General features: G+C 41.2%; 1 protein-coding gene across 2 annotated transcripts, besides 2 other annotated features; it reads right to left on the bottom strand.

Annotated features, from left to right (window-relative positions):
* Positions 1-19586: 19586 nt before the first annotated feature.
* MRLN (myoregulin) lies at positions 19587-36350 on the bottom strand. Of its 2 annotated transcripts, NM_001304732.2 has the most exons (4): positions 36249-36350; positions 21893-22014; positions 21354-21457; positions 19587-20115 (listed from the first exon to the last, which is right to left on the bottom strand). In NM_001304732.2, the coding sequence occupies exon 4, from the start codon at positions 20093-20095 to the stop codon at positions 19955-19957; it is 141 nt and encodes a 46-aa protein (NP_001291661.1). In that variant the 5' UTR covers positions 20096-20115; positions 21354-21457; positions 21893-22014; positions 36249-36350; the 3' UTR covers positions 19587-19954. The 2 variants fall into 2 exon arrangements, with proteins under 2 accessions (NP_001291661.1, NP_001291660.1); NM_001304731.2 differs by lacking the exon at positions 21893-22014.
* Positions 45062-45609: an enhancer, noted in NCBI's record as "H3K27ac-H3K4me1 hESC enhancer chr10:61521925-61522472 (GRCh37/hg19 assembly coordinates)". NCBI's record gives its function as "activates a minimal SCP1, AML or CMV promoter by ChIP-STARR-seq in naive H9 embryonic stem cells {active_cell/tissue: H9 hESC(naive)}" and the evidence as "EXISTENCE:reporter gene assay evidence [ECO:0000049][PMID:30033119]".
* Positions 53009-53198: a silencer, noted in NCBI's record as "fragment chr10:61529872-61530061 (GRCh37/hg19 assembly coordinates)". NCBI's record gives its function as "represses an EF-1alpha promoter that drives an FKBP-Casp9 reporter gene in an ReSE screen in HepG2 liver carcinoma cells {active_cell/tissue: HepG2}" and the evidence as "EXISTENCE:reporter gene assay evidence [ECO:0000049][PMID:32094911]".

Raw genomic sequence — 67400 nt, forward strand, 5'->3', positions numbered from 1 at the left:
AGGGAACTTGTGCCATGTTAAAGAAACACAGAGTCTGAGGCACTGCTTGGCTTGAGAGGGAGGCATTCCAAGACAGAGAGGAGAGCATCTGCAAAGTCTTCATGGCATGAAAGACTCCCATGGTATGCTAGGGAATTACAATGGATTGTTACAAATGATTAAAAGTCAGAGTATTTGTGGGAAGGGGAAGGTAAACAATCATAGGGCTTTTGAATGCAGTTAACAGTTCCCATCTCTTGGCAGGATAGCATAAATTGGAGAACTTGGAAGGACCCACGTTCATTTAGAGATCTCATTGGTAGGGACTATGTATTCTCATGAGGACATTAATGAGCTCCATCCTTGCAGAGTTTTATTCAAGATTCAAAGTCCCAGAAGAAAGTGTGACTGGCCTGGTTTGGGCCATGTAGCCATCTCTAAGCTAGGGGAAAACAGGGCACTTTGAGAGTACTCATTAGGGGAGAGATACTTCTCCAAAAACAAACTGGGATGCTGACTAGCCAAAAAACAACAAATGTTCTCTACAATGGTTTAGACCATGGAAGTTCTCATCTCCATGTGAAGACTATCCAGCAAAGGAGAACCATTGCAACATTCTAAACAGAGGAATGACATGGTTGAATTTGTGTTTCAAGGTGATCACTCTTAGAAACCATGTCAGAGGGTACACTGACTGGGAAGGAGACTAGTTAGAAGGCTGATTTAATAGCTGAGGCAAAAGATAGGAAAACTTAAAATCTATAAAATTATAAAATGATATAGGGACCAATTTGAAAGATAGAGAATTACCACATAACTGGTAGTGGCTGTGATTAGTAGATAAAGGTCTAAGACAGTTTCTGGATTTCCGGTTAGAACTTAGAATAACAAGAACAAAGAATTGCTAGAAAGTGAGGGAAGTGTGCCTCACATTGCAGGATCCTCTAGAATAGTTCCAATTTCAAATATGATATCTCATCATTCCAATAACACATCAAAATTTCATGAAACTCCAGCATTATTGAATCTAAAATACATCTTCAAGATTTCTTTTGCAACTGGAAATAGTACAAAATTATTTTGTCAAATTCAGTTTCTTGATTTGTGGCTTGGAAAATATAATCATAGATCACTGAAGAGATGCAACAGAAACAAAAAATAGAAAACCTATGAGATACCAGTATATTAAGGAACGGTGTCTGGTAAAGCAAGGGCTAAAGTTTCACTGGAAATAGAACTGTCCTAACCAAGAAGAATGAGAAATTGATGATTAGGCTAAAGAGGTCTTAGGGAAAAAAAGACAATATCTTTTGGCAGTAAGAAGCTAACGTCTGTCAAACCCCAGGGGTACAGCTGGCTCAGATAGAAGCATGGCAATAGCTCCTTTATCCTCAACCAAATCTGTCACTGTGGATTTAGATTAAAAGTCATTATGTTTCCAAGTCTACAGAGAGGTATGGCCCATGGTACAAATACTTGGATCCATCACAAAGACTCTGGTACCCACCAATCTAAGGCTGAATTGATTGTCAACATCATGTACAATGATAATTATGGGCATTTCCTTTTATTGAATCTGGTTCTTCAGACATCTTTGGAGGCACAAAGAAGCTGCTTCTGGGTGTTTTAATTCCTAGGGTATTTTTTGTCTTGATTATTTCTTAGTCACATGTGGTCATGAATGCTCTTTTTGAGACTGCTGAATCTGAACCTGAGTCTTAGGAAAAGGGCCCTGGAGATTAGCAGGTGCAACCTCATATTCAATGTAGGATTTAATCTTCTAATTTTTCAGATGAAGAAACAGAAATCCCAAGAGGTTAAAAGAAGCAGAGGGCATATAGGACAAAAGCACAGACCCTGAAGCCCAAACAACCTATTAGCTTCTTAATCTTGATGAGGGTCCTTATCTTCTTTGTGCCTGTTTCATCATCTATAAAACAGGGAAAATAATACCTACCTCAAATGGTAGTTGTGAAGGTTCATGAATTAAACCAGAAAAAGTGTTCAGAACAGCCTAACACATAGTACGTAAGTTCTATATGAGTACTTGTTTTCATGAGTATACCAAAGAATCCCATGGCAAGTAAGGTTCTGAACCTATCTGTACTAAAGTTAAAGGAAGAAAATTCTATCCATTGACAAATTTACAATGACTAATGAACGGATGTCATATGCACTATCCTTTTCTCTCCATTACACAACTGGCATCTGAGTTATTCAAATTCATCCAAGAAGTTTCTGTAGTGACACGCAGGTATGGTAACCAGTTCAGAGAATCAAAGTCCAGCAACCAAAATAGTCTGAAACTTGGCCTTTTAATGTGAATTTAAATAGAATTAAATCACTCCTCAGGCATCACCCTCCTTCCACATCACATCAATATTTCTATAACTCGGGTACATCTTCTGTCAACTGTGGTCTTAATGAAGTAAAGGATTGGATTCTGCCTTCGATGTAATTCTTGGAAAGGCCACTAGTTCAACTTTTCTTTGGCTGGTCAAGATTATTTTTCAGCAGGTTCTCCAGCCAGTAATGTTATAATATACACCAAATAAATTAAGAAATGAACATTACTGTGAGGTGGAAAAATAAATACCTAATGGAACTCCTGTGGTGCTGACAACTGTAATTTGCAAAAAGTTTGACTTGTCAAGTGTGGCCCAAATGGCATATTTTATAAAAAGAAGTATGTAACTAATAAATACCCAAAGCAAAAAACTCAATATGCAAAGAGCTTGCTTGTGGAACATTAGCTATGATAATTATTTGAAGTACACAGTGTTCCTCCAACCCTGAAATAATAAAGTAACCTCTCAAAGTATAAAATAGCAAAGAAAATATTCAGCACTGCACACATGCCTGGCATAGAGTAGGTACCCAATGATTTAGTAGGTAAATAAATTTAATGACTGTCAATTAAAAAGTATCTCAGGTTAACTTGGCTCCTCATTACTTGACCTAAGGCACTTGAAGAAAATGTGAGGAATTTCTTATGTAATTAACTATTTAATATGTAATGGGTAATAAGGAACCCCAATAATAAGGTAAATTATTATTAGATGGCATAAAAAATAAATTCAAAGAAAATAAATGAAAGTTTTAAAACTCAAACCTCTTACTTTGGTTTGAGTTTTAAAACTCATTTATTTTCTTTAAATTTCTTTATTTCATAATCTGTATTTCACATTTCAAATGCTGAGAATTATCAGGTGTCAAAAATGTGCTCCCCCTTCTAGAGATTAGGAGAAAATCTTTTCAAAAACTATAAAAGTGGGGCAGCCACTTTGTAAAATAGCCTGGCACTTCCTCAAAAGGTTAAAGATAGAGTCACCAGATGAGCCAATGGTTTCCATTCCTGGGTACATAACCAAGAAAAATGAAAACATGCCCTCACAAAGACTTGTACATGAATGTTCATAGCAGCATTATTCACATTAGCCAAAAAGTGGAAACAACCCAAATGCCCATCAACTGATGAACAAATAAAGAAAATGTGGTATATCCATACAATGGAATATTATTCTGCTGTAAAAAGTACTTATAAATTCTAAGTGGAAAGAAGACAGATAGGAAAGGCTACATGTTATATATTCCATTTATATGAACATCACAGAATTAGGTGAATTTAGAGACAGAAAGAAGATTACTGGTTGCCTAGGGCTGAAGAAGGGGACCTGCTGAGGGAAAATGGGGAGAAGCTCCTAACATGTACTAATGGGCATGGGGTTTCTTTTTGGAATGATGAAAATTTCTAAAATTGACTGTGATGTTGATTGCAGAACTCTGTAAATATGCTAAAAAGCATTAAATTTTACACTTTGAATTGCATGTCAATTGTATGTCAAGTGAATTGTATGGTATATGAATTACCTCTCAATAAAGCTGTTATTTAAAAAAATACAGCAGATGTAACTTTAGCTCTGCTTGTGTTTTTTTTTTTGCTTTCATTTTTTTCTGATTTTTTTTTCTATTTTATTTTATTTTATTTTTACATGAATAAGTTCTTTAGTGGTGATTTCTGAGATTTCAGTGCACCCATCACTGGAGCAGTGGACGCTGTACCCAATGTGTAGTCTTTTATCCCTCACCATCCCCTACTCTTTCCCCCAAGTCCCCAAAGTCTTATGCCTTGGCATGCTCATAGCTTAGTTCCCACTTATGAGTGAGAACATATGATGTTTGGTTTTCCATTCCTGAGTTACTTCACTTAGAATAATGGTCTCCATTTCCTTCCAGGTTGCTGCAAATGCCATTATTTCATTCCTTTTTATAGCTGAGTAGTATTCCGTGGTGTGTGTGTGTGTGTGTGTGTGTGTGTGTGTGTGTGTATAAAACAATTTCTTTATCCACTCAATGACTGATGGTCATTTGGGCTGGTTCCATATTTTTGCAATTGTGAATTGTGCTGCTATATACATGCATGTGAAAGTATGTTTTTCGTATAATGACTTCTTTTCCTCTGGGTAGATAGCCAGTAGTGGAATTGCTGGGTCAAACGGTAGTTCTGCTTTTAGTTTTTTAAGGAATCTTCACACTGTTTTCCATAGTGATTGTACTAGTTTACATTCCCACCTATAGTGTAAAAGTGTTCTCTTTTCACCACATCCATGCCAACATCTATTATTATTTGATTTGATTTTTTTTTATCATGGCCATTCTTTCAGGAGCAAGGTGGTATCACATTGTGGTTTTGATTTGCATTTCTCTGATCATTAGTGATGTTGAGCATTTTTTTATATGTTTGTTGGCCATTTGTATATCTTCTTTTGATAATTGTCTAATCATGTCCTTAGCCCAATTTTTGATGGGATTGTTTGTTTTTTTCTTGCTAATTTATTTGAGTTCCTTATAGATTCTGGATATTGGTCCTTCGTCACATGTGTAGATTGCAAAGATTTTCTCCCACTCTGTGGGCTGTTTGCTCTGCTGATTGTTTCTTTTGCTGTGTAGAATCTTGTTAGTTTAATTAAGTCCCATCTATTTATCTTTGTTTTTGTTACATTTGCTTTTGGGTTCCAGGTCATGAAGTCTTTGCCTAAGCCAAGGTCTAGCTTATCTTCTAGAACTTTTATGGTTTCAGGCCTTATATTTAAGTCTTTGATCCATCTTGAGTTGATTTTTGTATAAGGTAAGAGATGATCCAGTTTCATTCTTCTACATGTGGCTTGTCAAGCACCATTTGTTGAATAGGGTGTCCTTTTCCCACTTTATGCTTTTCTTTGCTTTGTCGAAGATCAGTTGGATGAAAGTGCTTGGCTTTATTTCTGGGTTCTCTATTCTGTTCCATTGGTCTGTGTGCCTATTTTGTACCAGTACCATGCTGTTTTGGTGACTATGACATTATAGTATATTTGAAGTCAGGTAATGTGATGCCTCCAGATTTCTTCTTTTTGCTTAGTCTTTCTTTGGCTATGGGGGCACTTTTTTTGGTTCCATATGAATTTTAGTGTTGTTTATTCTAGTTCTGTGAAGAATGATGGTGGTATTCTGATGGAAATTACATTGAATTTGTAGATTGCTTTTGGCAGTATTATCATTTTTACAAGATAGATTCTACCCATCCAGGTATGTCAATTGTATTGTATGATATATGAATTATATCTCAATAAAGCTGTTACTAAAAAAATACAGCAGATGTAATTTTAGCTCCGCTTGTAGTTTTTAAAAATATGTCAGCAAAACACAGCCTTTAAATTCATCTAGTAGAGTAACAGAGCTGCTTAATATTGTGCCAAGTTAGGGGTCAGACAAGATCAGGCTGGAATAACCATGAAAAATTGCAACCTTCAGAGACAGGATTCACTGTTTAATGTAAGTTGTGACATATGCTGGCACAAAGGACACAGAACAATACATAGGGCCAGGTACAGTGGTTCACGCCTGTAATCCCAGCACTTTGTAAGGCCAAGGCGGGAGGATCACCTGAGGTCAGAAGTTTGAGACCAGCCTGGCCATTGGTGAAANCCCCGTCTCTACTAAAAACACAAAAATTAGCTGGACATGGTGGCGTGTGCCTGTTATCCCAGCTACTCGGGTGGCTGAGACAGGGAGAATCACTTGAACCTGGGAGGCAGAGGTTGCAGTGAGCTGAGATTGCATCACTGCACTCCAGCCTGGATGACAGGGTGAGACTCCATCCCCCCAACCAAAAAAAAAAAAAAAAACAACAATACATAGAGAATCTGTATCTTCTGCCATTGGAAGGTTTCCCTAACCATCCAGGTTGCAGGATAAATGTCAGAGAAATTATGTAGAAGCTGATTTTTATCAATCTTGAAAAATTAGCTCTCCACTTACTCACTAAGCTGTAGTCACAGTGAGCTTCTGTAGTATCTTTATTAGCAGTGTGAGACTCTGTTCTCATGATGCTATTAAAGACATACCTGAGACTGGGTAATTTATAAAGAAAAGAGGTTTAATTGACTCACAGTTCCACATGGCTGAGAAGCCCTCACAAGCATGATGGAAGGCAAAAGAGCAGCAAAGTCATTTCTTACATGATGGCAGGCAAAAGAGTGTGTGCTTCATAAAACCATCAGATCTCATGCGACTTATTCACTATCACAAGAACAGTATAGGGGAAACCGCCCCCATGATTCAATTATCTCCACCTGGCCCTGCCCTTGACACATGGGGATTATTACAATTCTAGGTGAGATCTGGGTGGGGACACAGCCAAACCATATCAGCTTCCTAATGCTTTAATGAGTTCTACCTACCCCAGGGCCTTTGTATCTGCTTTCCTTGGCATCTGAGTCCTCACTCTTCCTCTAGGCCTCCACCTAGCAGGCTCCTCACCAATCAAGTCTCTGCTCCAATGTTGCTTTCTCAGGAAAACTTTCTTAGCTCCTGCTAGCGAAAATATTCTTCCTCTACCTAAGCTCTCTCTCTCTTTCCTCTGTTTTATTTTCTCCACAGCACATGAAATTCTCATGTGTTTATCAACTTCTTGCCTGCCTTCCTCACTGAAAGCAAGCTCCATAAGGATAGGGGCCCCACCTACCTGGTACTCTTAATATATCCCTGTACCTACAACACTGCCAGGTAGGCTAAGGGTACTCGATAAATATTTATTGAGTGAATGATCTCCATGGTATGAGTCATAATCAACTTCCATATACAACACCCAAAATGGCAAGCCCTGTAGTTGATATTGCACCTTGTACAAGAGTCCAGAGAACAGTCTGCAGCTGCCTACTGGCTGAAAGGCCAAATGAGTCTCCTGGCTCACACTGGAAACCTAGTTGGCCACCAAGGACTTCCCGTGCCTTAGCACTAATCCTTCCTCACCCTAGTCTCAGGTCAGATGGCAGAGCACTCTCAGGGGCCTTTCCTGTGGGTTTATAAATAAGTCTGGGATCATTGTTGATCTTAGACTGGCCTACATAGCATCTTGCCCTGAGTTTGCTCAGTGAGTGGGACAACTCCCAGTAAGATCAGTAAACAGTCATGCAGAGAACAGCCCAGAACAACACCCTGGGTCTAAGTGGTCATACAAACTCCACACATTTAAGATCCTCTCTCAAACCTTGCCCCCCATCACTACAGAGGCAGTTCATCCCAATTATGCGATAGACTTAGGAATTTTTCATTCTTACTGGAATGGCTCTCTGGCTTACTGTTCTTGAAAGTCATTTTATTCAAGTGGACACTCAAATGTTACCCCATCTACAACTCTTAATGAGTCACTCAATGCTTCATAAACTGAAGAGTGCTGGTCACACAAGAGGTATTATTATAAAGGCCAAACAATTGGAAATTGTTTCCAAATTATACCAATACTTGTGAGTTCTTTGAAAACAAATTGCTTAAAATAGTATTTGAGATTTTTAAATTATTTAAAAAATTACATTAAAATGAGTTTTATGGGTACAGCTTTAATTTATTTGGGTACTGAACACAGAACAGTGATCTGAGACTCACATTTATAAGGCCTGACTTCATATTTAATAACAAAAAACAATGGAGCTTTGCCGAGACCAACTCAGTTGTGGAGACCCTAACCTAGCGGCATTAGAGGAATTAAAGACACACACACAGAAATATAGAGGTGTGGAGTGGGAAATCAGGGGTCTCATAGCCTTCAGAGCTGAGAGCCTCGAACAGAGATTTACCCACATATTTATTGACAGCAAGCCAGTGATAAGCATTGTTTCTATAGATTATAGATTAACTAAAAGTATTCCTTGGGAAACAAAGGGATGGGCCGAAATAAAGTGATGGGCTCTGGCTAGTTATCTGCAGCGGGAGCATGCATGTCTTTAAGGCATAGATCGCTCATGCCACTGTTTGTGGTTTAAGAACGCCTTAAGTGGTTTACCGCCCTTGGTGGGCCAGGTGTTCCTTGCCCTCATTCCAGTAAACCCACAACCTTCCAGCATGGGCATCATGGCCATCATGAACATGTCACAGTGCTGCAGAGATTTTGTTTATGGCCAGTTTTAGGGCCAGTTTATGGCCAGATATGGGGGGGCCTGTTCCCAACAGAGCTTAATGACTGGCGAATACATATGCCATTTTATTACAGACGGAAGCCTTAGAGAAGAGGAAACAGTTATCTGTAAAGTGAGACCTTGCAAATGGTCTCCTGACACATTTAGGACAGATGCAACAGGTTGCATTTTCACTCACTGAATCCTTGAGTTTAGGATTGGGGTGCCTCATTACAGTTCAAACCTCTTGTCTACCAAATGAGGAAGCAGTGAGGTAATTAACTTCTCTGGCTTGTTATGAGGCAGAATAACTGAATGGTTTTAATCATTTAACAACAGGATTCTAGAGGCAGATGGTTTTGAGCTGGGAGGTCTTGGTTCTCTCGCCTTCTAGCTGCATCACCACAGTTAGGATGTCCTATATGAACCTGGGCGTTTTACTTCATTTCTCTTAACCTGCATTTCCTTATCTATGAAATGGAAATACCTCATATACTTGTTAGTACAGATTGTTTCATGACGTATGCAAAACACAGCACAGTACACTCTAATTCTAGATACTGACATATAAATAAAAAGGGTTCTTTCTGGAAGGCATTTTCTGACCTCTCTTCTCAACTCAGAATAATTTCTTCAAGGGACTATAGCACTGGGAAGAATGCAAGTCCACTTGAATTAATACCAAGAGATTATGAAATTAATAGCACAGAGCTATCTGTGTTCAGGTATGCCAAGCTTATTAGTGGCAAGTTAAGAAACACCATCCACTTCAGTTGGAGGGTTAATTATAACAGCACTGATGGACATTAAGTTCTATGAAACATCACAGAATTCTACCAGAGGAAATTATATGTTACCCAATCCATACTGTATACATACATATTTGCCATGGATATTGTTACAACCCTTTTCCAATTCTACTAAAGGCAGTCACAGATTCCTTACCTCGAAGAGCTGCTCTTGTCTTCCTAATGTTTATAATAATGACTTGGATTTACATAACTCCTTTTGTAGCAGGACAAGCCACAGACAAAACTCCTCAGACACCCAGTTAAAAGAAGGAAGGGGTTTATTTGGCTGGGGGCATTGGCAAGACTCCTGTCTCAAGAGCCGAGCTCCCTGAGTGAGCAATTCCTGTCCCTTTCAAGGGCTGGGGGCTGCATGCACTGGTAATTAGATCAGAACAAAACAGGATAGGATTTCCACAGTGCTTTTCTATATAATGTCTGTAATCTGTAGATAACATAACCAATTAGGTCAGGGGTCGATCTTTCACTACCAGGCCCAGGGTGTGGCACCGGGCTGTCTGCCCCGTGGATTTCATTTCTGCCTTTTAGTTTTTACTTTTTCTTTCTTTGGAGTCAGAAATTGGGCATAAGATAATATGAGGGGTGGTCTCCTCCCTTATTCCCCCCCTTTGAGACTCTCACTCAATAGTGGAAGTTCTCACTTTCATTTTTACTACCCATGTCTTCTTGCAAGACAGATCAATAGTGATTCATATAGTACACTTGTGCTGAAGCATTTTGGTGAACTAAGGTAGTAATGAAGATTTTATCATTTGAAGAAGTACAGGTAGCAAACAAGGGAGCAGTAAGCAGGTTCCTATTACTATTATAACTCTTATTATGAGAGTTTTAAATCCTCCTAGCACTGGGATTCATTTTCCAAACATGGCCCTAGGATCAAATCTATGCCACACTTGCATGGGCACATGTGCCAGTTTTGTCATATCTCTAACTATGTCTTCAACTACTTGCCTTTGATTTTCTATGTATAGGCAGGAATTAGTAAGGTTAAATTCCTTACAGACCTCTCCTTCAGCTGCTAGCAAGCAGTCGAGAGCTGATTTACTTTGATAGATAGCATTTCCCATCTGAGTTTCTTGCCAGGCCAGAAGAGTCAAGGCTCTGCTGGTTTTATTAGTGATTATTTTTAAGACAGCTTGTAACCGTATGATTTGGTTGATCATGTAAATGGGGGTCCGGTATCCCCACGGGCCATCTTGTGCCCAAGTAGCAGGCCCATAATATTGTATGATTATCTCAGGGGGCCATTTATCATTTTTTTAATTTCCTATAGCCATATTCTCTTTTTGCAGGAAGCATAGACAGGGAAGCCCAGGAGTTCACCTGTTTTTATGGGCAGTAGGAAGAAAGATGGTTTAATAGTGCCAATAACACAACTACCTGCCCACTGGTCAGGTAATTTGGTATAGCTCTATGCCCACATATCCAATATAATCCAGTGGGGGCTGTCCAGTCCTGGTGGGACTCTGGGTGGGTCCACACGGTTTGCAAATTTGGGAATTTACTAAATGGATTTCTCTCTGTGTGATGTGAACTCCACTAAGTGACTGTTTTTGTGGTACCATTATACAGTTTCTGTCTCAGACAACTAAGTCGTCCTGCGGGGTGAGTGAATTCTTTTCCTCCTCTAGCTATGCAATATTGTCCAATAATTGAGGCTTATAGGACCCAGAAATTAACAGGGTGAGTCTTTTGAGCCGGGAATGCATCAGGAACTGGGTCTGGAGGTACTAATTCTCGGGCTTCCCATGGCCATTGATCTCCCATTACAGTTCCTCCACATACATAACATGAAGTGACATTGAGAGACTGGGCTACGTGCTCAGCTAATTGCAAAAACAAACTTCTTGTTTTTCCTGGAATTTCTGGTACTGGCACATTTAGTTCATCATAGAAAGTTTGAAACACTGGCTCAGGAGAGCATTTGTAAACTTCTCCTTGAACCAAGATATTTACTCGAGGATCCAGTCCAGCCCGTCGATTCCTAAGGTCACACGCTCCCCTTTTTTCCAGCGAGGATCAAGGCGATTGGTTGTTACTAGCTCTAAGGAGTTACATTGTCTTTTAGTACAGGAAGGGACATTTTTTCCTTTCTGAAGGTGGGCTGGATCCTTTTCATTTTTTTTTTATCCAAGTGGCCTAAACGACACAAGACTACAAATGTAAATAAATGTATTTACATTTATTTCCACACAGTCCTAATTTATGACAGATGTACTTATTTTCTGCCATATAGCCTCTTTCCTAATTAAGAGAACCACACCTTATTCCTAACTTATTACTATTAATGAGAGCACAGGCATCAAATTTTAAGGTGACTTGTTTGGGCACCCCTTTTTCTTCTGTTTTGGCTAACACTTTACTTGTATCGTTTATGAGCCGCCACCAGTCCTCAGTCCTTAATCTCATTTTAAAAACTGTGGTCATGGGAGGCTCAGATGGGTCGTAACACACGTCAGGTTGATCATTTCCTGGGCTACACACCTTGTATAGAATAACATTATACAAACAATTTCTTTTTAGAGTTCCAGTACACATATAATAACCATAATATAATAGGACTGTAGCAACCTTTTGCCCTACCTCAGTGACTTGATGTATACACTGGGAACAGTCCTCAATCTGAGGAAAGTCAGTTGAAGTCCTTACTGTACAAGTCCAAATTTTAAGGAAAATGAGTCCCGCGATGAGTTTTCTCATTCTTCGGCCATGCGTGGACCAGTCAGCTTCCAGGTGTGACTGGAGCAGGGCTTGTCATCTTCTTCAGAGTCACTTTGCAGGGGTTGGCGAAGCTGCTCCCATCCACATACCGCTCACAGTCTACTGATGTTTAAGGATGGTCTCGGAGGTTGGGCCTGCTGGAATAAACTGAGTCCAACACCTTTATACAGTTACGTTCAGCTGGGCTCTCTGATACCAGAAGCAAGGTGGTGGGGTTTAGTGTGTTGCAAACTTCAATGGTTATGTGGGGATTTTCACATAAGCAAGCTTTGGTACTTGGTTGATCTAGGATTTGTTAACCAATGATGTCATTAAAGTTACCACAGCATGCGGGGCCTTTATAGTCAGGTTCTGCCTAAGGGTTAGTTTATCTGCTTCTTGCACTAACAGGGCCGTTGCTGCTAGGGCCTTTAGACCTGGGGGCCAGCCTTTGGAAACCCTGTCTAGTTGTTTTGAGAGATAGGCCACTGGCCTTGGCCAGGGCCCCACAGTCTGGGTTAAAACTCCAACTGCCATTTTTTCCCTTTCTGACACATAGAGTGTGAAGAGTTTTGTCAGGTCAGGTAGCCTCAGGGCTGGGGCCGACATGAGTTTTTCTTTTAACTCATGAAAAGCTCGTTGCTGTTGGTTGTAATAGATGTAGTTTATCTAATCTACATTTCTATTAACTGTCACCTACCAAAATATTGACTCAAATCCTGCAGCTATTTGATTTAAAGCTTTAAATTGATCTGGTATTGCTCGTGGGACTCCAGTTGTGTCTAAATAGACATGAGAGTCGAAAGACCCATAAGGGGCTTCTCTTGCTTTACAATGTCTTATTTTTTTTCCTTCTGGTTGATGAAATGCCAGGGCAAAAGGGATAGACAATTAGACTAAAGTACAATTGCCACTCCAGTTATTCGACAGAGTGCCCAGTAAAGGTCCACCACAATACCACCACACATCCGCTCGGGGATGAACAAGGGCTGACTGATTGATAAGCTCTTGAAAATTCTTAAGCTCACTGCATCCTTTCAGGTCTCCAAGGAATGTTAAGTTTCCTCCCTGTCATGAGAGACACGAAGTGAACTTAGTGTTGGGAGATGGAGGCTGGATGGCCCTCGGGGGCTTATCCACAGGGTGCTGGACTTTGGGATATAGCAGAGAGATCTTGGCACGACTTATTACTCCAGGCTGTAGAATCCTGGAAAAGAGCTACCATGCAGCCTATGCCTGGTTGACTGGAGGACCACCTTAGTGGAAAGGGGACAATCTGGGCCTCTGGCCTGCCATGTGCACAAGCATAACAATTGTTTTTGTTTAACATGCAGATGGAATATTTGATCCATTTTAACCAGGCATTTGCATCTTGGTATCCTGTTTTAATTGCTTAAGTTTGTTTTAAGTCTTTAACTTCTATGATCCTCTAGTAAAATGAATGTATGGTTTTAGGAAATTACAAAAACCGGTTGGAGCAGTCCATCCTTGCTCTGTAGTGGTCCACAGAACGTTGGACCAACTATGGCATGAAAGTTCTACATCGGGGGGCAAGACTCCTGGTTGGCACCAGGATTTTATCAAAATCTCCCCAGATTAAATGGTCCTAGTTTACTAATGCCCAGTCTGAGGAGAGTCATGAGGGACAGAAGTACTTTTCTGAAGTAGAAAGCTGCTTTGACTTGGCAAGTCCCCACAGGGTATAATAAGGCAAGCATTAAATGCAATAGTTTGAGGTGAAATTGACTTGATTATGTTACTAACTAGATGCTTAGCAATAGAACGATGAAAGAGAAATAGAATAGATGAAAAGAGTTAAATTTTTCTTAGCTTTAGTTTGGTAGGGTTTTCCCCTGGGACTATGGCCCACGACTCTGGAGGGGGTGGCGCTTTCTTGACTCGGGTGTGATGAGTCCATCTTTTTTCTGCTATACGAACAGAAGTCTTGGTGGTTAGCAGCACAAGGTAGGGTCCTTCCCAGGCTGGCTCGAGTTTTTCTTCTTTTCACCCTTTGATGAGAACGTGATCTTCAGGCTAACGCTCGTTTACTGGAAATTCTAGGGGTGGTACATATGCTAAAAGACTTTTAGTTTTTGAGAGAAAGGAAAGTGGAAGATAAACCAAGTATATAACTTTTAAGAATTGACCTTTTGTTTTAAATGTGGGGACCTTAGCAGTGGACTTTATAGTCCTTAGTGCCTTTTTACTGAGAAATTTCCTTTAGCACCTATTTTTATTAGTTTTTTAAACCAAAGAAACCCAAATACCATTTTACATTTAACAATGCTTCTCGTATGATTTTTATATCAGATAAGCTAAATTTTATCTTTATATTAGTATGTTATTAATGTTAAACCTAATTTTAATAAAACCTTGTAGATATATTTATCTAATTTTTAATGTCAGACCATAAGGTAAGATTTTATAAACTCTTTTTAACCTTTTATAATTTTTGCTAAAGAGCAGGTTGGTGCTTTAAGAAAAACCTGTTATGCTTTTACTTTAATGTCCAGTTCACAGCAAAACTGGATGATACTTCTTTAACTTTAGTTAAGATGTTTACACACAGAATTTTCTTTATAATTAATATTTTAAAACTTGCTTAAATCTTCAAAACAATAATTTTTTTTAACTTTTTAATGTAGGTAAAAATGTACATTCTTATGCCTCCTTATAATCCTTTTACCAAAGGTATATTTTACTTTTCTTATACAACGTGCACATAAACTGTTTTGGTTTTTTTTTCAGTAGTTTTACATTCAGGAGGCCTAGTTACTTTTAAATTATACAACATTTTTTGCATAAATTCTTTTTTATAACATTTTTCTCTTTCATGACTTTTGCAGACAATTCTTCGACATGCTGCTTCAACTTTCTGACTTATGACAAATATTTCTTTCTTTAAACAACCAGTTAATTTATTTCAGGACAAGAATTTACCATACAATACTCTTTTTATATAAATTCCGCCCCCCCTTTTTTTCCTTTTTTTTTTTTCTTTAACCTTAGGATACTTCTGAACTGGTGAGGTGTGCTCACAATGACGTTTCCTCTAAAAGTTTTTTTTTTACTTTTTTGTTGTTGTTGTTAGCAAAGCAATTGCTGCTACAGATTGAATGCATTTGGGCCATCTGCGGGTTACTGGGTTAAGGATTTTTGATAGGAAGGCCTCAGTGCTTTCAGGATACTCCCTTGTTTACGCTGACTACAAAGTGGTATTGAAGTGTTATAGGGTTACAGAGAATACCTTCAATTATCAATTATAGGTTTTAAATTTACCTTGGCTTTTAAAGGAATGGGTACACTTTTTTTTTTCTTAACTGCTTGTATATCTCTCTCTTTCTCTCTTTCTTTCTCTCTTTGTCTTTCCCTCTCTCTCTTTTACTTTCCTTTTGCCTCTGTCTCTTCCTCTCTCTCTCTCTGCCTCTCTCTTTCTTTCTCTCTCGCTGTCTTTCTCCTTGACTTCCTCTTTGTCTGTCTCTTCCTCTCTGTCTCTTCCTTTCTCTCTTTGCCTCTTTTCCTCTCTGTCTCTTTCCTTTCTCTCTCTCTGCTGATCTTTCCTTGCCTCTGCCAGCCGCTTATGCTGCTGTTCTCAACCACTGTGTGTTGGGGGAGGGGGGTCTAAAACCAGCTGTAACCAAGTGTCTACATACGGGAACTGGTCTGCGTTCCCTGGCTTAAAGGTTACCTTGTGCCATACCTTTGAAACAAGGGACCTGTCCAGGCTTCCTTCTAATGGCCAACCTACCTCTAATGCTGGCCAGTCTCTCTTACACAAAGTTTTAAGTTTTCCTGGTGTCATAGTACTCCACAGTCTCCTTTAAATTCTTTTTTGAAATTTTTCAACATAGTTCCTAGTAGGGTGGGCTTATCTGTGCCTGACCTACTCTTCTTTGAGACAAAACACCACGCTCACACCACACGCACACCACAAAAGAACAGGTAAAAAGGGCACACACACACACACACACACACACACACACATACACACAGTTTGCACCAAACCAAAATCAAAACCAAAATCAGAGTATCCAGAAATCCAAGCCAGGTCAAAACCAAAACTAAAGTATCAAGCAATCCAAGTCAAGTCAAAAACAAAAACCAAAGTGCCGGTACAGGCACACCATGGGTGATCAGGCCACGCTTCCACTCAAATGGAGTAGGCAAGTTCCTAAGACCAGTCCTGTCAAGCAATTCAAACCAAGTCTAAACCAAAATCAAGTGCCAATAAAGGCACTCCATGGGTGATCAGGCCACGCTTGCACTCAAACGGAGTGGGCAAGTTTCAAAGACTAGTCTTATCAAGTTTTAGATGTCCAGACTCCAAGTGCCCATTCCTTCCTGGAGTTCAGCCACTGCGTTGATCCTCCACAGGGGCCTGCCACACACTGCTCTGGTGAGGCGTCCCACTGGGGCAAATGCCTACCCGGGAGCGCTCTCAGGATCTGCGTCACTCGGGCTGGTAGGAGTCCCCCACAGGGATGTTCTACAGGGCAGGCTTAAGCCACCTAAGGAGCTGCCTCAACCATCTGCCAATCACCTCACTTCCAGTCAGTGAACCAAGAAATGTAGCAGGACGAGCCACAGACAAAACTCCTCAGACACCGACTTAAAGAAGGAGGGGGTTTATTCAGCCGGGAGCATTGGCAGGACTCCTGTCTCAAGAACCAAGCTCCCTGAGTAAGCAATTCCTGTCCCTTTTAAGGGCTCACAACTCTAAGGGGGTGCACGTGAGAGGGTCGTGATCGATTGAGCAAGCAGGTGGTACGTGACTGGGGGCTGCATGCACTGGTAATTAGATAGGAACAAAACAGGATAGGGATTTCCACAGTGCTTTTCTATAGAATGTCTGTAATCTATAGATAATATAACCGATGAGGTCGGGGGTCGATCTTTCACTACCAGGCCTAGGGTGTGGTGCTGGGCTGTCTGCCTGTGGATTTCATTTCTGCCTTTTAGTTTTTACTTTTTCTTTCTTTGGAGGCAGAAATTGGGCATAAGGCAATATGAGGGGTGGAGCCCTTACTTTCTGGTATGCATTTTTGTGTCAGTTTCTGCCCAATTCATTTGACATTCACATATTTATATGTGATACGCAAAGCATGTGGTATTTGTGCCATTTTTGTTTGTGTCTCTCTTTATTTTAATGCAGGAGGAGTATGAGACCCAGAGAGATTAAGCAACTTGTCCAAATGTCACATAGCTCAATAGCCAGAGCAATAAGATGGCAGGAACACTTAGTCACATGAGCTTCGCAAGGCTTCTCAAACCATAAGATGTGTATGGAACACTGGGGATCTTGTTACAATGTGGATTCTGAATTCAGTAGGTCTCAGGGGGACTAGGATTATGGATGCCAACAAGCTCCCAGAAGTTGCTACTGCTAATAGTTCTTGAATCATCTCTCACTATATCCTTCATAACACCGTGAGCATATCCTTCCCAATACTTCCCCCAATTGTAATTGCACCATTTCGGTATTCATTCATGTTCCCCACCAAGCTTTGAACTCCATGAGAACAGTAGCTGTGTTTTGTTTACAACTTGGCCTGGCTGCCCAGCCCAATCTGGCAAAAAGGAACTGAATGAATATTTTTGAAGACTGAAGAAAAAAATGACCTATTGCCAATTATAAAGCCACAACACTTGCATATTAAGACTCTTATTACTTGTTGAAAAAGGATGTTTATCATGTATCTTTTCTTGTCTCAAGTCACATTATGGTACCTAGTTGTAACTTCCAGCTCCCAAAATAACATAACCAAAAGACGCCCTGCGAGGTCAGCCAGTTTAGATCTATACCTCCAGCAGAACTATGCCTAGGTTCCTGTGGAACATAATCACCTCCTTGGGCCAATGTGATGGGTTAATATGAGGTCATTCTAAGTGTAAGGGGGAGTGTAAGTTTGAAGGAAGCCACATCACTTTTGCTCCCACCTGAGGATAATAATGACAGCAATCTATCATAGATTAAAGGTTTCCCATATGCCAGGGACTGTACTAAGCACTTTGCATCAGTTACTTCATTTCGTTTTCTCTACAACCCTATGAGCTAGGCTCTCATTTTATAAGTAAGGAAGCTGAGAGACATAGGGCTGTCGAACTATAGGAAGTGACCCAAGCAGTCTGGCTTCAGAATAGATGATTCGGACCACCTTGTCTACTGCCTGGAAGTTCCCAGAGAAAAGAAACAACTGCCTGAAAACAGGAGTGACCTGATAATGGGTTCCAACAAATCTCAAATATAGGGGTTTGAGGAGAAGCACATCACATCAACAGGAGGTGGTCCTTATACCCCAAAGGTATGGTCTAATAATACAGTGTAGAGGAAGAATAGGACGTTCTGCTACTGTTTTCAATTAACACTCAGTTTGACTCTATTTGGTTTGTGGTTAAATATACAACACTGCTGACAGGTTAAGTAAGAGCTGGTTAAAGGATATGTCTCAAAGGTCCAGATTCCTTTCACACTTAATTAGATCTCTTATGAAACCTTGCATTAATGATTGGACCAAATCAAAGAAAACAATTATCACATAGAAGAACTCAGAATTTTGTTGAGTATGTGTGTCCAAAGTAAGAACTCAAAAAGTCTAAAGGACAGAGAGTCATTTGTTTTTCAAAAGCTTAAAAAGTAGAAGTTCAACAGTTATATTTTAACCCTGTGAGATAAAGCGGAAATGGAGAAAACAGGGGAAGAGAACACATTTTCGAGTGGGACATAAGAAAAAAGTAAACTTGATCTTTCTTCTTGATAAAAAAAAATGTTTAAATATGGAATAAGAAAACAGAGGCAATATTAAATACAGCAAGAGGAACTTGAATAAAGAATTACTGTAAGAAAAAGAGTTTAGCTCTACAGATTGGTTTTTAACTACACTTGTCTTATAAAGTTATTATTTACCTTTGGAGGCAACATATAGATTGTGAAGCCTCCGGATCCGGTTCCAGACACTTCCTAGTGTTGGCCTCAAACTGGCACAATTCTTCCAAGATTCAGTTTCTTCATCTGTAAAATGGAGGCAAGAAGTGCCTGCCACCTAGGGTTATTGTAAGCCTTAGATTAAATGACATAGAGTGAGCATTTAGTCCCAAATAGGAACTCAACATAGGTTATACTCTGCCTTCTCTCCTTTCTTATAAGTTGTTTTCCTAAAAGAATCTCTTCTAAGTATTTTCATTCGTAAGTCTTTGTTGATAGAAATATTTCTCACTTATCCAATTGCCCAGGGTTAAGAAAAATAATCCACCTACAAACAGATGAAATATGTGTATAAGAAAATTGGTACAGCATATGTAAAGATTATGCTACTGGAATGTTAAACTTGGTATGTTAAAAATAGAATTATATAAAATGTCACATAGGTACACATCCTAAAAAATCAACTTCACTCACAATCTCACGTATAAATTTTAGTCAATACACCAAATAACGACTATGTTAAAAAAATCCAGAAGTTGTTTGTTTGTTTGTTTGTTTTTGTTTTGAGACTGGGTCTCTCTCTTTCACCCAGGCTGGAGTGCAGTGGTGTGATCACAGCTCACTGCAAACTTGATTTCCTGGACTCAGGCGATTCTCCCACCTCAGCATCCCGAGTATGAGTATCTGGGACTATACAGGCATGCACCACCATGCCTGTCAAATTTTTTTAATTTTTATTTTTAGTAGAGATGGGATTTCTTCAGGTTGCTCAGGCCCGTATCGAACTCCTGCACTCAAGGGATCCGCCTACCTGGGCCTCTCAAAGTGCTGGGATTACAGGTGTGAGCCACCACACCTGGCTAAAAATCTAGAAGTTTCATGACTCAGTAGGATAGATGTTTTTGGGGAAAAAAATTCACTTCAGTATATGTGAATGTTTCATAAACCATAAAGAACTAAACAATACACAATGTTGTTTGTATTGCAGTGTCCTGTTGGCTTCTAGAATAAATTGGCAATGTCATAAAATGTGAGTCACTCAACAAGTTAAAATACAAATTTTTATTCACTGTAATTCAGTTTGAAATGTACATGGAAAGGAAGTCAGCTTTCTAAGAAGTTATCACAACATATATAATAGAAATTAAGTCAACAAAGATAACAAACAAAATTTTTAGAAGTCTTCCCACAATTTCATCTTCTAGACTTTTGGGAGTAGTAGTAGAAATTAATATCCAGTTTTTACCAGTCATATCCAGAATTATCCCGCTCCCTAGGAAAAAAGAGAAAAGTATCCTCAAATGAACACATTTATAATACTGATTCTTTCAACTCAATCTAATATTTCCACTATAAAAAGATTGTGAACAAGGTAAGTCTTCCAGGGAATATTCCACACCTATTTGTAACCAATCAATGAAATAAAATATTTTTCTCCCATTTATTTTGACCACTTTCTGTCAAAATCACAGGCTTTTCTCTATGCCAAACTTGCCTTTCTTTCTAAAACAAACAGCTCAAGGAACTTTCATAGTGGCCATTCCCTTTTCATGTTATCTGTAGTAAGTTTATTTATCAAGTATCTGCAGTCATTTCAATCATTTTTATTGGCATTGGTGAAGCTGCTATTCCTCTAACTTGTACTATTGGTGTTACCAGGAAGTGAGAATTTGAAGACATGAAAAAAGGCAGGTACTGATCAAAAAAAAAAAAAAAAAAAGGTATTTTTCTTTCCTCAAGATCCTGTCTGTCATGTTTTGGTTACTTACTAAGACATCAAACATTTAATTTCCTCCACATTTCTGTATTAATAAAACAGGTTTTAAAAACTACCTGGAATTTGTGGTCTGCATTCCACATTGTTGGAACAGTTTACCAAACGTCTGTTAGGCAGGACATTTAGAAGCATTCTTAATCCCTTTTACAGGGGATGTAAAGGCAAATAAGTGGTTTTCAAAGCCTTACACCAAAGTTCCCCATATATACTCAACTTAAAATGAACGTCAGTATCAAAAACGTGGCAAGATTTGGGTAGTAAAATATTTCATCTACTATTTTCACCCCAAAATAAAAAAGGCAGGTAGACTTTTAAGAGAGAATAAGAAAAAGAGAAGGGGAAAGAAATGAGTACTCTGCCAGTGTTGTCTACTCCCATTTTGAGCTATCTTGATAATTTCTGTAATAAATTGCTCCATTCCTAGAGAAGGGAATTACTTGCCCCAAATTATACAATAATCATTAGCAAAAGAAACACCTAGAATTTTCCCTGCATGCAACAATTCCTTTTGCCTGTGTTTCAGCAACAAGGAGCAAAAATAATACACGGGTTTGCAAAGTGATTTTCCTTCTCTCCAGAAACCTCAAACTCCAGCTTGTGTTTCTTCAGTCTGTGGCTCCCAGGGGTACCTTCAACTCTCTCCAAATAGAGTAAGAGAGAGACTGAAATAAGAAGTGAGGAGGGGAATAGACAATTAGTGAGGAATGAGGAGTGAGTAGAGACCCATTTCTCACCTGAATTAATCCCAGGTAGTGGTAGGTAACACGGCTTCTCAGTTTTCTGCTCTTGCCAGAACAAAGTGTATTCAGCACAGGTGGTCTCTTAGCAACCTTGATTCCTGTGTCAAATCATAGCAAAAAGTTTTACTGGACAGTGAGGTAGTGTAGGAAGTGGAGGGGCAGGGAGCCTACACAGAAAAACTTCTAAAATTGTTTTCAAAACTAGATTGGAAGGAGATGTCTAAGAGTGAACTTTTGAAAATATGACACTTTAATTTCTGTTTATCCCAGAATTGTAGAGCTTAAAACTGAACATTGGACAGAAAGATTAAGCTAAATTCTAGGATTTTCCTGGTGGGGCAAACATTCACCACACTTTTTAAAGAAGTAATTCCCGACCGGGCACGGTGGCTCACGCCTGTAATCCCAGCACTTTGGAAGGCCAAAGCGGGCAGATCACAAGGTCAGGAGTTCGAGACCAGCCTGACCAATATGGTGAAACCCCGTCTCTACTAAAAGTACAAAAAAAATTAGCCGGGCATGGTGGTGCTCACCTGTAATCCCAGCTACTCAGGAGGCCAAGGTAGGAGTATTGTTTGAACCCAGGAGGCGGAGGTTGCGGTAAGCCGAGATGGTGCCACTGCACTCCAGCCTGGGCGACAGAGGGAGATTCCGTCTCAAAAAAAAAAAAAGAAAAGAAAAGAAATAATTCCCTAAAAATTGTCTGAAACCAAGGCTTTAATATCTTCATGACAAAACAACAATTACAACCAGAAAAGCCTTCGTATGTAAGTGACCATAACTCATGAGATTGTGTGCCTATTTTTTAAGTACAGTCATCCCTCAGTACCCATGAGGGATTAGTTCTAGAATACCCCACAGATACAGTAACCATGGATACCAAAATCCATAAATGCTCAAGTCCCTGATATAAATGGCATAGTATTTACATATAAACTACACATATCCTCCCATATGCTGTAAATCATCTCCATACGTTACTTATAATACCTAATACAATATAAGTGCTATGTAAATAGCTGTTATGCTGTATTGTATACAAAACAATGACAAGAAAAAAAGTCTGTACATATGCAATAGAGATACATAGTTTTTTCAAAATATTTTCAATCTGTGGTTGGTTGAATCCATGGATATGGAACCCATGGATCTGGAGGGCCAACTGTATTATGTTTTAGTATTTTGTATCATTTTTACAAACAAATTAGAAAATGGAGTGAATTTATTACAAAAGACAAGGCTATAAAATCTGATTGCTGTCTCCTTTAACCATGTGCAGTCACACACTGCATAATGACTTGAGTCAATGAAGGACTGGCAGTAGTCCCATGAGATTATAACAGAGTTGGCCGGGCACAGTGGCTCACGCCTGTAATCCCAGCACTTTGGGAGGCCAAGGCGGGTGGATCACAAGGTCGGGAGTTCAAGACCAGCCTGGCCAAGATGGTGACACCCTGTCTATACTAAAAATACAAAAATTAGCCGGGCATGGTGGCAGGCGCCTGTAATCCCAGCTACTTGGGAGGCTGAGGCAGAGAATTGCTTGAACCTAGGAGGTGGAGGCTGCAGTGAGCTGAGATCGCGCCACTGCACTCCAGCCTGGGAGATGGAGTGAGACTCCATCTTAAAAAAAAAAAAAAAGATTATAACAGAGTTGTAAAATTCCTATGTCTTAGTGAAGTCATAGTTGTTATAATGTCATAGCACAATGCATTACTCATGTGTTTGTGGTGATGCTGCTATAAACAAACCTACAGCACTGCCAGTCCTGTGAAACCACAGCATGTACAATGATGTATGGTACATAATACTTGATAATGATAAAAAATGACTGTTAATAGTTGTATTGACTATACTATACTTTTTATTATTTTAGAGTGCACTCCTTGTCCTTATCTTTTTAAAAGTTAACTGTAAAACAGCCCCAGGTAGGTCCTTGAGGTATTCCAGAAGAAGGCATCATTATCACAGGAGATGACAGCTCCATGCATGCTATTGTCCCTGAAGACCTTCCAGTGGGACAAGATGCCGACGTGGACGACAGTGATATTAATGATCCTGGCCCTGTGCAGACCTAGGCTAATGTGTGTGTTTGTGTCTTATAAGAAAAAAAATTAAAAATTTTGATAGAAAAAAGCTTATAGAATTAGGATATAAAGAAAGAAAATGTTTGTGTACAGCCATACAATGTGTTTGTGCTTTAAGCTAAGTATTATTATTATTATGAAAGAGTCAAAACATTAAGAAAATTAAAAAGTTTATAAAGTAAAAAATTGCAGTATATGAAATTTAATTTTTTTCTTTTTCTTTGTTTTCTTTCTTTCTTTCTTTCTTTCTTTCTTTTTTTTTTGAGACAGAGTCTCTCTCTTATCGCCCAGGCTGGAGTGCAATGGCGCGATCTCAGCACACTGCAACCTCTTCCTCCTGGATTCATGCAATTCTCCTGCCTCAGCCTCCCGAGTAGCTGAGATTACAGGAATGCACCACCACATCTGGCTGATTTTTGTATTTTTAGTAAAGACGGTATTTCACCATGTTGGCCAGGCTGGTCTTGAGCTCCTCCCCTGAGGTGATCCGTCTGCTTCAGCCTCCCAAAGTGCTGAGATTACAGAGGTGAGCCACCAGTCCCAGCCTATTTCTTTATTCTGAAACTTAATTTATTACTGATGAAAGAAAAAAATGATAAATAAATTTAGTGTAGCCTAAGTGTACAGTGTTCACAAAGTCTAGAGTAGTGTACAGGAATGTCCTAGGCCTTCAAATTCACTCACCATTCACTCAGTGACTCACCCAGTGCAACTTCCAGTCCTGCAAGCTCCATTCATGGGAAGTGCCCTATACAGGTGTACCACTGTTTATCTTTTATACCACATTTTTACTGTACATTTTTTATTTTAATTTTTTATTTACTTTCTTATTTTATTTTTAATTTTTTTGAGATAGTATCTCACTCTGTCACCTAGGCTGGAGTGCAGTGGCACAAATATGGCTCACTACAGGCTCGACCTCCCAGGCTCAAGCGATGCTCCCACCTCAGCCTCCTGCGTAGCTGGGACTACAGGTGTGTGCCACCATGCCTAGCTAATTTTTTGTATTTTTTGTGGAGATGGGATTTTGCCACGTTGCCCAGGCTGATACTGAAGCCCTGAGCTCAAGCAGTCCACCTGCCTTAGCCTCCCAAAATGCTAGGATTACAGAGGTGAGCCACCACACCCAGCCTATTTCCTTATTTTGAAACAGGAGCTTGCTCTGTTACCCAGGCTGGAATGTAGTGGTGTGATCATAGCTCACTGTAACCTTGAACTCCTGGGCTCATTCAATCCTCCCTCCTCAGCTCCTGAGTAGCTACGGCTACAGGTGTGCACCGCCTTGCCTGGCTAATTTTTAATTTTTTGTAGAGACGGAGTCCTGCTATGTTGCCCAGGCTAGTCTCAAACTCCTGACCTCAAGCAATCCTGGGAGAACAGGAGTGCGATTCTAGCTCACTGCAGCCTCAAACTGCTGGCCTCAGGTGGTCCTCCCCTCCTCAGTTTCCCAAAGCACTGGGGAGCCACTGCACCTTGATGATATTAAAATGTTTAAATATGATTATAACTCCTACTTATAACCACCCATTACACTCCTAAGTGTATCCCCCACCAGAATGCATGGCTATCTGCCTACCAAGACACATATCCAAACATTGTAATAGCTTCAATATGGAAACAACTTAAATGCCATTAGTACACGGATAAATTGTGGCATAGTCATATAATGGAATATTATATAATAGTAAAAATTAAACTACAGCTATAGACAAAAACAAAGATGAATCTTACAAATATACCATTGAATTTTAAAATACAAAAACAGGTGAATCTAATAAAGATAGCATTGAATTTTAAAAAGCAAGACACAAAAGACAACAGCGTAAGTACATTTATATAAACTAGAAAAATAGAGTTAAAGTGCATGGTTTAGGGGTATATATATGGTTGGCAGTAATGCAAGTGGTAAATTTATCAAGAAAAGAAAGAGATTTGCTACCACAAAATCAGAGTAGTCCTGACTTTAGGGAGTATAGGGGAAGGAAACAGGCAAGAGATTCCAACAGTGTTTCATCTCTTGTCCTGGGTGGTGGTTATACTAGCAATCACTTTTTAACTGTTTATTAAACTGTACATAGAAGCTTCATGTGATTTATTTCCTTCCTTCCTTCCTTCCCTTCCTTCCTTCCCTTCCTTCCCTTTCTTTTCCTTCCTTCCCTTTCTTTTCCTTCCTTCCTTCCTTCTTGCTTGCTTTCTTTCGAGAGTCTCACTCTGTATCCTAGCTTGGAGTGTAGTGGTACAATCCTATTCCATTGCAGCCTTGAACTCCTGGACTCAAGCAATCCTCCCACCTCAGCCTCATGAGTAGCTGGGGCCACAGGCACATGCAACCACACCCAGGTAGTTTATTTTTATTTTTGTAGAGACAGGGTCTCACTATATTCCCCAGGCTGGTCTTGAACTCCTGGCCTCCAGTGATCCTCCTGCCTCAGCCTCCCAAAGTGGTGGGATTACAGACATGAGCCACTGTACCTGGCCTTCATGTGCTTTTCTGTATATATGTTAGACTTCATAATTAAAATACTAAACAAAATAAAAGACCAGAGAGAAATAAATCCAAATGTCAATAGTGGCCATAGTTGTGAAGTTTGGGTGGAAGGAATTTGGGTGATTTTCTTTTCCCTCTGCTGTTTCCATTTCTCACTGCCACCCGCCCCCGCCCCCCACCACACCTTGCTGTTTCCATTTCTCACATTCATTCATTTAAAAGGATATTGCCTATATAACTTCAGAACACTAAGGAAAGTAGTCTCATTACTGTTAGTCTTCCTCCCTCTGATATATTTCAAAGTAATTTATACTGATTTTATTTTTGTCAAACCAATCATTATAACAAATATGAATGAAAGGAAAATTACATTTATCAACGAAACATTTTAATGAAAGTATGTAACTTCTATGATAAGGCAAATCTCTTCCACCATGAGGAACAGGAACCAGGGGTTCCTGTTTGGTTTTTGCCCTTGATGTTAGGTCTGTTTCTAGATCTAAATAATTGGAAGGACACAAATTTGTCTCATCACAAGTTTCCTAACACACCCAGGTTTTACTGTGGATTAAAATTATGAGTCACATGGTGCTTGGATTTACATTGAAAATGAATCATGGGTCGTTCCCCCTCCGCCTCCCCCTCCCTCTTTGCATGGTCTCCCTCTGATGCCCAGCCGAGGCTGGACTGTACTGCTGCCATCTCGACTCACTGCAACCTCCCTGCCTGATTCTCCTGCCTCAGCCTGCCGAGTGCCTGGGATTGCAGGTGCGCGCCGCCACGCCTGACTGGTTTTCGTATTTTTTGGTGGAGACGGGGTTTCGCCATGTTGGCCGGGCTGGTCTCCAGCTCCTGACCATGAGTGATCTGCCAGCCTCCGCCTCTCAGGTGCCGGGATTGTAGACGGAGTCTGGCTCACTCAGTGCTCAATGTTGCCCAGGCTGGAGTGCAGTGGCGTGATCTCGGCTCGCTACAACCGCCACCTCCCAGCCGCCTGCCTTGGCCTCCCAAAGTGCCGAGATTGCAGCCTCTGCCCGGCCGCCACCCCGTCTAGGAAGTGAGGAGTGCCTCTGCCTGGCTGCCCATCATCTGGGATGTGAGGAGCCCCTCTGCCTGGCCGCCCAGTCTGGGAAGTGAGGAGCACCTCTTCCCGGCCGTCATCCTGTCTAGGAAGTGAGGAGCGTCTCTGCCCGGCCACCCATTGTCTAGGATGTGGGGAGCGCCTCTGCCCCACCGTCCCGTCTGAGATGTGAAGAGTGCCTCTGCCCGGCCGCGACCCCGTCTGGGAACTGAGGAGTGTCTCTGCCCCGCCGCCACCCGTCTGGGAGGTGAGGAGTGTCTCTGACCAGCTGCTCCGTCTGAGAAGTGAGGACCCCCTCCGCCCGGCAGCTGCCCCTTCCGGGAGGCGGGGAGCAGCCGCGCCCGGCCAGCCGCCCCGTCCGGGAGGTGGGGGGCAGCCCCCGCCCGGCTGCCACCCCGTCTGGGAGGTGGGGGAGCGCGCCTCTGCCCAGCCGCCCCTACTGGGAAGTGAGGAGCCCCTCTGCCCAGCCGCCACCCGGTCTGGGAGGTGTACCCAACAGCTCATTGAAAACGGGCCATGATGAAGATGGCGGTTTTGTCGAATAGAAAAGGGGGAAATGTGGGGAAAAGAAAGAGAGATCAGATTGTTACTGTGTCTGTGTAGAAAGAAGTAGACATAGGAGACTCCATTGTGTTCTGTACTAAGAAAAATTCTTCTGCCTTGGGATGCTGTTAATCTATAACCTTACCCCCAACTCCGTGCTCTCTGAAACATGTTCTGTGTCCACTAAGGGTTAAATGGATTAAGGGCGGTGCAAGATGTGCTTTGTTACACAGATGCTTGAAGGCAGCATACTCGTTAAGAGTCATCACCACTCCCTAATCTCAAATACCCAGGGACACAAACACGGCCGAAGGCAGCAGGGCCCTCTGCCTAGGAAAACCGGAGACCTTTGTTCACATGTTTATCTGCTGACCTTCCCTCCACTATTGTCCTATGACCCTGCCAAATCCCCCTCTCTGAGAAACACCCAAGAATGATCAATAAATACTAAAAAAAAAATAAAATAAAATAAAAAAAAGAAAATGAATCATGGTAGTGTTTCTTCTTTAGGATTGAAGGGGCATTTGTTGAAGAGAATAGCTATTTAACAGCAGTAATTTTCAGGATGAAATATTTCCTAGTTTTTATCTGATAGAAACATGTACCAAAAAATATACACAAATTTTAAACAAGTTAGGACACCTTAAAAACTATGCTACAACTTACTGAATGTGTTTATCTCAGGACCTTGGTCTTATCTCCAACGTAATGTTTTAACATCATAGTTAAAATGACATGACCTTCCATTTCTGATATGACAGCTGAGGTTATTTTGGGTCAGATTTTTTTTATGTTGAAACTTCAGATGACGGCAAATAATTCCCCCCCCCACCCCCCACCCCCCACCATGTGAACACCTCTGCCTTTCTTTTCCTCATTTCTAGAGGCCATTGGGAGTCACTTTATTATTTTATAGACTGTTGTACTGAAAGTAGAATGGATACTCTCATCTAGTTTATAAGTTTTTATTTCTTCCTTTGATTGTATCAAGATTCAGGTCCAAATAATCTAATTTAAATTGACCTGTTCATTGCTTATTAGATAGTTGAGGAGTGGTATCCCACAGAGTTAGACAAATGAGAGTAGCAGGAACCCCTGGTTTCTAGGAGCTGGACTTCATTGTATCCTCTGTTCTTCACTCTGCCACCAGTTTGTAAGCCCTTGCCTTTGAAGTCAACTCTGACTCCAGGGACCATAAGAACAATGTATTTTCTAAATGGCTTGGTCCCCTGGCAAAAAAAACCACAACAACAAAAAAACAAACAACAACAAAAAAATCCCTCTATTATATAAAAGTATTACGAGTTCTGAGACTTCACACTTTTCTCAATTTCTCCTAACCTCTAACATTTCTCTTTATTAAGTGTGGATTTTTGGTTAGGACAAAGTACAAAATGAATATACTTTGCAAAGTCCCTTTTTCACTCAAAATAAAAACACTTTTCATTGGATTCAAGTTTATAATCTTAAACACATCAGTCACACTTCAAAAATATTTTCTTTTTTAATAAAAATTTTCTAACCCTTCTCCTTGTTTCAATCAATGTCTAACAGTTAAGATAATATTGATAGAAGTTCCCTAGAGGCATATGTTGAAAAATGAGACACAGTTGAAATCTGTCCACTTTTGCTTAATAAGCTACTTAAGTAAATAATATTATAATAACCACCATTTATTGAGGGTCTATTATGTGCCAGGCGCTGCTTATGCACAACTGGGAGATGAAGGACTTTGAGTATTCTGTGCCATAGTTTAGAAACTAATCCAGTACTTCAGCTTCCAGATGCCATGCTCTTTCAACTATACTGATTTATTCATGTTTTAAAATGAAAAGTTACTTTTGAAAAGATCTACATTATAATGGAAATGGACTATACTGGCATGGAAACATCACATAATTATTAATGGCCATGCTCCTTCTTCAGTCCTGGATCCTTTCTATATAAGTGAGCTGGTTGTGGATGGGATGGAAGGGCTGACAGTTACCCCTCTGGCCCTGATAACCCCAAATTTGCCGGAATTCACTTTATAACAGTTAGTTGCTAATTTATTCACATCAAAACAATCTGCCCTTTGTAAATGGGACATTGCCCAGATCACAACTGTGAGCTCACTATTTAACAACAAATTTAGCTGAAAGTACAGTTTTTTTGTTTTTGCTCTTGTTGCCCAGGCTGGAGTCCAATGGCACGATGTCGGCTCACTGCACACTGCAGCCTCCACCTCCCGGATTCAAGTGATTCTCCTGCCTCAGCCTCCTGAGTAGCTGGGATTACAGGCATGCACCACCACGTCTGGCTAATTTTTGTATTTTTAGTAGAGATGGGGTTTCTCCATGTTGGTCAGGCTGGTCTTGAACTCCCAACCTCAGGTGATCCGTCCGCCTCATCCTCCCAAAGTGCTGGGATTACAGGCGTGAGCCACTGCTCCCAGCTAAAAGTACAGTTTTTATTATTTATTTTTATTATCTTTTACTACCTATTTTATTCATATTTATTGTTATTTGTTTTTAACCACTTGTTACCTTATGGCTAACAAGTTTCTCCCCTTGACCTCCTTAACATTAACTAAGCTGAGAAATAATAAGAATGCTGCCAAGACATGGTGTTTGAGAGATGGGTCTAGAATCAGACTGACAGAGTTTGAATCTCAGGTCTGCCACTGTGCATGAGATCTTAAGCAAGCTACGTTAACTCTGTGCCTCAGTTGGCACTTCCATAAAGTGGGGATAATGGTACCTGCTTCTTAGGGTAGCCTGATAATTCAATGAGATAATGCTTGTGCCTAGAAAGTAAACATTTAGTAAGTGATAGTGTCTATTATTAATTACAGTTTAGCATATTACTGTTAGACAGTAGCCCTTGAATGAATCATTCTTCTCAAGTTCTCTTTAAGTACCTAAACAGGCAAAACTGTTAAACTCCTATTCATCCTTTGAGATTCAATCTCACCTCCTCTGTTATCCAATCTGACTTCCTTAGACAGAATGTATTTCCGACTTGTCCGTAACATGTTGCCAGTGACCACACTGTATCATGGTTGTTTACATGCAATACGCTATAGTCAGTGATGCTTTCCTAGAAGGTAGGGGACGGCCTTATTCATCCTGGATTCCAGTGCCTCACACTCTCCGACACTAATTAGTTCTCAAAAAATACTGACTTGACTATACTTAAAGCAGAAGCTTTCTGGGAAGAATGAAAGTTCACTTTGTCCAAATGACAATTACAACAAGAAAAACATACATAATAAGTCTACTTCTCCCGGCAAATAATTTTAAAAATAAAATCCCAAAGTTGGGTGCTTGCAACTTGTCTCCCTATGGAGAACATCTCCCTTTCCCAGAAAGTTTATGTTCAAGACAACTGTCTTTTAGAAACTTGAGAAATCATATGAGAACTATGTCTTATTAATGCTTTTTCTTTTGTTTTTTTTTTTTTTGCTTATAATTAGGGAAGCAAGTCAAGTTGTTGGAAGGCAAGAAAAACTTGGCACAGGACGTGCAGGGTTTTAGAATGGGATGATCTGTTGGGATGGCCACCGTTTCTACAGCATACTGGAGGTTTGCCCTCACTAAACTCAAATTCGAGTAATTTGGGAAAATTTGGGCATATGCAATGGTAAATGGATTTTTTGTGTTCTGTAAGCTTCTAAAATTTGAGTTCAAGCTGCATTTTCTGAGCTCATTAAGGTCCCCTTCAATTCTGCCCGAAGTTGAATTATATGAGAAAGGAAATTTAACACAAATCTGAGAAATTAACTTATCAATGACATGAACATTATATCATAGAAAGCTTGTATGGGAATTAAATAATGCATATGGCTGTATGTTTAAATGATGGCAGGCATTATTCTTGCACCTTGTTTCCTGATTAAGACATGATCTCAGGTCAATTATTCTCTTTCCAGCTAAGAAAAACAATAAGGGGGAAAGACTGGAAATACTAACGAAATGTTGGTATAGAAAAGATATTGGAGCTTTTGTAAACTTCTCATTTGACAAACAAGGCCCAGAGAAGTGCAGAGACTTGTCTGAGGTCACACAGTGACTTTTTCCAAAGCTAGTGCTACAATTGCCTCAGCAATTTTCTGACATTTATGATAGACTGGATTCTGCATTTCACCAGTCAGCTACGTGAGGAGAGTCTACCTTCATCACCCTCCAACATCTTTGATTCCAGCCCATGTATAACCAGAGAGTCCAGATCAAAGCAAATCACAAGTGAAAAGTAGAAAATGTGGCAGGTCAGGGCCACAAGGCAGAGAATTTGACAAGTGGACTTCGACTGAACACAGAAACATGTTAGTCACAGATGATCAGTCAGCAAGGTGGAGTGAGGAGAGAGTACAGGATCTGAACCAGATGGAACCAGTTTGAGATCCTGGCTCTTACCACTATTAACTCTGCAGCCTTGGACAAAGCACCTGACCTCAGATGCCACCTCATCTGGAGAACAGAGAGAGTAATATCTGTCTTGTGGGGGGTTGAAAGGACTTTATTCATAGCTAAAGTTCAGTGCCTTCTATACACACTTATTTTTAATCTCATAAAACTTTATGAGGTGGAATATTCATACCACTATTTTCTTATTCAAAAATACAGAAACCCAGAGAGGTTAAGATAGCTGTCCAACGTTACACACGTACTAAGAGGTGACCAAGGATTTTTATGGAGATTTGTTTGGCTCCAATGCCCACGGCCTTAGCCACTGCAATATTGCAGGACTGGTAAAAATGTAAGCCAAGAGGCCAGGCATGGTGGCTCACACCCGTAATCCCAGCACTTTGGGAGGCCAAGGCAGGCAGATCACCTGAGGTCAGGAGTTGGAGATCAGCTTGGCCAACATGGCAAAACCCTGCCTCTACTAAAAATGCAAAAATTAGCTGGGCGTGGTGGTTCGCACCTGTAGTCTCAGCTACTCAGGAGGCTGAAGCACAAGAGTCGCTTGAACCTGGCAGGCAGAGGTTGCAGTGAACCGAGATCGTGCCACTAAACTCCAGCCTGGGTCTCAAAAAAAAAACAAAACAAAACAAGCAAACAAAAAAAGTAAGCCAAGAGCCCAGCATGCTGCCTGACACTCAATAAATAGTGCCTAGTTCAGTGAAGCAGCAGATTCAGAAAGATGGCCACTTCCTTGCAGCCCAGCCATGAAGAGGGATGGAGTAGCTCAGTTAGATGAGAGGAAACAAATAGCCCTTAAGAGATGGAAAGCCCAGAGAAGCTGAGGCAGACACACAGACACATGAGCAGCAGGGTGTTGGCTCGCCTGGCAGCACTCCTGAGGGTCCATCTGATCACCCACCCGCCCCAGGTCAGAAAGCAGGTTTCAGACCTGTCAGGAGCCACTGTGTTTCTCTTCTCTTCAATGGAACCTCCCTTGCTCTCTCTCTCTCTCTCTTTTTTTTTTTTTTTTTTTTTTTTTTTGAGACGGAGTTTCGCTCTTGTTGCCTAGGCTGGAGTGCAATGGCACAATCTTGGCTCACTGCAACCTCCGCCTCCTGGGTTTAAGTAATTCTCCTGCCTCAGCCCCCGAGTAGCTGGGATTACAGGCTCCCACCACCACACCGGTTAATTTTTGTATTTTTAGTAGAGACAGGGTTTCACCATGTTGGACAGGCTGGTGTTGAACTCCTGACCTCAGGTGATCCATCCTCCTTGGCCTCCCAAAATGCTGGGATTACAGGCATGAGCCATCACGCCCAGCCCACTTGCTTTCTTTTTAGGTCAACATCTGTTCAGTTTTGGCTTTCCCAAGCCATTGATGGCCATGCCTCAAATGTTTGAAGTAAATGTTCTGGCCCTAAAAAGAACAATTTTTCTACATATGAACAAACATGACTTCTTAATCCTCCACTATCAGGACTCTTGAAGGTTAAAGTTTCTAGCTGCCATATTCTTGCCCTAAACAGATCATACATTGCCCCTGAGATGACATGAATTTATTCAGTTATGGGCACTGAACATTACGAAATATTCTGGAATTGAAATAATCAAAATGTTATCAACCTTCTCCCTGCCAAGTCTTCCAGCCCTCTCCATGAATCACAGTTGTGATGCACTTTTACAAAGCCGGATGAAATGCCCGGAGCCCTGGCTGGGGATCAGCTGTGCGAGGCTTCCTCAGAGAGCCCCAACGCAGCGGTGCCAGCAGACACTTGTCCTTTGAGTGGTGCGAGGATGCAGAAATGGGTGCAGGATGCAGAAACGGGTGCAGGATGCAGAAATGGGACTAGGGGGGCTTGTTTGTGTTTTTTGACCTGCAGAACTCAGATATCCAAATGAGTGTCATTCCCATTTGGAGTTGGTGAATGGAGGGGAGTGGGGAAATCTCTGGACTTTTTTGAGTATTCAAAGGCATTTGGCAAAACCTTTTAAACTGCCTACTTGGCCTGCAACACACACTCCTTGGTATAAATTCACTGGTGGCAATGTCTTTATGTTTTTAGGTGCAGATCTGATTTCTGAAACAAGCTGATTGTTCTTTGGAGTCAAGTTTAGCTGAAAATAGATGGTTAGGCTGGAGAATAGAATTTCAAGTTTAAATGACAGACTATGACCACCTTTAGAGCAGAAATGATATCTCTAGCATTTTCCACAGAGCTTGGAACAAAGTAAGTGCTTAATGACAATTTTTTTCCATAGGGCAGATGAGGTATGACTTTAAGGTGTTGCTCTTCTATTCTTCACAAAGTCATTACTTAGAAGGTGATACTTGGCCAGGTGCGGTGGCTCACACCTATAATTCCAGCACTTTGGGAGACCAAGGCGGTGGTTCACTTGAGCCCAGGAGTTTGAGACCAGGCTGGGCAACATGGCAAAACCCTGTCTCTACTAAAAAAAAATAATAACAAAAAATTAGCTGGGCATGTTGGTGCACACCTGTAGTCCCAGGTACTCGGGAGGCTGAGGTGGAAGAATCACTTGAGCCTGGGAGGTGGAGATTGCAGTGAGGTGATATCAAGCCACTGCACTCCAGCCTGGGTGACAGAGTAAGACTCTGTCTCAAAAAAAAAAAAAAAAAAAAAGTGATACCCAAGGAGGAGTACTGAACCATGAGTAAGCCCATTCTGACTTTTATAGACCCCGTTTTAGGTTAGCACATGGTGTCTTGCACATGGTAGGAATTAAATACATATTTGCACAATTAAAGTTTACAGAGGAAAACAAAAATCCAATCATATTTCCTGAGTTACAGAGCAACACTTTGGAAAGCAGGTATTGAGACAATCCTTCTTTCTGTCTTATCCAGACACACAGAATCTAATGTGGCAAGGGTGGAAACCAGTCTTTTGGAAACATAGAAAGACAGAGCAAAAAGAAAAATGTTAGAATGCTGATTATAATAGAGCACATACGTTTATGGAAATAATAGTTTATATTTTGAAGTTGTTTGGGGAGGTTTCTCATCATCGCTGATCTTAGCTGTAGACTTAATGTCTTGATTGCTAACAATATACCATCCTCCAATCCACCTGTCCTCAGCATTTGCATGGTTTACACTATTCTAAAAATGAAGTTACTAAAAGTAGTAGAAGTCAGATATCGCCTCTACAGTTTAAATTCATGTTTCCCATCAAAAACCATATTTGGAGGCTCTGGATTTAAATTGGAAACAAATGAGAGATAATTAGGAAGATTCAGGAAAAATTCAAAGAAGGAATTTATAAATTTGTTAAAATAACAGTCACTGTCACTATACTTGGCTTCTTATATACACTGAGTAAACCCCACCACGTTGTAAAAGAGACTATGATTCTCATTTTACAAATGAGCAAACTGAGGCTCAGAGTGGTTGAGTACTTTCTTAGGATCACACAGCTTGTATGTGGTCCAAGCCAGGGCTCAACAACAAGACCACATCTGCCTCCTTCCAGTTCCCTGTCATGCTTCCCTTACACATTTTATTTAGAAGCCTGGTGCACATGTTCAAGAATTGAACATACATAACCAAAGCAGAAAGCTATATTAGTCTGTGGTCTTGAAGAAGGATTGGAGTGTCAGGTTTTAACCCTGCTCAAGAGAACCAAGCGGGGCATTGGCCTTTCTGGGCTTCAGGGTCCCCCTTTTCTAGACAGAAAACATAGTGACCTACTTTGAAGGACTCTCAGAAGCACCCAGCATAAAGAAGGCTGCAAAGACAAAGAAAGCCTCTGGCTAAAAAACAAGGAAGGAATGAATCCATGGAACAAGACAGGTGCCCTCTCTGATCCAAACCTATAACAAGGGGGAAAAAAACAAAAGTGCCCAGGTCTCTTGTCCAACTACTCCTCCCCCCAATCCCCTACATATACTTTTCATATGTGAAAATTCTCTTTGAAATCACTGGAATTCTATTTGGAGAGAAAATACAAGGAGACAGGTCAAGCTGCAGCCACAGGTCTTGGTCAAGTAGTTTAAATATCGTTAATCCTTTGCTTCTCCTCCTGCCTTTATTTAACCAAAAGAAAATGAGAGGAGTAGAAATCTAATTCATTGGTCTCTCTTTATAATCAGCCTTATAAAAAGCAGAGAGATGCTGCAGGGAATAGGAAATAGGCTTTATGAGTCTAAGTGAATTTTAGCCTACTATGTTCTCCCTCTATCAGAAGCACATAAACTTTAGAGTCACACTAAACTTTCCTCCAAAATCAACGTCTTAAAATGCTACATTAAAAAACAAAACAAAACAAACAAAAAAAAAACACTTACTGTCCAGGGGTTCAATAAGCGAAGTCCAAAGTCAAGGGAATGATCTCTCTCTTTTATGAAAAACACCATATGGTCTTGGTGGATCAGGAGGCTCACTGGTCTGTTATTAATAACTGGCTTAGAGCTTTATGAAGAAACATGAGCCAGAATGTCACGGGAGGAGGCAAGTGGAAAGAAATTGACAGGCACAGGTGGAACAAATTATAACAAAGATATACTTATGCCCACACAGGAGCTCAAAGAACCCATGAGAAGGAGATCAGTTCCTCCACAATCAATAGACCCTTATGTCAAGTTTTTGAAGAGTTAAACAACCAACAAAATATCCTGAATGTCGGCAGGGAACATCACACACCAGGGCCTGTCGGGGAGGGGGTGGGAGCCGGGGGGAGGGATAGCATTAGGAGAAATACCTAATGTAAGTCAGAAGTTGATGGGTGCAGCAAACCAACATGGCATATGTATACCTATGTAACAAACCTGCATGTTGTGCACATGTACCCTAGAACTTGAAGTATAATAATAATACAAAAAATCAGGAATGTCAAAAAGACACCATGACTCATTTAATGTTATACTATCCTTTGCTCTTCTGAACAATTATTTTCCATGGACATCTGAATATCTTCTTAAATTTATACATTTTACCTTGTTTATATTGACTCCTCAATTTTAAAAATCTATCAACAAATGGATTTTGAAATGCATGTTATCAACTTTTTAAAGTTTGTTTACCTGTGAGCATATCAGCTGGCTTCCCTTAGAGATCCCAAAACAATTCCTGGAAACATATAGGTACATGTGGGGGTTGGAGGCTGGATCTTGGGATTGTATCATACATAAATTCATGTGGTAAGAATGGAGGTGTAATCATCACTTTACTTCTGGTTGGCAGTGGCTCTCCTCTTTTGGAAACTTATATTTCAAAACATTCCAAATTCTGTGCCTTCCCTCCTCCCCCATAAATGGCATCAAATTGTTTATAATATTAACAGTATGTCTTTATACCTAATTACATTAAACACTGGTTCTGTCTGAAGTATTAAAAGAAACTGACAATTATGTGGCTGGGAGTGGTGGCTCATGCCTGTAATACCAGCACTTTGGAAGGCCAAAGCAGGCAGATGGCTTGAGCTCCGAAGTTCGAGACCAGCCTGGGCAGCATGGTGAAACCCAGTATCTACAAAAAAAATACAGAAAAGTAGCCAGGTATGGTGGCACATGCCTGCAGTCCCAGCTACTCAGGAGGCTGAGGTAGAAGGATCACTTGAACCCTGGAGACAGAGGTTGCAGTGAGCCAAGATCATGCCATGGCACTACAGCCTAGGTAACAGAGCAAGACTCTGTCTCAAAAAATAAAAAAGAAAACTGACAATTAGAGAAAAGTTACTGAAATACATAAAGATTGTTAAATTGCTTCTTTTTTTCTTTTTCAATAGAGATAGGGACTCACTCTGTCACCCAGGCTGAAGTGCAGTATCATGATCATAGCCCACTGCAGCTTTGAACTCCTGAGTTTAAGCAATCCTCCCACCTTGGCCTCTTGAGTAGCTGGGACCATAGGCACGCGCCACTGCACTCAGCTAAATTTTCTTTTTTTTTTTTTGTAGAGATGAGGTCTTGCCTGGTCTTGAATCCTGGACTCAAGTGACCCTTTGCCTCTGTCTCCCAATGTGATGGAATTACAGCCGTGAGCCACTGCACCCAGCCAACTGCTTCATTCTTAAGGTTCCAGCTACTTCTCACCCTGGCTCAGATCTAGTAACTGCTCTTTTGTCAAACTAAACCTTTTTCAGCTAAACGCTGTGGTCGGTGGGGTGGATACCTCACTACAAACCTCACCCAGTGGAATGTTATTCTACTGAGGCAACTGTGAAAAAGAGAAACTGATATGCTAGTGACGCTCAGTTTAATAGATGGGAGAGAAGGAGTGGAATAGGTATATGGCCTTTCTTTTTTTTCCATTCTCTGGTCAATTAAAAAATTTTGAGTACCCACTGAATATATGTATTTTTATTTATAGAACATATGCATATACTATTGTAAATATATCATTTAAATCATAAAATATAAACACAATTTTTAAAAGAAGAAATGTAAAAATAAATAGACATTCTAATATTTTCTTACCACACTTCCAATGGGTCATCTTTACTGGTCCCTGGGGCATGGACACTCCACTCTGCAGCTGACTGATGAGTGTTCAGAACACCAGGCCCACCACTTATTAGCTGTTGTGGGTTGAACTGCATCCCCTAGAGACATTTTCAAGCCCAAGTCCTCAGTACCTGTGAATGTGACCCTATTTGGAAATAGGGCCTTGCTGATATAATCAAAATGAGATCATGCTGGATTAGGGTGGGCCCTAATCCAATGACCTGAGTCCTTGTGAGAAGTGGGAAATGGGGACATAGTCAGGCACATAGGGAGACATCATGTGACAAAGGAAATAGATATTGGAGTGACGTGTCCACAAGCCAAGGAATACCAAGGACTGTGGGCAACCACCAGAGAAGCAAGGAAGAGGCAAAGAAAGACCCTCCCCCAGAGCCTTCAGAGGGGCCATGGTCCTGCCGATACCTTAATCTTGGTCTTCTGGTCTCCATAAATGACACAATAAATTTCTGTTGTTTTAAGCCACCCTGTTGGTGGTAGAATTGAGGTTCTAATACTTTAAAAAGTATTTTTATAAAAAATGAAAGCAAATGTTTTAAGAATTCAAATTCAAAAAATTTAGTTAACTCTTTTTTTTAAAAAAAAGACTACTTTAATATTTGTTTTTGATAGAAAGAGCTGTCTTCTGAGTTATCCAAGTTCAGCATAATGCAAGCATACATTTGTATTCTATTTGGGCTTATTCTTCCTGAATTTAGACAGCTCTACTGATTGAATAATGTTTATTCAATTATTATGTTTCCTATTATTCAAGCATTATGTTTCCTAGATGTTTAAGATGATGAAAACGGGAGATGTGTGTTTAACTAAATTAATTATTCTGACAAACTTCATTTCAACAATAATTATGTTTTGTGGTATGTCAGCTTGAAGACAGTCTCTAAGATCTTTTAGTAACTTAAAACTTATGCTAGTTTAAGTTAATTAATGGATAGTCATTAAATATCTAGATCATTTCTAATAAGATAAAGTATTAAAATATTAATCACTAAGCATAATTTTAAGGCTGTATGTATTTTGCCACATTGAGAAATTGTACTATAAGGACATCTAAGCTATAAAACATTGTAAGGTGTATATTCATAAGCTTTGCTACAAAATTGTAGTGTCTGACTGCTCACAGGTATTTACCTCATAGCTATCTCTGTGAAATAGAAGTTAAAAAGTTATGATTAATATTCTGAGTGAGATTCTCTAGGAAAAATATTGCAGAGAAGAGTAACTTTGTACTCAGGATGTGTTTTTGTTAAGGTAAAGGAGCATAGTTTTGTCCTAAAGTAAAATGACTGGCTGTTCCAGAGTGAGGAAGAAGAATAGGTAGCACAAAACCTAAATGGATGTAGAAACCTGTAGAAGGTGCACAGAAAGGGAATTTTATTTGCCATAGTCGAAACTGGCTAAGGTTTAGTGGCTTTATTTACAAGATTTTCTTAAAAGAGTCTTGATATCAAACATTATGCTGATACAAAATTAAAACTGCTTTTCTTTCTGTTAAATGACAAAATTTTCTTGAATCATTTATGTACTTTTTAAGAGGTTGTTAAGATTTTTCTTTACCTTCTGAGAAATCTGCCTAAAAGGCAATGATTCTATTTTATCAGAATAATTTTCTGTGCTTTACGTTCAGTTTTTCAGGTCGTTGATTACTTACAGGAACAAAGTCTTCTCACTCTTGAAAGAATTAAGGTTCTTTACAATCCTGTTACCTCCTATGTTTTCTTTAAAAATTTTCTGTCACTTTGATTTTAAATTCACTGCTTTGTTTTAAATGCCACAGAAACAACCAAATTTCCTTGTCAATTGCATTATTTTTGTAACGAACTCATCAGATATTTCATTTTTGAAAAATTATCATTAACAAGTTAACCATGGTCATTTTTGGTCTCTTGGCCTCTAGAGAAAGTTTTTGTTGTTGTTGTTTTACTTTGATTCTTCCTGGAAAGCACTTGCAAATCAGCTACAAACCAGAGTGCTTTGACATTAAAAACGATGGTCTCAGAGCCCCACGGGAAAGGACTATGCTGAGTACTCATGGGCACAGGCTTATGATGGTATTGCTTAAATAACTTGGGGCCCATGCCATTGGACCATCCAGGATTTCCTGCATTCTCATTAAGAAGCTAACGGGTTCATGAGGCTACTAACCCAAGATGGAACAGAACAAGAATAAGCCTGAGCAAAATTATGAGGAATGATTTGGGTTTTGTTTGGAATGCTGCTAGTACTTTAACATTCTATTTTCTGGACATGAGGGCTACTTTCTCTTTTAAGCTATTATCTAAAAAAATGTAGATTAATAAAAACAAAACATTTATCTTTTTCTTCCTGTTTCCTCCAGAATTCGGAAACTTTTATTGAATACTTTTATTTCCATGGCAATATAGTTATTCACATAGGTTCAGTAAGAATCTGTTCTCCTTATTAAGACGATGTAATTGGAAACATTGGTTATACAACAAAGCTTATTCTGAATAAGGCTTTGTTCAGAATGTCATATCTGAGAATGAATCAAGATATGGCCAGTAAGTCTTAAGGAACTGAAGCTGACTTTACAGGGTTGTCTTATGGGGTTCTCAGCCTTACCGATGAATAAGGAAGTTCTCTTGCTAGTGGGCCAAGGAAACCGAGACTATTTGCGTGACCTCAAGAAGAGAGGAATTTACTCAAATCTATGATTAATATAGGTGAAATCTCATGGTGAATTCTTGGCTTGGCTTCTTAACTTCAAGAGGTTTGTGTTTGTTTATTTTTTAAATACTCTCTCTGAAGAATCAAGCCTCAAGAGGTTTTTAAAGGTCCATTTTGAACATCCTTATGAAATCTTCCACAAAGCAAACTTTGAAGAGCCAATATGTTAAATCGCCATTCTTGCTGCCTATGTTAAAATAATTAGGTTGAATTTAATGACATCAACTTTATTTTCTGACCAAGAATAATCCTTCGAGATTATTTATTTATTTATTTATTTATCTATTTAATTTTTTTAAGAGATAGGGTCTGGCTCTGTGGCCTAGGCTGGAGTGCAGTGGTATAATCATAGCTCACTGCAGTCTTGAACTCCTGGGCTCAAGCAATCCTCCTGCCTCAGCCTCCAAGTAGCTAGGACTACAGGCGCATGCCACTATGGTCAGCTAATTTTTGTATTGTTTTTATTTTTGTTTTTTGGAAAAAGAAGGTGTTGTTATGTTGCCCAGGCTGGTTTTTTGTTTTTTGTTTGTTTGTTTGTTTGTTTTTGAGACGCTGGAGTGCAGTGGCGCAATCTCAGCTCACTGCAAGCTCTGCCTCCTGGGTTCACGCCATTCTCCTGCCTCAGCCTCCCGAGTAGCAGGGACTACAGGCATCTGCCACCACGCCTGGCTAATTTTTTTGTATTTTTAGTACAGACGGGGTTTCACCATGTTAGCCAGAATGGTCTCGATCTCCTGACCTCGTGATCTGCCTGCCTCGGCCTCCCAAAGTGCTGGGATTACAGGTGTGAGCCACAGCACCCGGCCCCAGGCTGGTTTTGAATTCCTGGCCCCAAGCAATTCTCCTACCTCGGCCTCCTAAAGTACTGGGATTACAGACGTGAGCGACTGTGTCTGGTCCTTTGAGATTATCTTGCTCAAAAGGGAAGTATCTGTGGAGAGAATTTTTGTGTTTCAGTGGAAAACTATAGCACACCCTGGTGGGTTATCAGATTCTGGTCCTGTTCATTGTCTTCGAACTCTTTGTGTTTGAACCTCTTGTAAACTGCAGGTAACTGACAAATATGAAAAAACAGTTTCGTTACTGCCTGTAAATTGTACCAGATCTTGTCATCTTACACGCATTGCCAAACCTTATCAAATTTTAACTCTTGTTTTTCTCTAATATCTGCCTACAGCCTTCAAATTAACATTTCCAATTTTTATCTCTCCCTTCTGTCTTGGCATCACGAAGAACTGAATTCTGACAATCCAGATTAAAATTTGTAAACCCAGATCTTTACTGGAACTCTAGGTTGCCTTGTAGCTGCCACTTCCCTCAGCACCTGAGGAAGCACTGCACCTTAAAGCCCAGATGACTTGATATGTACCTTGAAATACTCATCACTGAGGCAGACCATGCAGGGGCCAGTTTCTCCCTGGAAAAGGCACTCTTTGAGCCTCAAAGGAAGTGTAATAAAATGTTCAAGTCACAAATGCCTTTATATGAGAGGAAACCAAGACCGTGGACAACATTGCCAAGAACATTGACATCTTAGCTTCGGCAAACTCAATGAGCAGTGCTGTATGACCAAAAGCTTTTCATCCAACGACCTCTTGGAATCTGCTGGACCAGATACTCTCAAGATCCGACTCCTGGCTCCTAACTTTATTATAACCTTTTATATTAATATTTCTCTTTTTCATTTCAGTCATCCCCCCTAGAAGATGATCAGCAAGATGCTAAAACTGTTGGGAGCAAGCTCCCCAAAGTCTGGCCATAAACTGGCCCCAAAACTGGCTATAAATAAAATCTCTGCAGCAATGTCAGGTCCATAATGGCCATAACGCCCAAGCTGGAAGGTTGTGGGTTTACGGGAATGAGGGCAAGGAACACCTGGCCCGCCCAGGGTGGAAAACCGCTTAAAGGCATTCTTAAGCTACAAACAAAAGCCTGAGGGATCTGTGTCTTAAGGGCGTGTTCCTGCTGCAGTTAACTAGCCCAACCTATCCAATTAATTCGGCCCATCCCTTCCTTTCCCTTAAGGGAGGCTTTTAGTTAATTTAATATCTATAGAAACAATGCTAATGACTGGTTTGCTGTTAATAAATATGTGGGTAAATCTCTGTTTGAGGCTCTCAGCTCTGAAGGCTGTAAGATCCCTGATTTCCCACTTCACACCTCTATATTTCTGTGTGTGTGTCTTTAATTCCTCTAGCACTGCTGGGTTAGGGTCTCCCCGACCGAGCTGGTCTTGGCGTAAAACAACTCACCTTTGCTACCACCTCTCAACAGATGCTTCAGCTGCTTTTGCAGGAATAATGCAAACAAGAGTCTTCAGGGAATTATTTCTTAGACCCTGTTTCTCCCCCACTCAGGAGATTCACTATCACTTTTGAGTTGTTCATTGATAAATAATATTTATTAATCTTGAATCAAAGGGGATAATTATAATGTTGAGTTTTTTTAAGTTTTTAATTGTAGTAAAAGACACATAACATTAAATTTACTATCAAAACTTTTTTTTTTTTTTTTTTTTTGAGACAGAGACTCGCTCTGTCCCCAGGCTGGAGTGCAGTAGCATGATCTCGACTCACTGCAACCTCCGCCTCCTGGGTTCAAGCAATATTTCTGCCTCAGCCTCCTGAGTAGGTGGGATTATGGGAGCGTGCCACCACACCAGCTAATTTTTTTTTTTTTTTTTTGTATTTTCAGTAGAGATGGGGTTTCACTATGTTGGCCAGGCTGATCTTGAACTCCTGACCTCAAGTGATCCACCTGCCTCAGTCTTTCAAAGTGCTGGGATTATAGGCGTAAGCCACCATGCTTGGCCTATCTAACCCATTTTTAAGTATACAGTTTAGTAGTGTTAAATACATTCACATTTTTGTGTACATTGTTGTGCAAAGTCTCCATAAAGCTTTTCATTTTGCAAAACTGAAACTTTGTATTCATTAAACAACTCCCCATTCTCCCCACCAGGCTGGGCAACCACCTTTCTACATCTGTTTCTATGAATGTGGCTACTTCAGCTACCTCATATAAGTGGAATCATATAATATTTGTCACTTTGTGACTGGTATATTTCACTTAGCATAATGTCCTCAAGATTCATCCATGATGTAGCATGTGTACAAATTCCTTCCTTTTTAAGGCTGAATAATATTTCATTGAACACGTCTACCACATTTGTTTATGCATTCATCCATAAATGGATGACAATGTCGAACTCTGCCTGAGCCCTGTGCTCCTAGAAGACCGCACTCAGGAAATCCTTCTTCCCTTTGTCCTTCCAAACAGCTTACAGCAAAGAACCACTCTTCCCCACACGACTTAGACAAGACTCGTGAATGCCCCCTTGTTTACTTAGGACAAGGCCAGACACAAACCCTCCAAGTTTTGTCTCATAAATGATTACCCAAATTGTTTGTCCCCACTCACCAATGTGGACAAAATACCCGCTAATAAGACTTGACCAAACTTTAGCTAGGCTTCTTCCCTCCCCACAAGCTCCTGAACTTTGACTCACCTTTAACCTGAGCCAGCATTGGCATATGGAGCAGCCGCCCTTCATGATCACACATCCGAGGTCTCTCTTGAGACTCTTGCAGATCTTGTGGTCTGTGTGTTGTCCTCTTACAATAGTCCCCCCCTCCTACTGCAATAGTCTTGTCAAATAAAATCTGTGTTTCTAGGTCTTAATGTTTTTATTTGACTGGGATCGGTGAGAAAGTGCTGAGAGGTGCACTAGATGTGAACCTGGAGGACAATGGGGTCTGGTTCCAGCAGGTAAGCAGAATTTTTTTTTTTTGAGATGGAATCTCACTCACTCTGTCACCCAGGCTGGAGTGCAGTGGCACAATCTCGGCTCACTGCAACCTCCACCTCTTGGGTTCAAGCAATTCTCCTGCCTCAGCCTCCCGAGTAGCTGGAACTACAGGCGTGTGCCACCACACCCAGCTAATTTTTGTATTTTTAGTAGAGACAGGGTTTCACCATGTTGGCCAGGCTGGTCTCGAACTCCTGACCTCAGGTGATCCATCTGCCTCAGCCTCCCAGAGTGCTGGGATTACAGGTATGAGCCACTGTGCCCAGCCAGAAAATAATTTCTTTAGTCCCATTTTACAGGTAAGAGGATGAAGATATAAGAAGGCTAAAGGACTTGCTGGCTATCACCAGCACCAGTGGCAGTGCTGGGAATCTAGGTGCTATCTCTGATCTTGTAAAAAGTGTTCTTTGCAGCAGAAACATGCCCAGCCCTGCTAAATGTTTGTGGATGGTGAAAAAACATTCTCCAATGTTCTAGGAAAAGGAAATGGATCCAAGAATGAAAGAAAGTAAATGGAATATCCCGAGCTTCAGAGAGCCTTTTCCAGCCTGTGGAAATGAACAAGGACCACCCAAATGAGAACAAACAAAGTCTGTTTATTCAGAATCTGCCCTAGCGAGGGAGTCAGCCATCATCATTTGCATCTGGTAGAGACACAAAGGCAGGTAGAGGAATGGGAATGCTTTATAGTAGGTGGGAATAAAAAGACTTCAGGCTATTGGTGTGGGGAAGCTGTGGGCAGCTAAGCAGCATCCTATGTAGTGGCTTAGGGTTGCATATTTGCTTTATCTTGTTGGTCCTAAACTGGAGGTCAATGCAAAAATTAGGAAAGCTGTCAGTTATTAATCAAGTTATGGCTGTTTTGTGCAGATTACTACAGGAGTTATTATTTGGCCTCCTACATTAGTTGACTTCCAGGATTGGTTACTATTGCCAGTAGGTTGGCTTCAAGGGCTGCTTGCAGCAGGTTTGGAGCAGGTTCTCAGTTCGAGTTCTACTTTTATTTATAGTGTGGCCACTGTCTGTTTGTATATTCAGTCTCTTGACTCTTTACAGGGATCCTGCATTTAGAAATGCCTTTCAGACTTCATACTCAGCCCCAGGACTGGTGGTGAGAGGCTTTCCACTTCCTGTATGCAGTGTCTGGGTTTGCCTCAACTACATTCCCTGCCCCCCATCACACTCTTTTTTTCACAAACAGGTGAAAATCAAGGCCTTCAGTATTATCTCCAGGTTCCCAAGACTCTCAGACTGATGCACTCCTGCTTGCCCTCCCCTCAATGCCTTTTTTTTTTTTTTTTTTTTTTTTGAGGCAGGTTCTTGCTGTGTCCCCAGGCTGGAGTGCAGTGGCATGGTCACGGCTCACCGCAGCCTCAACCACCCAGGCTCAAGCAATCCTCCCATCTCAGCCCTCTGAGTGGCTGGGACTGCAGATGCATACCACCATGCCTGGCTATTTTTTTATTATTTGTAGAGATGAGGTTTCACTATGTTGCCCAGGCTGGGTCTCTAACTCCTGGGCTCAAGCGATCCTCCCACCTCAGCCTCCCAAATTGCCTTCTTTCATTTATGCAGGTCATGGAATCTCAGGAAATCCAAAGGACTTTAGCAGCCTCTTCACACTGCCTGAACATTTACCAGATGGCAAGGCAGAGGCTGAGAGAGTCCAGTGTTTGGGTTCCAGTCTAATTCCATTGAGACCTCCTTGAGCCCAGTGCAGCAGATGTGACATCCTAGGAGCTCAGTCAAGTAGGAGAGATAAGGAAATGGATAAACACACTCAGCAATTTCCCCAGTCCTACCATAAGTGGTCTTAGCTCTGAGCCTGCAAGCACTGTTCCTTCTGTCTAAAATCCTTTCCTTTCCCCAATTCTGCCCTGTGAATTCCTTTCCATCCATGAGTTCCAGTTTCAACATCACTCCCTCTAGGAAGGTTTTCCCCACACTCCAGCATTACATTTTCCCTAAGTGCCCTATTCTTGTCCTTCCTGGACTACTCATACTGTTCTACTCCAGGGATTTTTCTTTTTGCTTCTTTTTCCTAAATGACCATAGAATCCTGAGGACCACCTCTAGATCTTGGTTTCAATTCTCCATCTAATACCTAATACAAAGCAGCCCCTCCAATAGTTGGAGGTGCACCCAGAATGCAAGGGCAACACAGAGAGCCAGGTGGGAAGACTGACAGAAGGAGGAGGTGATGCTGGGGCCAAGTTCTGAAAGGAGGAGTAAGAATTTGCAAAGGAGTCAACTGGGGAAGGCATTCCAGGCCAGGCTCCCAGCAGGAGCAAAACTATGGCAAGGGGGCACAGTGAATACGGGTGGGGTGAGACTGAAATGTAGCTTGCCATTGCTGGAGGATAGAGTATAAGGCACAAGTGGCCAGAGACAAGACTGTCAGAATAAGCAGGGATATATCAAATTGTTAATATCCTGCTTCATCACTTACTAGCAGTTTAACTCCAAGCAAGTTATTTAACCTCTCTATGCCTCAGTTCTCACCTGTAAAGAGGAGATTATAATAGTAATCCTCACATAAAGTTGTTGCAGGGATTAAGTGAGTTAACATGTGTGAAACATTGAGAAGTATACAGAGTAAGAATTATGAAAGTTCTTGCTATTTTTATGCAGATGGAAGATGCAGTCAGCTTTGTTGTTGTTGTTGTTGTTGTTGTTTTGAGACGGAGTCTTGCTCTGCCGCCCAGAAGTGCAGTGACGCCATCTTGGCTCACTGCAAGCTCAGCCTCCCAGGTTCACGCCATTCTCCTGCCTCAGCCTCCCAAGTAGCTGGGACTACAGGCGCCCGCCATCACGCCTGGCTAATTTTTTGTATTTTTAGTAGAGATGGGGTTTCACCATGTTAGCCAGGATTGTCTCGATCTCCTGATCTCGTGATCTGCCCACCTCGGCCTCCCAAAGTGCTGGGATTACAGGCCTGAGCCACTGCGCCCCAGCCAAGATGCAGTCAGCTTTAGTTTAGAAAGATTTGTGGGCCAGGTGCAGTGGCTCACGTCGAATTAAAGGAATAGGTTGGGCTAGTTAACTGCAGCAGGAACATGTCCTTAAGGCACAGATCGCTCATGCTACGCTATGTGGCTTAAGAATGCCTTTATGCGATTTTCCACCCTGGGCGGTCCAGGTGTTCCTTGCCCTCATTCCGGTAAACCCACAACCTTCCAGCGTAGGCGTTATGGCCATCATGAACATGTCACAGTGCTGCAGAGATTTTGTTTATGGCCAGATTTGGGGCCAGTTTATGGCCAGATTTTGGGGGGCTTGTTCCCAACATTTACTGAATGGATTCTTCTTCGTGTGGTTTGAACTCTACCACGTAACTGTTTTTGTAGTGCTATTATACAGTTTTTGCCCAAGGCAGCTGAGTCTTCCTACAGGAAGGGTGAAGTTCTTCCCCACTCTTGCTATACAGTATTGTCTAATGATTGAGGCTTTTAGGACCTAGAAGTGATCAGGGTGATTCTTTTGGGCTGGGAATTCATCAGGAACTGGGTCTGGAGGTACTAATTCTCAGGCTTCCCATGGCCATTGATCTCCTATTACAGTTCCTCCACATACATAACGTGAAGTGACATTGAGAGACTGGGCTACATGCTTGGCTAATTGCAAAAACAAATTTCTTGTTTTTCCTGGAATTTCTGGTACTGGCACATTTTGTTTATCAGAGAAGGTTTGAAATACTGGCTCAGGAGAGCGTTTATAAACTTTTTCTCAAACCACGATATTTATTTGAAGATCCAGTCCAGCTCCATCAATTTCTAGAGCTACAAGTTCCTCTTTTTTCTAGCGAGGATTAAGGAGGTTGGTTATTACTAGTTCTAAGGAGTTACACTGACCACTGGTACAGGAAGGGCCACTTTTCCCTTGCTGAAGGTGGACAGGATTTTTTTCACTTTTTATTCAAGTAGCCTAAATGACACAAGACCAGTATCTACATTTATTTTCACACAGTCCTAATTCATGATAAATGTACTTATTTTCTGCCATATAGCCTCTTTCCTAATTAAGAGAACCACATCCTACTTTTAACTTATTATTATTAATGACTGCACAGGCATCAAATTTTAAGGTGACTTGTTTGTGCACCTTTTTCTTCTGTTTTGGCTAACACTTTACTTGTATCGTTTATGAGCCCCCACCAGTCTTCAGTTCTTAATCTTATTTTAAAAACTGTGGTCATGGGATGCTCAGATGGGTCATAATACACATCAGGTTGGTCATTTCCTGGGCTACATACCTTCTATAGAATAACATTATACAAACAATTTCTTTTTAGAGTTCCAGTACACTTATAATCACCATAAAATAATAGGACCATAGCAACCTTTTATCCTACCTCAGTGACTTGATGTATACACTGAGAACAGTCCTTAGTCTGAGGAAGGTCAGTTGAAGTCCTTACTGTACAAGTCCAAATTTTAAGGAAAATGAGTCCTGTGATGAGTTTTCTCATGCTTCAGCTGTGCGTGGACGAGTCAGCTTCCGGGTGTGACTGGAGCAGGGCTTGTCGTCTTCTTCAGAGTCACTTTGCAGGGGCTGGCGAAGCTGCTCCCATCTACATACCGCTCACAGTCTACTGATGTTTAAGGATGGTCTCAGAGGTTGGGCCCACTGGAATAAACTGAGTCCAATACCTCTACGAAGTTATGTTCAACTGGGCTCTCTGATACCGGGAGCAAGGTGGTGGGGTTTAGGGTGTTGTAAACTACAATGGTTATGCGGGGATTTTCACAGAGCAAGCTTTGGTATCTAGTTAGTCTAGCATTCATTAGCTAATGATGTCCTTTGGTATTTATTAAAGTCACCACAGCATGGGGGGACTTTATGTTTAGGTTTTGCCCAAGAGTTAGCTTATCTGCTTCTTGTGCTAACAGGGCCATTGCTGCCAGGGCCCTTAGACATGGGAGCCAGCCTTTGGAAACCCCATCTAGTTGTTTTGAGAGATAGGCCACTGGCCCTGGCCAGAACCCCACAGTCTGGGTTAAAATTCCAACTGCCATTTTTTCTTTTTCTGACACATAGGGTGTAAAGGGTTTTGTCAGGTCAGGTAGCCCCAGGGCTGGGGGTGACATGAGTTTTTCTTTTAACTCATGAAAAGCTTGTTGCTATTGGTTGTAATAGATGTAGTTTATCTAATTTACATTTTTATTGACTGTCCCCCACTAAAATATTGACTTAAGTCCTGTAGCTATTTGATTTCAAGCTTTAAATTGATCTGGTATTCCTTGCAGGACTCCAATTCCATCTAAATAGATGTGAGAGTTGAAAGACCCATAAGGGGCTTCTTTCACTTTATGATGTCTTATTTTTTCTCCCTCTGGTTGATGAAATGTCAGGGTGAAAGGGATAGCCAAATGGACTAAAGTACAAGTGCCACTCCAGTTATTTAGCAGAGCGCCCAGTAAAGGTCCACCAAAATACCACCACACATCCGCTCGGGGATGAACAAGGGCTGACTGATTGATAAGCTCTTGAAAATTCTTAAGTTCATCACATCCCTTCAGGTCTCCAAGGAATGCTAAGTTTCCTCCCTGTCATGAGAGGCAGGAAGTGAACTTAGTGTTGGGAGACAGAAGCTGGATGGCCCTTGGGGGCTGACCCGCAGGGTGCTGGACTTCTGGATATAGCAGAGAGAGCTTGGCATGACTTATTACGCCAGGCAGTAGAATCCTGGAAAAGAGCTACCATGCAGCCTATGCCTGGTTGACTGGAGGACCACCTTAGTGGAAAGGGGACAATCTGGGCCTCTGGCCTGCCATGTGCACAAGCATAACAATTGCTTTTGTTTAACGTGCAGATGGAATATTTGATCCATTTTAACTAGACATTTGCATCTTGGTATCCTGTCTTAATTGCTGAAGTTGGTTTTAAGTCTTTAACTTCTATGATCCTCTAGTAAAATGAATGTATGATTTTAGGAAATTACAAAAACCAGTTGGAGCAGTCCATCCTTGCTCTTTAGTGGTCCACAGAATGTTGGACCAACTATGGCATAAACATAGTCCTCCCATGCTGTGGTGACTTTAATAAATACCAAAGGACATCATTAGCTAACGAATGCTAGACTAACTAGTTACCAAAGCTTGCTCTCTGCATTGGGGGACAAGACTCCTGGTTGGCACTAGGGTCTTTATCAAAATCTCTCTGGATTAAATGATCCTAGTTTACTAATGCCCAGTCTGAGGAGAGTCAGGAGGGACAGAAGTACTTTTCTGAAGTAGAAAGCTGTCTTTGAATTAGCAAGTCTCCACAGGGTATAACAAGGCCAGCATTAAATGCAATAGTTTGAGGTGAAATTGACTTGGTTATGTTAATAACGAGGAAAGAAGACAAAGTAATAGAATAGATGAAAAGAGTTAAATCTTTCTTAGCTTTAGTTTGGTAGAGTTTTCCCCTGGGACTACGGCCCACGACTCTGGAGGGGGTGGTGCTTTCTTGACTTGGGTGTGATGAGTCCATCCTTTTACACTGTACGAACAGCAGTCTTGGTGGTTAGTAGCACAAGGTAGGGTCCTTCCCAGTCTGGTTCGAGTTTTTCTTCTTTCCACCCTTTGATGAGAACGTGATCTTCAGGCTGGTGCTGGTTTACCGGAAATTCTAGGGGTGGTACATGTACTAAAAGACTTTTAGTTTTTGAAGGAAAGGAAAGTGGAAGATAAACCAAGTATATAATGTTTAAGAAATTGACCTTTTGTTTTAAATGTGGGGTCCTTGGCAGTGGACTTTATGTCCTCAGTGCCTTTTTACTGAGAAATCTCCTTTAGCACCTATTTTTATTAGTTTTTAAACCAAAGAAAGCCAAATATCATTTTACAATTAACAATGCTTTTTATATGATTTTTATACCAGATAAGCTAAATTTTACCTTTATTTTAGTGTGTTATTAATGTTAAACCTAATTTTAATAAAACCTTGTAGACATATTTATCCAATTTTTAATGTTTGACCATAAGGTAAGATTTTACAGACACTTTTTAACCTTTTAAAATTTTCGCTAAAGAGCAGGTTGGTGCTTTAAGAAAAACCTGCTATGCTTTTATTTTAATGTCCAGTTTACAGAAAAACTGGATGACACCTCTTTAACTTTAGCCAATGTTTACACACAGAATTTTCTTTCCATTTAACATTTTAAAACTTGATTAAACCTTTAAAACAAAATATACATATTTTTAACCTTTTAATGCACGTAAAAATTTATATTCTTATGCCTCCTTATAATTCTTTTACCAAAGGTATATTTTACTTTCCTTATACATCTTGCACATAAACTGTTTTTTTTGTTTGTTTGTTTGCTTGTTTGTTTAGTTTTACATTCAGGAGGCCTAGTTACTTTTAAATTATACAACATTTCTTGTGTAAATTTTTTTATAACATTTTTCTCTTTCATGACTTTTGTAGACAATTTTTTGACATGCTTTAACTTTCTGACTTATTACAAATATTTCTTTCTTTAAACAATGAGTTAATTTATTTCAGGACAAGAATTTACCATATAATACTCTTTTTACATAAATTCCACCCCCCTTTTTTTCTTTCTTTTTTTTTTCTAACAGAATAGCCCCATACTTTAAGATTTTTGAGTTAGTAAGCTACTTTTTTGCTTTTTTGATTTAGGATAGTTCTGAACTGAACTAGTGAGGTGTGCTCACAATGAGGTTTCCTCTAAAACTTATTTTTTTGCTTTTTTTCTGTTAGCAAAGCAGTTGCTGCTACAGATTGAATGCATTTGGGCCAGCCGCGGGTTACTGGGTTAAGGATTTTTGATAGGAAGGCCTCAGTGCTTTCAGGATATGCCCTTGTTTACACTGACAACAAAGTGGTATTGGAGTGTTATAGGGTAACAGAGAATACCCTCAATTATCAGTTACAGGTTTTAAATTTACCTTGGCTTTTAAAGGAATAGGGTACACTGTTTTTTTTCTTAACTGCTTGTATATATCTCTCTTTCTCTCTTTGATTTTCCTTTTGCCTCTGTCTCTTCCTCTCTCTCTTCTCTGTCTCTCTCTCTCTCTCTCTCTCTCTGCCTCGCTTATGCTGCAGTTCTCTCAACCACTGTGGAGAGATCTCACACCAGCTGTAACCAAGCGTCTGTGTACGGGAACTGGTCTGGGTGCCCTGGCTTTACAGGTTACCTTGTGCCATACCTTTGAAACAAGGGACCTGTCCAGGCTTCCTTCTGATGGCCAACCCACCTCTAATGCTGACCAGTCTATTTTACACAAAGTTTTAAATTTTCCTGGTGTCATAGTACTCCATAGTCTCCCTTAAATACTTTCTTGAAATTTTTCAACATAGTTCCTAGTAGATTGGGCTTATTTGTGCCTGACCCATGCTTCTTCAATACAAAACACCACGCTCACACCACACGCACACCACAAAACAAAGAATGAGTAAAAAGGGCACACACACACTTTGCAGTTTACACCAAACCAAAATCAAAACCAAATTCAGAGTATCCAGAAATCCAAGCCAGGTCAAAACCAAAACCAAAGTATCAAGCAATCCAAGTCAAGTCAAAAACAAAAACCAAAGTGCCAGTACAGGCACACTGTGGGTGATCAGGCCACGCTTCCACTCAAATGGAGTAGGCAAGTTCCCAAGACCAGTCCTGTCAAGCAATTCAAACCAAGTCAAAACCAAAACCAAAGTGCCGATAAAGGCACACCGTGGGTGATCAGGCCACGCTTCCACTCAAATGGAGTGAGCAAGTTCCCAAGACTAGTCTTACCAAGTTTCAAATGTCCGGACTCCAAGTACCAGTTCCTTCCCAGTGTTTAGCCTCTGTGTTGATCCTCCATGGAGGCCTGCCACACACTGCTCTGGCGATGTGTCCCACTGGGGCAAATGCCTACCAAGGAGCGCTCTCAGGATCCGCGTCACTTGGGCTGGTAGGAGTCTGCTGCAGGGATGTTCCACAGGGCAGGCTTAAGTCGCCTAAGGAGCTGCCTCGACCATCCACCAATCACCTCGCTTCCCAGTCAGGGAACCAAGAAATGTAGCAGGATGAGCCACAGACAAAACTCCTCAGAGTTAAAGAAGGAAGGGGTTTATTCGGCCGGGAGCATTGGCGAGACTCCTGTCTCAAGAGCCAAGCTCCCTGAGTGAGCAATTCCTGTCCCTTTTAAGGGCTGACAACTCTAAGGGGGTCCACATGAGAGGGTCATGATCGAATGAGCAAGCAGGGGGTACGTGACTGGGGGCTGCATGCATCGGTAATCAGAACGCAATAGAACACGACAGGAATTTTTACAATGCTTTTCCATACAATGTCTGGAATCTATAGATAACATAACCAGTTAGGTCAGGGGTTGATCTTTAACTATCAGGTCCAGGGCGTGGCGCTGGGCTGTCTGCCTGTGGATTCCATTTCTGCCTTTTAGTTTTTACTTCTTCTTTCTTTGGAGGCAGAAATTGGGCATAAGACAATATGAGGGGTGGTCTCCTCCCTTAATTTGGGTGGATAAGATACAGAAAAACAAGAAGTTTGTGAGCATCTCCTATGTGTCAGGCACAGAGCAAGACACTTCACAAGAGGTGTGGAGGAACTGATCCAGGACCACAGCAGGCAGGTGGCCAGAGACACTTGAAACTCTGCCTCTTGATACCCAGTTCCTGTACTTTCTAACACACCCCACTGCAATCTGAGAATGGTAATAAGTTCTTTTTATTCCCTTAGTTTTGATGTAATATGCATTATGCAAACTTCAATACTTTGCCTCTAACACTCATTTTTGTTGCTGGAGACAGACCTCTCACTATTTCTTAAATTTCAAAAAATGTAATTAAAAACTGCCATTGAACATCAGAAATAAAAAAAAATCCATGGAATTATGGATTAAGGCAGTTTTGCCAGCACTTTCCCCAAAATTTTAAGAAGCTAATTTTGGTTTTGGCCATTAAGCAGAACCTGGCCTGATAAATGTGAATTGAATGAAAGGGTCCATGAACCTAGCAAGAAAAATACATGAATCCTCAAACAACAAAATTCAAGAACCCACACATTCCCTCCTCATGAGCCCAACACCCCATCACATTCATCAGAGCGGCAGAAGGAAGCATTCGTCAAACTCCAGGCTCTGCACATCCTTTGGTGATGTTAGAGTCAGCAAGAATCTTTTTGTTTATCCTTAGCAGAATGATCCTTAGCAGGATCCCACGTGAGGGAACTTTGTTTTAGGAAGGGAGAATGGCATATTTCAGAAAGATTTATCCAAAGTGAGACAATTGGAAATATGTAACTAAAGGACTATACTTCAACAATAATATTTGTCAGGAAACTAACTTCCTGTCCTTAATTAGCCTAATAGTTTTTAAAGAGGTGAGACTGTCTTTGGGATGGTGGGGGGTAGTGGGGAGGAAGTGACAGATAACAGTAATCTAAAGGTATTGCCAATGTCTCTGTCCTGTCAGATTCAATTTTGGCCTAGTTGCAATTCTGGGCAAATGGGAGGAAGTGGTGCTGCCAACCCAGGTGAGTACCTCTGAGGTGGAGAGTTCTGCTCCGTTCTGGGGACTGACAGTATATCATCACATGGTCAAAGCAGGAACTTGGTAAGAATAAAGCACAGGAGTAATTCTTGATAAACCACACAGTGCTCCAAAGGAGAATATATACAACTCGGAAAAATTCTGAAAGATAATATTCCATATTTTAGCTACAGCATTTACACACCACTACTGCCAAGAAAACTAAGCTGGTTTTGAAGAATGCAATGGTCTTTTTAAATTACACTTTCAGACAATGAGCACTGAAATAGAAAAACAGAGCTATGACAAGTTAAGTTGACTTCTATCATCAGAATTCAATATTGTGACAATCTTAGTGTGGTGAAACCATTGAATATAGGACTATTTAATAACAATTCTCATATATTGAGGGCTTAACTTTCTCTAGTCCCCATTCTAAGAGCTTCACACAGAGTAACACAAGAGTAACACATTCGTTCTCATACAAGTCTATGAGAAAAAAGAAGAAAACCACTCAGAGTGGTTATGCAATTTATCTAAGGATATGGGTGATAGAGCCACTATTGGAATTCAGATTCCCTGGTACCATGTCTTAAAATATACAGAATAGCTACAACAAAAGCATATATTTCTATGCTAATTTTTTTTTTTAAAAAAAAAGAAAGAAAGGAGTCACACCTAGTATCAACTGAGCTGTTTGGTCTCTTTGTAGCTAGATTTGACAAGAGGGTAAATCCTGGAGCAATAAAATTCTTGGTAATTTATTAACCCAGAGAGATCAAAGTGGATGAGTGCAACCCCTCTTTATAGGCTGGCTCTCCTTCAGAGCCACTGATGGGCTGATCCAGCCTTATAGATCAGAGGTCCCCAATCCCCGGGCTGCAGACCAGTACTGGTCCCATCTGTGGCCTGTTAGGAACCAGGCCACACAGCAGGAAGTGAAGGGGGGGAGAGTGAGAATTACTGCCTGAGCTCCGCCTCCTATCAGATCAACAGCAGCATTAGACTCTCATAGGAGCACAAACCCTATTGTGAACCGTGCATGTGAGGGATCTAGGTTGCACGCTCCTTATGAGAATCTAATGCCTGATGATCTGAGGTGGGACAGTTTCAACTCGAAACCATCTCGCCATCCCCACCCTTTGCCCATGTTGAAAAATAGTCTTCCATGAAACCAGTCCCTGTTGCCAAAAAGGTTGGGGATGACTATTATAGATAACTCATTTATCATGCAAAAACAAAAATTCATTTCAGGGTTTGGGCTTATAGACGCTTCAGATCAAACCTGGCTCAGAATTCAAACTGTGAGTAATTTCTCCCTAGCCTTTGAAGGAACTCTCATAGCATAAAGAATGATAATAACTTAAAGAAGCTTCACTTTGTCTGAATGGCAATTAAATAAATTTAACAATTGAGGATCTTAATGCCAATGTAAAGCACCTGTTTTCCTAAATTTCACAGAAAGTAACATAAAACAGTACTTGGTTTTTAATTGCTTTAACAGAAAAAAATCACTCCTTTTTCTTTCCAAGTTGTTATAACTCCCATTTCAGTAAATCACCTTAGATAGCTGAGTCAAACTAATCTCCGTTTCTTTAGGAACAAGGAAATCAAGTACCTATTTCCAGAATGGGAAATAGAACAGGAAGGCAGGATTCATCAGATTTAAGAACATGGCTGGAAATCTGGGTACCAGGAGAGTCTGATGAAACTTTTGCTGGTTCCCTGGCTCTAACATAGACTCTAATCCAATCAGATCGACAAACTTGGCCCTTGTAGAGAGTTAGGAGAAGAGTAGAGAAGACTGGAGGCTTCCTTCACTCTATATTTCTCTACTTTTGGTTCTATTAAACCATTTTGTTTTACAGCCAAGACTAAAGGCATGATGACCCCCTTAGAGGAGGAGCTCAGAGCATCAGAAATGTGTTGCCCACATCCATGTAGCCATTTACAAAAATGTTTAAATTACTATTCTTAAGTACTGACCTAGGGCCAGTGAGACAAGGAAGTTAGAAGCTACTACAAATGTCTGAAATTGCTCAAGCAGGACGTTAAACATACCTTAGAGCCACACCATCAGAGGACTGACCACTTATTCTATATACCACCTTGATTTTTGTGCAGCCATACTACTCAACCTGGGGTCATACATTGCATAAGCTGAATACCTTCTGCAGTGAATCACAAATGTCCAGAATGGAGAAAGGCCAGCATTTTTAAAAGCACCCAAGGCTGGGTATGGTAGCTCACGCCTGTAATCCCAGCACTTCGGGAGGCCGAGGTGGGCGGATTACCTGAGGTCAGGAGTTTGAGACCAGCCTGGCTAATGTGAAACCCGTCTCTACTAAGAGTACACAAATTAGCCAGGCATGGTGGTGGGTGCCTGTAGTCCCAGCTTCTCGGGAGGCTGAGGCAGGAGAATTGCTCAACCTGGGAGGTGGAGATAGCAGTGAGCTGAGATGGTGCCACTGCCACTGCACTCCAGCCTGGGCAACAGAGCAAGACTCTGTCTCAAAAAAAAAAAAAAAAAAAAGCTGAACCTTACATTTTCTCTCTCTCTCTCTCTCTCTCTCTCTCACACACACACACACACACACACACACACACACACACACACACAAGAAAAAGAAAAATGAAAAACTGCAGTAAAATAAAGCCTAATGGACTTCCTCTTCCTAATCTAGGTCTTCACTCCTGCATACTTATAGATATCTCACTCTGATACTTGGTTAAATGTAGATTATTTCTTCAGAAGCCTCAGTACTGATGTAACTTCATCAGGACGCACAAGCTATGTGAATTCAACCCAATTGAGTGCCATGAGGTTAACTCAAAACATAATGACAGCAACATCACACTCCAACTAAAAGGTTAGAACCCCACAGGACAACTGCAGGCAGTGGTCTTTCCAAAACAAAAGGAAACCACCCCCTACCATGCCAGCCCTGTTATCCATGGAAAAGTATGTCTATAAAAAGGAATAAAAGAGAGAACATTTTCTTGGTTTCAAATTAACCAGCATGTCAATCACTCCAAACTAGTTGCCCAGAGCCCACAAACTTAAGCTCAGTTATGAACAATTCCTTCAATTCCTTTCTATGTTTCTCATTTTGGAAGGTGGTGTATAAAATACCATTGCCTGCTGGCAAAAACCATAATTTCTATGGTAGTATCACTAGCACTGTCTTTTCCAACACTCTCTTCTTCCTTTCCATCTTTAAAAATCTATTGATTCCCAACCTAAATGCCCATCAATGATAGACTAGATAAAGAAAATGTGCTGCATATACACCACAGACTACTATGCAGCCATAAAAAAGAACGAGATCATGTCCTTTGCAGGAACATGGATAGAACTGGAGGCCATTATCCTCAGTGAACTAATGCAGGAACAGAAAATTAAATACCACATGTTCTCACTGATAAATGGGAGCTAAGTGATGAGAACACATGCACTCATAGAGGGGAACAACAGACACTGGGGCCTACCAGAGGGTAGAGGGTTGGGGGAGGGAGAGAATCAGAAAAAATAACTAATGTTTACTAGGCTTAATACCTGGGTGATGAAATAATGCGTGTAACAAACCCCTATGACATGAGTTTACCTATATAACAAACCAGTACATGTACCCCTGAACTTAAAAGTTTAAAAAAACTCTGTTGATTACCATTCTCTCAATTTCTGAAAACTTTACTATAAACATCTTAAACACATACTGAAGTAGAGAAAGTATAATGAATGCTCTGGTATCCATCACCTAGGTTAGGCCATTGGCATACTGCCCATCGTGCTTCCTCTATACCCACACCCACTTCTCCATCCTCTACGAATTATTTTAAGGCAAATCCACGATATCATGTCATTGTCTCTGCAAATACTTCATTTACAAACCTCTAAAATATACATATATTTTTAAGGTATTTTTATTATAGAGATAAGAAACAGGCTGAATGCATCTTATGCATTAATAAAAAGTAGGGAAAAAAATCCAGTAACATTAAAGACAATGTAGGAGTTACCATAAATTAAGGAAGAGTCTACCTTAAACCTGCATCATCTGCTGCTTGGCGGTCTGCCCTTTTCCAGCTGTATTAGTTTGTTTTCATGATGCTGATAAAGACATACCCTGGGAACAAAAAGAGGTTTAATTGGAACTGGGAACAAAAAGAGGTTCTCCATGGCTGGGGAGGCCTCAGAATCATGGCGAGAGGCAAAAGACACTTCTTACATGGTGGTGGCAAGACAGAATGTGGAAGAAGCAAAAGTGGAAACCCCTGATAAACCCATCAGATCTCATGAGACTTACTCACTATCATGAAAATAACATCAGAAAGACCGGCCCCCATGGGTCCCTCCCACAACATGTGGGAACTCTGGGAGATACAATTCAAGTTGGGATTTGGGTGGAGACACAGCCAAACCATATCATTCTACCCCTGGACCCTCCAAATCTCATGTCCTAACATTTCAAAACCAATCATCCCTTCTCAACAGTCCCCCAAAGTCTTAACTCATTTCAGCATTAACCCAGAAGTCCACAGTCCAAAGTCTCATCTGAGACAAGGCAAGTCCCTTCCACCTATGAGCATATAAAATCAAACGCAAGCTAGTTACTACCAAGATACAATAGGGGTACAGGTATTGGGTAAATACAGCCATTCCAAATGGGAGAAATTGGCCAAAACAAAGGGGTTACAGGGCACATGCAAGTCCGAAATCCAGTGGGGCAGTCAAATTTTAAAGCTCCAAAATGATCTCCCTTGACTCCAGGTCTCAGGTCCAGGTCATGCTGATACAAAAAGTGGGTTCCCATGGTCTTGGGCAGTTCCTCCCCTGTGGCTTTGCAGGGTACAGCCTCCTTCCTGGCTGCTTTCATGGGCTGGCATTGAGTGTCTGTGGCTTTTCCAGGCTCACAGTGCAAGCTGCCAGTGGATCTACCATTCTGGAATCTAGAGGACAGTGGCCCTCTTCTCACATCTCCACTGGGCAGTGCCCCAGGAGGGACTCTGTGTGGGGGCTCCAACCCCACATTTCCCTCCAGACTGCCCCAGCAGAGGTTCTCCATGAGGGCTCCGCCCCTGCAGCAAACTTTTGCCTGGGCATCCAGGTGTTTCCATACATTTTCTGAAATCCAGACAGAGGTTCCCAAACTTCAGTTCTTGACTTCTGTGTACCTGCGGGCTCAACAGCACTTGGAAGCTGCCAAAGCTTGGGGTGTCCACCCTCTGAAGCCACAGTCTGAGCTCTACGTTGGCCCCTTTCAGCCATAGCTGGAGCATCTGGGACACAGGACACCAAGTCCCTAGGCTGCAAACAGCACGGGGACCCTAGGCCTGGCCCACAAAACCACTTTTTCCTCCTGGGCCTCCTGCCTCTGGGCCTGTGATGGGAGGGGCTGCTGTGAAGGTCTCTGACAAGGCCTGGAGACATTTTCCTCATGGTCTTGGGGATTAACATTAGGCTCCTTGCTGCTTATGCAAATTTCTGCAGCCGACTTGAATTTCTCCTCAAAAAATGGGTTTTTCTTTCCTACTGCATCATCAGGTTGCAAATTTTCTGAAACGTTTATGCTTTGTTTCCCTTTTAAAATGGAATGCTTTTAACAGCACCCAAGTCACCTTTTGAAGGCTTTGCTGCTTATAAATTTATTCTGCCAGATACCCTAAATCATCTCTCTCAAGTTCAAAGTTCCACAAATCTCTAGGGCAGGGACAAAATGCCACCAGTCTCTTTGCTAAAACATAACAAGAGTCACCTTTGCTCCAGTTCCCAACAAGTTCCTAATCTCCACCTGAGACCACCTCAGCCTGGACCTCATTTTTCATATCACTATCAGCAATTTTGTCAAAGCCATTCAACAAATCTCTAGGAGGTTCCAAACTTTTCCACATTTTCCTGTCTTCTTCTGAGTCCTCCAAACTGTTCCAACCTCTGCCTGTTACCCAGTTCCAAAGTCACTTCCAAATTTTTGGGTATCTTTTCAGCTATGCCCCACTCTACTGGTACCAATTAATTGTATTAGTTCATTTTCACATTGCTGATAAAGACATACCCGAAACTGGGAACAAAAAGAGGTTTAATTGGACTTACAGTTCCACATGGCTGGGGAGGTCTCACAGTCATGGAGGGAGGCAAAAGGCACTTCTTACATGGTGATGCCAAGAGAGAATGAGGAAGAAGCAAAAGTAGAAACCCGTGATAAACCCATCAGATCTCGTGAGATGTATTCAGTATCATGAGGATAGCATGGGAAAGACTGGCTTCCATGATTCAATTACCTCCCCCTGGGTCCCTCCCATGACATGTGGGAATTCTGGGAGATACAATTCAAGTTGAGGTTTGGGTGGGGACACAGCCAAACCATATCACCAGCCATACTCTGGTATCTCTCAGGCAACCCTGTTGACTCCATGTTGGCTCTGCTGAGTAAGCCTTTGAACTCATAATTATGGGGAAACCTCCTCCAAATTCATGATCCCATAGTAAACCTAGAATCTTTCCTGAATGTGAGATGTGAACTTCCCCAGCACCTTCATTCTAGGGTCCTGGTATTTCCCATGGATCTAAGGCCCAGATTCTCAGGTAAATAGCTATAACCAAGAATAAAAACTTTAAAAATAGGCCCGGTGTGGTGGCTCATGACTGTAATTCCAGCACTTTGGAAGGTCAAGGCAAATGGATTGCTTGAGTCCAGGCGTTCAAAACCAGCTGGGCAATGTGGCAAAACCCCATCTCTACAAAAAATATGAAAACCAGCCAGGTGTGGTGGCATGCACCTGTAGTCCTAGTTAGGCAGGAGGCTGAGGTAAGAGGACACCTTGAGCCCAGGAGGCTGACGCTGCAGTGAGCCGAAATCACGCCACTGCACTCCAGCCTGGGTAACAGGGTGAGACCCTGTCTGAAACAAACAAACAAACCCCTTAAAACAACAATAAGGAAATAAGTCCAATACCATTATCATATCTAGAAATTAACCATCATTTTTTCACATCAACTGTCCAGAGAGTGTTCAATCCATTTCCCCTTTGGTACAGGCATCCCTGGTCACACAGCTGCTGACCGGTGCATGGAGAGGCAGGCTTCTTTGTTTCTGAGAGCATGCCTAGCCAACACACACATATACACACGTGTAAGACGAGTACCTCTTCAGAGTTCACAGTCTTCCTTTCTCTCCAATATGAACCAAATCAGCCCCCCGCCTCTTCGCTCTGACACCTCCAATAGCTTCCCAAGGGTTTCATGACGGGGTCCCTACTCTGAAATTCCTTAAGTCTGACAGGCCTGCCTCACAATGCATACACCCACCTTCTTACCAATTTTTTCCCATCAAGTGGTTAAGATCACACGTTCTGGAGCCAGACTGTCTGGCCTTGTCATTCACTGCATGCATGATTATTGGCAAGTTAGTTAAACTTTATGTGTCTCAGTTTATAGTCAGACCCAGACAAAGAGGAAAAGGATGAAGGGCAGCCAGCCTAGTCTAGACTGCCTGACAACAGCACAGCTGCAAGAGAAGTGATCGCCCAGCGGAGCTCCTCAGGCCCCCTTGTAAAGTCCCTGCTTCTGCAGAATGAGCTTTTGGCCTCCTGTCCTGGCTGAAAATTAGGATAATGGTGAGGGAAGATAAAGGCAGGCTAGGGTGGAAAAACTATGAATACAAAAGCCATGCTGCCTAAGAAACTTGCATACTCAAGCTCCTGAGATGAGCATACCCCAGTGTAACGAACAGCCTTGCACTCGGCACATGGGATCCTTCCTCCAAAAGCAGCTGCCTCTGCTGTCTTGAGATTCCTGAGGGAGTCTCACCCAACCTCCTGTCTCTGCCAAATCCAGACCAAGCTTGTTCTGACCCTGCAGCTGTGAAGGGGATTTGAGCTTCCCAAAATAAATTACTTTCCCTACTGTCACCACTGCACTTGCCATGAGAGCTCCAAACCCCAGAGGCCTTCTGATGAAGGAGTTTCTACCTACCTCCGGGTGCAGAGACATGCTAGAACCAGCTCAAAAAGCTCACAAGAACCAAATGTTAAACTTCCATGAATTTTGTGAGCTGGCTGTTAAGCAGACAATATTAAAAATTAAATTATATAGAATGACATTTCAAAAGTTTATATTAGGTTATTATATTGTTATTATATTAAGTTATTAATTATAAAAGTTTATGTTGTTTCAAAAGTTTGTATTAAGAACAAAGGTGGTACATAGTCAAAACACCCCACCTTCCTAATTATTTTACATTGTACTTTTATCATGCTCTTAAGGTTATTTATATTTAATATATTTGTATGGTAGAAAAACTATGCAATGGTGTACTATGGCACATGTCTCTCCAAGTTCAGTGAATTCACATCGGTGGATCAAAATCAGCCATGGTGGGGGGTATTTACACTACAAAAACCAGCAAGCAATAAAAATCAGAGCTATTCTGCCAGGTGTGGTGGCTCACGCCAATAATCCCAGCATTTGGGAGGCTGAGGTGGGTGGATCACGAAGTCAGGAGTTTGAGACCAGCCTGAGCAAGATGGTTAAACCCCGTCTCTACTAAAAATACAAAAATTAGCCAGGCGCGGTGGCAGGTGCCTGTAATCCCAGCTACTCTGGAAGCTGAGGCAGGAGAATCGCTTGAACCCAGGTGGCAGAGGTTGCAGTGAGCAGAGATTGTGCCACTGCACTCCAGCCTGGGCGACAGAGTGTGAGACTCAGTCTCAAAAATAATCTATAAATAAATAAATAAATAAATAAATAAATAAATAAATAAATAAATCAGAGCTATTCTCTCAGAAAGCAGAACTGTTAAACATTTATCAACATATACCTGTCTGACTCACCTCTGTAACTCTAGACCTATGAGCACAGCCTCATCTCAGCTTGCTGAAATCATGCTATATATGGAATTTGGGAAGAGTAAGGGGCAAATTAGATAGTATCACAGCTGAGAACCCACTAACACTTTGATCTTATCTCATATCGTGACCAACCTTGAGTCTCATAATACTGATTTATCACAGTCCCTTGTGTCTACGAACCATCTTATTGTTAGCTGAACATGTGCTAGGAACTTCTGGTGCAGACCTCTCTCCAAACTGGGTTTCATTTTCACCTCTTTTTCCCAAGCATGCACGCAAGCTCTGGCTGTGTCAAACTTCTTTCACCCCTGAAATACTCTATGCCAGAGGATAGGTATTGTAGGTATTGTTCAGCCCTAGCTGATTGTGCAATGGACGGATGAGGCCCTGCTGCTACCTTATCTTTCAAGAGAAATTAGGAATCTGGGTTTTTACAATGCAAGTCTACTTCATCTTTAAATTAAAAACTATTTCAGGCTGGGCACGGTGGCTCATGCCTCTAATCCCAGCACTTTGGGAGGCCGACGCGGGCAGATCACCTGAGGTCAGGAGTTCGAGACCAGCCTGACCAACATGAAGAAACCCCGTCTCTACTAAAAATACAAAATTAGCCGGGCATGGTGGTACGTGCCTGTAATCTCAGCTAATCGGGAGGCTGAGGCAGGAGAATCAATTGAACCTGGGAGGCAGAGGTTGCAGTGAGCTAAGATTGTGCCATTGCACTCCAGCCCGGGCAACAAGAGCAAAACTCCATCTCAAAAAAAAAAAAAAAAAAAAGTATTTCAAATTTTCATGTGTTCAAGCTAAACCAAATGACGGTGAGAGCTTTTTAGCACCCCCAGTCCAGTCCACCTGTAACAGACCTAGTGCAAGGCATCATGCCCTGTGTCCCACCTGATTCCACTGTGGACACTCATGCACCTTGCCAGCATCCTTCATTAAGCATGAGGCAGCCACTGGAGGCTTTGCTGCCTCAGGGCTTTGAGGAATCCTCTTAAACACAATCCAGAAAACCCAAATTGGGCTGGGGGGTCATTCTCTCCAGGGGCACCTTCAACCAGTGGGTGAAAGGAGCCAGTGGACCCCAGTTCCAGCAGCTCGGTCCTCTAGTGGGACAATGCTGAAGCATGTTCTGAGTTATTCCTTGGGGATACCCTAGCGGCCTTGAGTTCCAATTGCCCACTCACTAACCAGCTCTTAACTTATCTTTCACTGGCCTCACTTTCTCTACTCTCCTTCTACTTCCTGGAATCACCTTGCAAGTAAGTTTTCTGCACCCAAGTCTGTCTCACGGACCCCAAACAGTCACCACCTGAACCAAGGGTCTTATGCCCCCAGTCTCCACATAGGCTGATCCTTCTGTCTTAGACCCCTCACCTAAATCTCACCTGTTCTTCAATAAACTGCTTAAAGATCAATCGCTTCCGAAGCCTTCTCTGACCCTTTCTTTCTTCTGGTGCTGAGGAGTCCCGATCCCAATACTCACCGCGCTTGAGAAGAAACTGCAGCCTCCTTGCTCCCCACTGCACTCTCAGTGCCACACACAATGGCTGATATAATTGGTGTTTTAAGAGTATTTGTCAGATGAGTAGGTTGCGAAAATTTTCTCCCATTTTGTAGGTTGCCTGTTCACTCTGATGGTAGTTTCTTTTGCTGTGCAGAAGCTCTTTAGTTTAATTAGATCCCATTTGTCAATTTTGGCTTTTGTTGCCATTGATTTTGGTGTTTTGGATATGAAGTCCTTGCCCATGCCTATGTCCTGAATGGTAATGCCTAGGTTTTCTTCTAGGGTTTTTATGGTTTTAGGTCTAACGTTTAAGTCTTTAATCCATCTTGAATTGATTTTTGTATAAGGTGTAAGGAAGGGATCCAGTTTCAGCTTTCTACATATGGCTAGCCAGTTTTCCCAGCACCATTTATTAAATAGGGAATCCTTTCCCCATTGCTTGTTTTTCTCAGGTTTGTCAAAGATCAGATAGTTGTAGACATGCGGCGTTATTTCTGAGGGCTCTGTTCTGTTCCATTGATCTATATCTCTATTTTGGTACCAGTACCATGCTGTTTTGGTTACTGTAGCCTTGTAGTATAGTTTGAAGTCAGGTAGTGTGATGCCTCCAGCTTTGTTCTTTTGGCTTAGGATTGCCTTGGTGATGCAGGCTCTTTTTTGGTTCCATATGAACTTTAAAGTAGTTTTTTCCAATTCTGTGAAGAAAGTCATTGGTAGCTTGATGGGGATGGCATTGAATCTGTAAATTATCTTGGGCAGTATGGCCATTTTCACGATATTGATTCTTCCTACCCATGAGCATGGAATGTTCTTCCATTTGTTTGTATCCTCTTTTATTTCCTTGAGCAGTGGTTTGTAGTTGTCCTTGAAGAGGTCCTTCACATCCCTTGTAAGTTGGATTCCTAGGTATTTTATTCTCTTTGAAGCAATTGTGAATGGGAGTTCACTCATGATTTGGCTCTCTGTTTGTCTGTTGTTGGTGTATAATAATGCTTGTGATTTTTGTACATTGATTTTGTATCCTGAGACTTTGCTGAAGTTGCTTATCAGCTTAAGGAGATTTTGGGCTGAGACAATAGGGTTTTCTAGATATACAATCATGTCGTCTGCAAACAGGGACAATTTGACTTCCTCTTTTCCTAATTGAATACCCTTTATTTCCTTCTCCTGCCTAATTGCCCTGGCCAGAACTTCCAACACTATGTTGAATAGGAGTGGTGAGAGAGGGCATCCCTGTCTTGTGCCAGTTTTCAAAGGGAATGCTTCCAGTTTTTGCCCATTCAGTATGATATTGGCTGTGGGTTTGTCATAGCTAGCTCTTATTATTTTGAAACACGTCCCATCAATACCTAATTTATTGAGAGTTTTTACGATGAAGAGTTGTTGAATTTTGTCAAAGGCCTCTTCTGCATCTATTGAGATAATCATGTGGTTTTTGTCTTTGGCTCTGTTTATATGCTGGATTACATTTATTGATTTGCATATATTGAACCCGCCTTGCCTCCCAGGGATGAAGGCCACTTGATACCATTTGACCCAGCCATCCCATTACTGGGTATATACCCAAAGGACTATAAATCACGCTGCTATAAAGACACATGCACACGTATATTTATTGCGGCATTATTCACAATAGCAAAGACTT

This window comes from Homo sapiens, chromosome 10 (assembly GCF_000001405.40).
Source record: "Homo sapiens chromosome 10, GRCh38.p14 Primary Assembly".
Taxonomy (NCBI): domain Eukaryota; kingdom Metazoa; phylum Chordata; class Mammalia; order Primates; family Hominidae; genus Homo; species Homo sapiens.

Excerpts from the sequence above, each read along its gene's own strand:
- MRLN (NM_001304731.2), bottom strand. The coding sequence starts at position 20,095 with ATGACTGGTAAAAACTGGATATTAATTTCTACTACTACTCCCAAAAGT.